The 71007-nt window shown below is 45.8% G+C and overlaps 1 protein-coding gene across 3 annotated transcripts; it reads left to right on the forward strand.

Annotated features, from left to right (window-relative positions):
* Nucleotides 1–18579: 18579 nt before the first annotated feature.
* On the forward strand, nucleotides 18580–56137 carry IGF2BP1 (insulin like growth factor 2 mRNA binding protein 1). 3 transcript variants are annotated; one of them, XM_063111449.1, is made up of 15 exons: nucleotides 18580–18754; nucleotides 19933–19993; nucleotides 41792–41840; nucleotides 42382–42433; nucleotides 45022–45085; nucleotides 47379–47660; nucleotides 48525–48659; nucleotides 49649–49771; nucleotides 50520–50655; nucleotides 51399–51521; nucleotides 51906–52025; nucleotides 52944–53018; nucleotides 53915–54046; nucleotides 54267–54380; nucleotides 56045–56137. In XM_063111449.1, exons 1-15 carry the CDS (start codon nucleotides 18580–18582, stop codon nucleotides 56135–56137), a joined length of 1734 nt encoding a protein of 577 aa, XP_062967519.1. The 3 variants fall into 3 exon arrangements, with proteins under 3 accessions (XP_062967519.1, XP_062967520.1, XP_062967522.1); XM_063111450.1 differs by having other exon boundaries at nucleotides 51909–52025; XM_063111452.1 differs by lacking the exons at nucleotides 47379–47660; nucleotides 48525–48659.
* Nucleotides 56138–71007: the final 14870 nt, after the last annotated feature.

A 71007-nucleotide genomic window follows, 5' to 3' on the forward strand; every position in this document is an offset into this window, starting at 1 on the left:
GAGTGAGCCACGGGCCGGCCCTTTCGTTTTGTTTCTAAGTGGAGCCTGAGTGGAGTGAGAGGAGGGTGATGGGGAAGAGATCCAGGCAGAATGAAACAGTGAAGACCTGTGTGCCCAGACATCCTCCCTCCTTGCCCCAGTGGCTAGACATCTTAGGCATGTGGTTTGGCAGGAGTCTCCCCTTAGAATCCCCCAAAGTTGACATCAGCCAGCCTTCCTGCTTTCCAGTCGGCTGTCACCTTAATCACCACAGCCCTCCTGCCCTGAATGAAAACCACACACACTTAATTATCTCGATTCACGCTTAACTATCTCTACTCGGGGAAGTCCTTCGTGAAGTCTGACCTGCACCCTTCTTCCAAGGGCTTCTTGGCCCATTCCATCCAGTGGGTCTTCAGTAGAGATGAAGAACAATGAAGACCCTTCCTCCTAAGCCCTGAAACCCAGAGCTAGACCTAGGGCTGCATGGGCTGCAAGGCCTCATCTTCCTGCCCTTGTCACACGAGTGGTAAAGGCACCATGAGAGCTATCTTCTTATTTCTCATCGAGAGGAAGGGAATAGGAGATGCCAGGGTGGTGCTCATTTCAGGGCTGCCAAGATCCACCCCCTCTCAGGAAATCCCAGGTTCTCTCTTACCTGACTTCCTTTCTGGCTCTTCCAGGAGGACAAGAGCAGGGTGTCTTCCTCCTACCTTCTGGAACTTCGGAGCCTGCCTCAAGAAAGTCTGTGTAGCACCTTTATATCCAGGCATCATAGACCTGCTGATCAGCCTAAAAGCATCTTATCGCAGAAATGAAGCCCACAGGTCCCACCACATTAAGTCCATTTTGCAGATTATAAAGTTGCCCTTTCCACCTGAACTGCGCTAATTGGTGATTAACATTTGGATATCTCCAGCTGCTGTTTGGAGCCTGCGCGTGGGTAGGGTACCCTAAGTATCCCCTTTTTCTTCCCCCTCCTCCCTTCTGGGCACTATTCTTCTATGCCCTATTTCCTTTACAGGTGCCCTCAGTTAGAAAGGGTACACTTGGTGAGGGCAGACTTGGGTAGAGTGGCACTAACTGGTGGAGCAGGGGGCACCCTTAGAAGGCAATAGGTTACTGCTGGGTGGGAGAGGGCGGGGTCACAGTGGTCTGAATCCCAGCTTTGGATGGTGGCCCATGGTTTTGGTGATGTGGCAATGCCCCCGTCACAATACCTAGGGGGGTGTCCCAGCAGGCTGGGGAAAGGGCTGAAGAACCTCGAGGGAGCATGAAGAATGGGGGTTTCCTAGTGATAGTGGGTGAACAGAACTTGCACCCAAGCTGTCATCCTGCTTAGGGGCAAGAAAGAGTGAGGAAAAGAGGCATATTAACACCTGGGGAACTCAGAGGAAGGTGGGGTAGCTCCAACTCTGTTGTAAAGACTGATGAGATCCCAGTGCCTCTCTTCAAATGCACTCTACTCTCCTACAGGACAGAAGGATGGATTCCTGTCTCCTCCATCAGCGTGGGGACACCTGAGGCAGTGCTGTGCGTCTCTGTGAGACTGGAGGACTCTCCTGGGCAGGGGCTTTGTTTCCTCATCAGAGTGGGGGCTCTCTGAGAGGAGGGATGAGAGCCAGGGCTGTGTCCTGTCAGCACAGGGAGGCTTCCTGAGGCTAAGGGCTGTGTCTCCCCCCTCAGACTGGCATGCTCCCTTTGCCTTCCTCCAAGTACCAAGCACAGGGCTCTGTCCACAGGGGCTCTCAGTCTAGAATGGACAGGGCACAGACTGCATTTTTGGCAGATCCCCAAGCACCCTTCTCAGGCTCCCTCTTCTCCACTCTCCATGAGTACCTGGAACTATAAAAGGCCAAGCTCACACTCTGCCTATTAGCTCCAGGGCCTAATAAAGGCCACTTTCATTTCCAGGTGAACTCCCCAGCCTGGGAGCAGCTCCAGCATGAAATTAAGTGCGTGTGTGGGCGAGAGGTACCCGGACTACGAGGTACCTGGACAAGGAGGCCCCCTCATCTCTGCCTCCTAGAAACCTCTCCTGCCTACCCACCCATTTCTCACCATGTAGAAAGACTTCTCCCTGGGCAAGCTCTTCAAATTCCATCTCCCAGCTACCAGCGGGCAGAGATTAGACATCAATTCAGACGTGACCTCCAAGGGGAATGTGGGCTGCTTGGGATCTTGCTTCCTGCTGAGCAGCACAGTTCATGGGCTCAGAAGAGTTTGAGTCAGAACACAGGAGCTCCTGCCCAGAGGCAGAGGGTGTTCAGAAAGGTGAACATCTTTCCCTGGGATCCCTCAGTCTGGTGCCGAATGAGTCAAGGAAGGTCTTGCGATGGGTTCCACAAGGCTGAGCCCCTGCCTGGTACTCTGTGGGTTTGTTTTGGGGGTCATCTGCTCTGAAGGTTAGTTGTGATTTAAGTCCCCACCACACCACACCCCCTCGGCCTCCTCCCAGTTTCCCTTTGATCTTTGGCCCTCATGTCTTGTAGTGGACAGACAAGGGAGAATGTGGCTTGGGCCCTGGGAGCAGGTGGGGAGGGGGAGGTAGCTCCTGCTCAGGTCCACAAGTTCCACACTCCCCAGCAGCAATAGAGTAATATGGGTGGGTCCAGGGGAGAAGATCAGAGAAGAAGCCAAAATCCCAGGAGGTACCCACAGAGCCCCCACAGGGCATGATGGGAGGCAGGAAAATGGAAAAGATGACCTTGGGGAGTTTCTGGGAATTGGAAGGGCCTGCTGGACTTGATCAAAATAGTTCAATAAATCCAACTTGCAGCTGGGCTGGCCCATTCACACCATAAAGAGAAGTGCTCTGGTATTCAGGGTCCTGTGCAGGTACCGGGTGGGGGCAGGGAAGGGATGGCTCTGGAGGTGGCAGAGCTCCCCGATCCCACTATTGAAAATTTCCAGCATATGAGATGTGAGGCATCAGAGAGGACACAGGAGATGGGAGGCAGGAACACACCCAACTGGCCCGAAGCCCAGGCAGGTGGAGAGTGTGTGGGGTTGGGGGTGTCTGAGGAGTCATAGATGGGGGGAAGGGGTGGTGGGTAGTACTGTTGCAAGAGAATGCATAGTCCTGCTTCCCAGCCCCTCTGGGGTCCTGAGTTGCGTCCCCTGGAATGAGAACTGGAGCAGCAGAAGAGCATTTGGGTTTGCTGGGTCTTCCAGCTCTCACGGTGACTCACCACTCCCACCACTGCCCCCACAGCCACCGCAGACATTCCAGGCTCTGCTCCACAGCCAGCCAGCGTGACTCAGAAGCCTGGCTGCAGCCTCCCTGCCGTGGACTCTGCTCTTAAAATTCACATGGTCTTCAAACTCCCTGGCTGATTCAGAAAGCCCACTTCCCTGGTGATCCCTTTTACACCAGGGGACAGATTTCTTCTTCCCTTGCAGAGGAGGAGGCAAGAGATGACATGATGCCTGACAAATGTGGCTCAGTCACCTGGTCTACCTTGATTCCTAGAAGGACTTACTTCCAGCTTTCCTCTCCAGTCACATTACAAATGCAGTCACGGTCCCAAGTATTTTTTCTCACACCCTGCCCCAACACCACTTAGGTCAAGATAAAGGCTTTCCAGAGTGATCTTCGGGTAAGAATATACTACCTGCAGCTTTTCTAGGCCATATGCTACAAGCAATCAGTTTGGAAGTCCCCTCTCAATTCTAACCCCAATTCCTCTTGCAGTTTTCAAAGGCTTTTGTCAGGAAAATAGCTCAAGTCCTTAGTAGTGGCTGCATAATTCATGAGAGGAGAATTGCAGTGCAGTGTTAGAACCACGGGCTGGCCATTTAGCTCAGTTGCTTAGAGCACGGAGCTGATAACACCAAAGTCCAGGGTTCGGATCCCTGTACCGGTCAGCTGCCAAAAAAAGAAAAGATACTTCCTACCTTAATGAATCCATCTGATAAACATGTAGGGTTAGGGTTAGGAACGTATAGTTAACAGATACATTGTGTTATATTGTATCTTGATATATTAGTCATCTTTTGCTGCATAACAAATTACTCCAAATCTTAGCAGTTTAAAAGAAACAACATAGGCCACAGTCAGGCAACCCTGGATGTCTGTGTGTGGTGCGCGAGTCCCCAGCGCAGGCCAGGACGCTCGTCCTGGTGGACATGGTGGCCACCGTGCGGATCCCCCTGTGGCAGTTTGAGAAGAAACTCAACAACTCCATTGCCGAGGAGCTGAACAAGAAGTTGGCCAACAAGTCCGTCTTCGCTGTGTGGTGTTCCATCCATTCCTGGGCGAGATTCTGATTGGGAAGATCAAAGGCTGCAGCCGGTCTAGGATCCTTCAATGACATTCTCCTCCCTCTGGCATCACTGCAGCAGCCAGCCAAGTTCCACAAAGCAGAGCAGGTGCGAGCATGGAGGTACGAGAGGGACGAAGGTGCACGCGACCTGTATATGGACACCGGCAAGGACATCAGTTTCCTAGTGATGGACATAGTGATGGATGAGAGCTTTGTGGACACGTCCCCCACGGGCCCGGGTCGGTCAAGGCCACCTCTTCCAGTGAGAAGTTGCCAAAGAAGGAGGCTCCATGTATACCTGTGGGACCTGTCAGTGAGCCGGGCCTGAGCCTTCTCTCCTGGTGGCACCCTGACCATCTCACAGACCCTACCCCACCCCTCAGGGAGGTGTGCAGACATTGTGAAGACAGCACTCGCTGACGCAGATACTCAGGGGAAGTCTGTGCTACCTGGAGCTGGAAGGGGTGGGGGGCCAGGAATGCCTGCCACCTTGCCCCCCCAACCTCTAACCATCCTGGCCCTGCTCCTTCTCTTGGAGCTACCCCAGGAGTCCTGCTGCCCCCATGGACTTTTAGCTTTCAGTGACAGCAAAGACATTTAATAAACAGTAGCAGCTTTAGTTGGGAAAAAAAATTAAAGTAAAACAAAAAACATTTAAAAAAAATAGTGGGGCTGGCCAGTTAGCTCAGGTGGTTAGAGCATGGTGCTAGTAACCATTGAACCTAGGGTCCAGGGTTCAATCCCTGTACTGGCCAGCTGCCACAAAAAATAAAACAAAACAAAATAAAATAAACAACATTATTTCACACAGTTTCTGAGGCTCAGGAACCGAGGAGCAGCTTAGCTGGTTGGTTCTCGTTCAGGGTCTCTGGTGAGGTCACAGGCAAGCTGTTGACTGAGCTGCGGTCTTGTCTTGAAGACTTGTCTGGGGCTGTAGGATCACCTTCCAAGCTCACTCCTATGACTGTTGGCTGAAGGCTTCAGTTCCTCACCACGTGGGCCTCTCCATAGGGCTGTCACCCATGGCTTCTTCCCCAGAGTGAGGGCATAAACCCAAAATAAAAGCTGCAAGGTTTTTTAAAACCTAATTCTGGAAGTGACATACTGCCACTTCAGCTATGTGCTATTGGTCACACTGAACAATCTTAGTACAATGTGGGAGAGACTACACACAGGTGTGAATACCAAGACGTGGAGATCTTTCAGGGCCACTTTGGAGGATGGCTGCCATATACATAATTGGCCCTAAAGTATGTTGGCCAACATTGTTATTATTATAGAGGATGCTTAATTCATTAAATATTTCTTTTCACCACCGTAAACGTTTTATATCTATTTATCTCAGCCCCCTTCTTTAATCTCTCTGCAAGAGAAGGAACTGAGATGATTTTAGACACTAAAGACAAATAAAGCAAGTAATTTTTCTGATATTCCACAAAGATCAGCAGAGTATAGATATAAGAATGAGTTGCATTCTGAGAGGGTAATTGCTGGTAAAACAGCAAATACTGCATGAGACATACTTATACTTTAAAAAAATTGTTTATTTGAACTTCCAATTTGATGGAGTATTCTGTGTTTTTAATTGCCAAGTCTGGTAACCCTACCTGGGAAGCTTTTTAAAATCCCAGTGTCTCAGTGCCATTCCCAGAGACTCGGATATAACTGGTCTGGGGATTTTTAAAACCTTTTATTTTGAAATAATTTCAAACATAAAGAGAAGTTGCAAAAATAATACAGAGAATGCCAACATATTCCCTACCCAGATTCACCAACTTCTAATGTTTTACCACTGTTGTTGCATCGTTCTATTACCTATCTAAATACCTTCTAGACATTTGAAAGTAGATTAGGGGCTGGCCAGTTAGCTCAGATGGTTAGAGTGTGGTTAGTTGGTTAGAATGCAGTGTTGTAACACTAAGGTCAAGGGTTTGGATCCCCTTATTGCCCAGGCGCCATAAAAAATAAGAAAGTCGATTACATATGTTTACCACTTAATACTTCCATGCGTATTTCGTAAGACCAAGGATATTCACTTGTGTAACTACAGTAAATACAGATATTAAATTGAAGAGATGTAACATTGATATGAAGCATATGGTGCATACTCTAATCTTTTTCAATTGTCCCAATAATGTCCTTTCAGGCATTTCCCCCTCTCTTATTAGAACCAATCCAGGATCATGTATTGGTTTTAACAGCCATGTCTCTTTAATGCCCGTTTAATCAGTTCCTCAGTCTTTCTATGTCTTTCATGATACTGACATTTTTAAGAGTACAGACCGGTTGTTTTAGAGAATGTTTCTCAATTTGGATTTGTCTGATGTTTCCTTCAGATTAGATTCAGGTTATGCATCCTGGCCAGAATACTGAAAAACTAAATAAAGCAATGATTTATTTATTTTTTAAACTTTTAATTGACACAAGAATTACACATATTTATGGTGTACTGTGTGATATTTTGATACATATATACAATGTGTAATGATCAAATCAGGTTAATCAACATATCCCTCACCTCAAACATTTATCATTTCTTTGCGTTGGGAACATTTAAAATCCTTTCTTCTAACTAATTGAAGGTATACAATAAGATGTATTTAGTCATAATCACCCTATAGTGCTATACGAGCTCCTATCTTGCTGTAATTTTGTATCCATTAACCAACCTCTCACTATCTTCTCTCCTCCCTTTCCTTCTCAGCCTTTGGTAACCACTATTCTACTCTCTACTTCTAGACAATCAACTTTCTTAGCTTCCAAGGTATGTCCTTTTTCAGAGTATCACACCTGGAGGAACAAGATATCTATCTGCCCCTGATTCATGATAATCTTAACCACGCCATCAAGGTTTTGTTTGATTTCCCCAGTGTATAGTTATTTTTCTCCTTATCACTCATAAGCAATGTACAGGGAGACACTGTAAGACCATGCAAATACCCTGTTCCTCATCAGACTTCCCCACTAGATTTAACAGCCATGGATAATTCTTCTTTGAATCCATCTTTACCAGGATGCTGGAAAATAGCCATTTTCCAACTTACCATTTCCTTCATGGTATTGAGATTTTTATAACAACATTATCGAGGTATAACTGACACACAATCAACTGCACATATTTAATTTAAAGTGCATGGTTTGATATCCTGACATATGTCTTCTTCCATGAAACCATCACTACAATCAAGATAGTGAACATGGGCCGGCCCGTGGCTCACTCGGGAGAGTGCGGTGCTGAGAACACCAAGGCCTCGGGTTTGGATCCCATATACGGATGGCCGGTTCGCTCACTGGCTGAGCGTGGTGCTGACAACACCAAGTCAAGGGTTAAGATCCCCTTACCGGTCATCTTTTAAAAAAAAAAAAAAAAAAGATAGTGAACAGATCATCTAGGCAGCAAATCAACAGAGTAACCATTACTCTTTCAGAAGGAGAGAAGAAATTTAGGGTAATTAGAGGAGGGAAGGGGGAGGCAGGGGGGATAAGGAGAGATTGGACAAGGGGCATAAAGAATAAGTATGATTTGTAACAATATATATGCTAGTAATATTGATTTGATCAACATATTTCAATGTTGAAGCCCCCAAATAAGTATAATCAATTATGATTCAATGAAAATTAAAAAAAAAAAAAAAGATAGTGAAGAGTTGGCTGCTTAGCTCAGTTGATTAGGGCTTGGTGCTGGTGCTGGCAACACCAAGGTCCAGGGTTCCATTCCTGTACCAGCCAGAAATACATATATATTTATTACCTCCCAAAGTATCCTTGAGCCCCTTTATATTCCTCTGTCTTACCATTCTCTCCTCTCCCAACCACTAATCTGTTTTCTGTCACTGTAGATTATCTTGCATTTCTAGAATTTTACATTAATTGAATCATACAGTATGTACTATTTTTTTGTTGTTGGCTTCTTTTATTCAGCATACTTATTTTGAGATTCATTTATGTTTTTTGGTTTTTTGGTGTCTGGCCAGTATGGGGATCTGAACCCTTGACCTTGGTGTTACAACAACGAGCTGTAACCAACTGAGCTAACCGGCCAGCTCTGGAATTTTTTGATAGGCGACATTTTTCAAAACATTGGGCTCATGGAGAAATAATAAAGGAGGTCCTAGGTGGTAAAAATAATGGAAACCACTCACTTAGAGAAAGGAAGCAACATGGATCCTGCTCTGTGGTTTCCAGTGTGTTGTAAGACATGATCCCACAGCAAGAAACTCCCGTACTGATGGGGGAGAGGTTGGCTTCACCCTTAGAGGTTTCCAGTGAATACAAATGAGATGATTCAAGCTTGGGAGTTGAAAGGAGCAACGTTGAACTGTAGAATCCAAGACAGACTAGACTGGCCAGGTGTGAATCTCAGTGCTTGCTCCCTGTTGTTTACCATGCTGATCCTAAGTTTCAGCACACACCATCTCGATTTATTATGAATACATGTATAATTAATCAGACCTTTAGCTAAAGTCAAGCCACATCCGTGATTGATCAGGTTGAGTTGCAGTTAACCCTCAACTCTGGTTGCTAATGGAAGAAAAATTTCTAGTGGCATCAGATCTTGGGGCAGCGGGTGATCCAAAAATATTCCCTGTTTGGCTTGTACAGGTATTCTGGGTTAATTCACTTGAATATTTATTTGACTTTTTAATAGTTTGTTATAAAAGTGTAATAGTCTCAGTCTGGAAATCTTGAGAAATATGACTTGAGAGAGAGAGAGACAGGAAGACACACACACACACATACACACACAGAGAGAGAGAGAGAGAGAGAGAGAGAGAGAATCCACGAATATTCTCAAAGCCTTAGAATCCCTGTTAATGGTTTCTTTCCAGACATTTTATTTCAATTAGTTTTTATTATGAAATATTGATACTTAACAAAGATGTTATAAAACTTACATGTATAGTTTCAAGAAATAAGAAAACACTTGTGTGGCCACCACTCAGATTAACAGAGAGAACATCCCTAGTACCTTGAAAGTGCCTGTGTGTGCCCCTCTGTAATCAGCCCTCTGCTACTTCCCCAGAATTAACTACATTCTGGAATTTTGTGTTTATCATTCTATTTATTTTCTTGAAGGTTTTACCTCTTATGGATGTATCCCTAAACACTATATTATTCAGTTTTGCATATTTTTGAACTTATAAACACAATCATAATGTGTATATTCTTCAGGTCTAGGTTTTTTTGACCAACATTTTGACATTCATTCAAGTTGGTACATATTGCTGACAGTCATTCATTGTCCTTGCTCATGAGGGGACATTGCTTTACATACCCATTCCCATGTTGATGAACATTTGTATGGTTCCTAGTTTTGTTGTTATAAACAATGCTGCTGCTGTGAACATTGTTGTACATGTTTCTGGGTACCAATCTGCAAGAGTTTCTGTAGGGTAATTTCTAGTCTTTTATGCACATGCAGTTAGAAAAAAAAAAAAAGATTCCAGTCATATGAACTATATGAACACAAATAATTTTGTGTTGAGCTTTTTTGGTAATCTTTTCCTCAAGTTTTTCTAAATGTTTTTTGAATTTAATATTTCATCAAGTGTCTATGTTAGAAATTACTTGAATATCCCCCTCTTTTTTGAGCATTTATATTGTTAATAGTTTTTTTCTTAACAGTTATAAATAACAAATCTTGTCTGTTGTTGTTTTAGATTTTGAAGGAGCTAATTTTTTTTTTCCTTTTTAAAAAATCATGATATTAGAGTGTGGTGTTACAACATCAAGGTAAAGAGTTTGGATCCCAGTACCAGCCAGCCACCAAACAAGAAAAAAACAAACAGAAAAATACATGTAGTCTTTCGGGCTGGCTGGTTAGCTCACTTGGTCAAGTGTGTTGCCTACAACACCAACGTCAAGGGTTCAGATCCTCGTACTGGCCAGCCTCCAAGTAAAAAAAAAATCATGGTAAAATATACATTACAAAATTTACAATTTTAACCATTTTAAGAGTAAAATTTAGTGGTACTAAGTACATTCAAATTGTTGTACAGCCATCATACTATCCATTTTAAAAACTTTTTCATCATCCCAAATAGAAACTCTGTACCTACTGGAAACATATGATATTTGTCCTTTTGTGTCTGGCTTATTTTACTTAGCATAATGTTTTCAAAATTCATCCATGTTGTAGCAGGTGTCCTTTTTAAGGCTGAATAAATTTTTGTATATAGTGGAGTTTTGGTAGAAAAGTTACTTAATAGTGAAATTTCTAAGTCAAACAGTATGAATTTTTAAAGATTCTTGTTACCTTCAAATTGTTCTCCCACACAGCCATATGGAATGTTTTATTTCACTATATTTTTGCTAGTAATGAGTATTATAAATATTTTTAAAAACCCAACCCTCCTATCTTCACGACCTGCTTAATTCTTGTTTTAATGTAGCTTGCTATAAAAATTGGATTGCCTTCCCCTTGAGTGTTCATAGCTGTATTGATAGCTAGGACATTCAGTAAGTATCTGCTGTAGAAGAGTGACTATATCGGATAGCCTGGGAATCACTGAGAAGGAAGGCTGTCTTGTGGTGACATTTTTGCTTTGGTTGACAAACAAAATAATACATCTTTACATGCTTAATGAGGTGTTAGCTACATTCCCAGAAGGAAGATCCTAAGAGAGCTCTTGGCAGGAGGTATATGTGGGTTACCCCCTTGAGATTGTCATCCTATCTGGGTGATGTCAGAGGAGACCAGAATGGCAAAGAGATGTGGCCACTAACCCTGATGGCTGCTGATGACTATCTGAAGCCCTGAGTCGAGAAGAATTCTGAGGCTATATGACCAGACACAGGGGAAAGAGGGTGCTGACATTGGGCACAGTTGACATTGGGCACAGGACTATCTATCATGGGCACAGAACTAGGGAGCAATAAGCCCAGAGATGTCCCTTCGTTGCTTCTCTTGATGTAGACCAATTAACCATTTAAATGCCTGCATTTACTTGTATTTCAACTGATGATTGTTATGTACTGTATGTTTTTATTTATTTTTTAAAGGCGCTTACAAGCTGAACACAGTGTTTTTGCTTTTAATTTTTTTATTTGGCAGCTGGCTGGTACAGGAATCGAACCTAGACCTTGGTGTTATCAGCACCACACTCTAACCAACTGAAATAACTGGCCAGCCCCTAGAAACAGCGTTTTATCTGGTCACACTGACCATGTCTTCTCAGTATCAAAAGATACTTATTCAGTATATTTTTATTGCACACTTGTCAGCACTGTGTTAGACTCCCTGGGTGTTACATAGTCTTCGCCCTCAAGGAATTGATACATAAAATGCTAATAACAAATTTTGTTATAAGCAACATAATACACAGAAAAATGATACAAAGAAGTAAAAGTGTCTAGTGAATGCTTAGCCAGTAAATGCTGAGAGTACAAGGGCAGAGGAGCTCTGGGGTCTGAATCACCCTGAAATTCTGCTCAAATATGTAACAAGTTTCTCATTTTGGTGTGCAAAATAAATTTAAGCATCTCTGCGTCCTTTCCCTTCACCAGAAACAACAGTGTGAATGACAGCAAGTCAGTGATAGTAGGAGAGGGAGAAGGAAAAGGGAAGGAGTGAAGAGGATAGAAAGTTTGGATAGGTGTATTGATGAACAGGAGGGAAGAAATGAGTTGGGGGGCAGAGGAGCAGGGGAATACTAACAGGCGGAAGAGAAGCAGCAAAGAAAAAAGAAAAACTGTAAAGAGGGTAAAGGTACAGGGGCAGGAGGAAAGGAATTGACAGTGTCGGGAGCAGGAAGAAAAATGGAGGAACAAAAGGAGGGGGGGAAGAGTAGGGGAGGGGTGAGGGGGCGGGGCGGGGAGGAAGAGGAGGGTGGGGAAGATATGGGATCAGAAACTTCATCTCAAAGCAACTTGGAAATAACTCCAATGTTTGTTTCCTACACACGTTTTAGAAATGGAGAGAAAATCATAAAAATCTATTCAATAATTTATAATAGAAATGCTGACCAAATAATTTCAGGTTATATTCAAGAGGGGAAATTAAGTTGTGTTAATAATCAGACTTAAAATTTTAGTGATGTCTATGGGCGAGGTGGGCAAATCAAAACTCTTTCTAGACTGTTATCTCATGAAAATCAGAAATCACTTTTAGAATTGTGTCTCAGTTTAGTCAAACAACCAGTTTTTTAAAAAATAACATGCTGAGTTATTTTTACATAAATAACAGGTTGGATCCCTTTTCTCTGGTTTGTATATGAAGACAGATTAAAGTGGTTTTCATGAAATTTTTGGTAATAAAATACTAGTGAAATAAAATATGTATTAATTTTTTAAACTTAAAAGATTAGAAAACCATAGCAGTGGTCTCCCTTAAGAACTCTGGAATATTTGAGGCAGCTCCTGGGGGAAAGAAAAAAAAAAAAAAAAAAAAGCCTAACTAGAAACAGGACTGAAATTAATTAATCTTATCATCAGGAATACATTTTTTTTCTTTTTGTTTTACTAACATTTTAAAAAAGCAAACAAAAGCAATTTGCTTTTCAGCTAGAAAAATTCTTTCAGTCTTAAAGCATAGCTAAAATTGAATTAACTTCATGCAATTTGACATTCTGATTCATTTTGAATTAAAGTAATTTAAATACTCAGAAGATATGTAGATTTCAAGTACAAAATTGTCTTATTACTATTTCCACCTTAAATAATATTTGGATATGGATTCCCTCTCCTTTGTTATTTTTTACAATTTGTTTTATTTTGAACAATAAAGGGGGAGGAGGAAATACTTTCTTATCTTTTCTTGAATATTTTCTAATTATAATTTCTTATTTCTTTCTATTTTCTTATTTTTTTCTTGAATTGTACAATTTTTCCCCAAATGAACCAGTGATCTATTTTGCATTTTGTGCTGTAGGAGCTAAACAAAATTGTTCACTAACTTTTAAACAAACGATTTTGTAGTTTAAAAAAATGCAAAAGACAATAATAGTGGAGGGTAAAAAATGTTATTGATCATTTCTTTTACATACGTCAATAGGAGCTGGGTGTTAAAATCTACTAACAAAATTAATTTGGAAACATCCATTTTTTAAAAGTTAATAAAATAAATGATTCCCTTTTTTACCTAAAAGTTTCTACATTGCAAACCTGAGCCAAAACAAAAAATTGAAAGATTTTATCACACAAACTTTTGACCCACAGAAAAACAAATAATTGTCCTCAAAGTTCTTTTTTTCTCTTTGAGTCCCCTTTATCTCTGGAATAAATACATTTCTTTTTAAGGTTTTAAACACTGAACACTTTTGAATGAATGATAATTTGAAGAAGGAACATTTTCTTTTCTGCTTATAGTTTTCCTATATTTTATGAGATATCCTAAACACATAATTTTCCTTATTTATTTGGCAGGAGAAAATGCTGCCTGTGCTTTTAAACTGGGACTAATTTACACTTTCTCAAAGTTTATAGGCATTAAAAGAACCACACTAAGACTTTAAGTTGCAGTAGGAAACAAAACATTTCAAGGCAGTAACAATGAAAAAACAAGCAAACAACAACCAATAAATAAAGTAAAAAACCATACAAGCAAAAAACAAACTCCTCCAAAAACTTTGAAGTCAAAGCAGCCATATGTCAGGAAATGTGAATTTTTCTCTTTCTGTATTTCATAGCCACCATAATTTTATTTCAGAATTGATCATTATTCATTAAAAAATAAAAATTCTATTTTAATATATTTCCCTCCTAACTGCTTTCTAATTTTTTGTCCTTTCTTTTGCAAAACATGCCAAACTTTAAAAATAGAAAAGTCACAGATACATGTCAGATTTAAAATGCAATATATGCTGAGAATTTATCCAAAGGAGTTAAGCCAAAAGAGAAAAAAGTTATATGCCCCAATATATCTATTCAGCACTATTTACAAAAATAAAAAATTTGACGTAACACATCTAAAAAAAAAAAATTAATGATTTACATACATCTACTGAACTGGATAAAAATCATAGCTATGAAAACTTTGAAGCAGTGTGGGAAAATGCTTATGTTACAACAGTAAGTGAAAAATTAAGATATAAAAATAATATGACAAAATAGAAAACAAATGGGCAAATGCTGGATAGAAACATTTAAAAATGAAATTAATTTTGTACGACAATGGTGGAATTGTTCATTTTTTATCCTCTATTTCCAATGTTTAAAAAAGTTACTTTATTCTCCTTAAATTTTTTTCTTCTGTGCACACACTTGTATGCTCACATGGAGGGAAAATGGATCAGAATACCATCTTTTAAATGGAGTCAAGTTTCAGTGTTTTTGAATTCAGAGGGAAATTGAATTCCATAAGTAGACCAAACATTTCTCCAGGAAAAATAGAGGAGGAGGAGGAAGAGAAGAAGAGGAAGAAGTATGATAGTAAGTATAATAATATTAATAATAAGTTATTATTATTAAAGGACAATTTATCCTGCAGCTGTATTTTTAACTCTTACAAAAACTAAATTTAGTTCTGCATTGAAGATTCATCTTTCCCAAAGAAGGAGTGTAGAAAAAAAATTGAAAATACAATGTTTGTAGTTGTTAAAAAAAAAAAAAAAAAAAAAAAAGGGAAGGTGAAAAATTATGGTACCCCAAGTCTGCCCATTCTTATCTGTAACCTAGGAATGTTAGTCTTGACAAGAAATAACCCTTCTTTCAGGTTAATTTTAGTGCTGGGCTCACTCAGATGGGAGAGATGAACCACCAATCAACATAATTTAGTCCCTCCACTGAGCCTAAAATAGCCAGGTCACTGAGGCAAAACTGATTTGGGGGCTAAAAAGATCTGTATCTCACCCCAGTTGTCTCCTCTGTCTTGTGTTCTTGCAGCCCTTGCAGACTCTGACTATACACACAGAAGCCCTTTTTGGAGGGTGGAGAGGATTAGAATTCACTGAAACAGCTGATTTTAAAAAAAGAACTAATGAGTTTCAACTTAGCAATAATTGGTAAATTTTTAATTAAATAAAAAGATTTTTAAATAGCAATACTATGTAAGTAAATTTATATTTTCTCTTCTACGGTAATTTGAAATACATTTTAAAAACTGATTTCGGCTAACATTTAGACTTCTATATTTTCATTTTTTAAAAATTCTTTTCTTTCTTTTAGACTTCTATGGTATTTTTACATGGAAAAATTAAGCTAAAAGTGAACTGAATTCAATTAGTGATTTTTAAAAAATTGTTTCCCTTTGACTCTAGGATGGTAAAAGGCGAGCTGCACTTTATAGGAATTTAGAGGTCTGGATGGAAACTGTTGTGGGGTGTAACTTACTTTTGTTTTAGAAATAAAAAGAGTACTGGATATGTCCCCCAGGGAGAAAATTTGAGAGGTGCTTTTATATATTCCTAAAGATTTAAATTAAATGAAGAAAACAGCACTTAAAGTTTCTGGGAACTGGGATGCCCTTCCTAGTTACTCTCTTCCGTATGCTTCAATGTAACAGAAAAGATTTAAGGAGATGGGGCTCCTATTTAGGAAAAGGCCAAGGAATACAACAGCCTTTTTGAGCCCATCTTTTAGCCCTTTCAAACACACTTCAACCAAGAAAAGTCCTCGGGCAACAGACTCACACAACACACATTGTGGCCAAGATAATTTGTTTTTTTCTGGACTTTAATTTTGCTCTGCAGTTCGTATTAGCTTGATTTCCATTTAAAAACTGTTTACTGAGTGCTTACTATGTGGCAGGCACCATTTCCAGCTCACTGGTTTAGTTTGTTTTAAAAATCATATTTGTGATAAAGAGCTCACTGAATATTAAGAGTCAGATACAGGGGGGAGGGTCGGAGCTGTGGGGGGTGAGACGCAGATGCCTCCCACCTTCCTGGACAGAAAACATTCTTTTTCTACCCAACAACTAATAGCTTCTAGTGCTTTAATTCTTGTTGCTCCATGGGAAGAAAAATATCAGAAAAACAAAAAAATCAGACAAACACGTGGCTGGCTAGAACAAAACGCTGATTTGAGAGCGTGGGTTCTGAAGGTGGTGGAGGAGATAGAGAAAACGATTGGAAGCCGTCCCCCGCCCCCACGTCCCAGCCCCATGTCTTTTCAGCGCGCCGGCAAAACGGGGAGGGGACAAAGGTGCTGCGCGTTGTCTTTTAACTCCCGACTTTTCGGACGGTGTGAAACCATCCGGCAGAAGAGCCGTGAGCCGAACACGGAGTCAGCTCACTGCCTCTGCCAACGAAAAATAAGAATAAAAAAATTCAGGCCATTCATATCGATGTAGTCAACACGTGTTGCGGAGTCGGCCCGGGCCGCAGGCGACTGAGACAATAGGGTCGGGGACGGGGGGAAGGGGAGAGTGACCCCCTTCCTCACCTGCCCTCGCATCACGCGTGCCGTCGCCACAATTATCCTGCCTCCCGCAAAACCCCGAGTGAGACCCCAGCTTTCGCTGTGTTCAGGGGGACTCCGGCGGTGCTGGGGCTCGGCTCCTCTCTTGCCCCGTTGCCTGGGTGAGGGGCCTCCAGGGTCCCTGGGCCGCGCTCTCCGCCACCCCCTGGCGCCATCCCAGCCCCCGCCGGTAGAAACTCGTTGGCCTCGCTCGCCCCTCGGCCGGAGATCCCGGGTTTGCGCGTGGAGCGCGCGTCCTGCTCTCCGCCGCGTATCCGGGACTCCAAGACGCGCGGCGAGCTGCACCCTCCCCCACCGCCCAGACGGGGTGCGACCGCCCACGTGTCGCCCCTTGCCCAGTCGGGTCCTTCCCTCGGGCTCCCGGAGCCGGAGGATCCGGAACGAGTTGGTCAAAGCCGAGAAAAGGGACCAGGGCGGATCCGCTTGCCCGTCCCCGGGAACGGGCGGGGGAGGGGCCGCCGCCCCCTCCTCGCAGCTCCCGCCCCTCGCTTCCCCGAGCGCCGAGCGGAAATTACCCCCTCCCCCCGCGGGTCTGACCTGGGGACGTGGGCGGGGCCTCGCGCTCTGCCCCCCGCCCTCCGCCCCTCTCCCGCCTTCCCGTCGGGATCCGAATCCCGCACCCCAAACAAAGTTCCGAGACCCGCACCCCGCGCTTGGAGAGCAGCTGTCGGTGTCCCCGGTGGAGCCGGCGCAGGGGACGCCACCTGTCTGCCCACGCGTCCGGGAGGGAAAAGGGGATCACTGGGCTCTCCAGCCGCTCACTCCTTCCCAGAGTCCTCCCCTTCGGTTTGCTAGGGTGAGCCCAGGCTACCACCCCTCTTCCTGCTCTCCCACCCTCCCTCTCTCTCGCCTGGGGTCATCTCGGGCCGGAGCCGCGCCGTCCCCCAGAACCCCGAAACGTTATCACTGGACAGCCGAACTCCGGGTGCGAACCACCCTTTCTCCCGTGGGGATCCCGAAACACGATTTCCTGCGGATCCCTCGTTCCCACCCGCGACCCGCCGTGTTCCCAGCTTCCTGGTCCCGCGCTCGCAGGGTCCCCCGGCCCTGCATCCCCAGAGGCGAGAGTGTCTCAAGGGGCTGGGGCGGGGAAGGCGGAGACACCCCCTCCCCACTTAAAATCTAGGGAAAAGGCGCCTTTCTTTTTAAATCACTGGCTCGTGCGACCCCCTCCTGAAGACCCCAGAGTCCTCGGCTTCTCTTTGTCTATCTCGGCCGTTCCCCGCCTGTCAGTCGCTAGCAGTTAACCGAGGTGGGGTGGGCAACCCCGCCCCCCAAAACGAATAGAAAATAACCGTACGTTTTACTCTTAAAGATAGTGGCTATTCTGGGCTCGGCCACCCGCCCCCACTTCGGACCGGGGTAGGGGGATGGGTGGGGGCGGGGCGCTTCCCTAGGGGCCAGGTTCTTGCAAAGGGGGAGGGGGCGAGTAGAGCTTCGGGGACGCTGTCCCGTCCCCTCCGCCCCAGTTTACACTGGGGTGAGTTGAGGGCCCCCACCCCAAGGCGGGAGATTGTTGGATTTGGCCCGGGGGAGGGCCTAGGGGCCCTGTGGCGTCGGGGGTCTTCCCCTGCAGGGTGGGTGGGGGCCGTCACCACGTGGCTTCGCCTTTTTTTTTTTTTTCCGCTCCATTTTTTTCAAGTCGATTTTATTTAGAGGCGGCGCCAGGGCGGCCGCGGAGAAACGTGACACACCAGCCCGCTCGGAGGGGTTTCGGACCGAAGGGAAAGAGCAACGCCGCGTCGTCTGCCTCCCAGCGCGCCGCGGCCACCTCTCCCGGGCTCTCCTCGAACTCTCCCGCGACCTCCGCGCGCCCTCAGGCCGCCCCCCGCTGCCCTGGGCTCCGGACAACTCCAGGGGTGGGGTGCAAAGAAAGTTTGCGGCTCCTGCCGCCGCCTCCCCGCCTCTCGGCCTAGGAGGCTCGCCGCCCGCCTGTTCGGCCTTGCCCGGGACCGCGTCCTGCCCCAAGACCGCCACCATGAATAAGCTTTACATCGGCAACCTCAACGAGAGCGTGACCCCCGCGGACTTGGAGAAAGTATTTGCGGAGCACAAGATCTCCTACAGCGGCCAGTTCCTGGTCAAATCCGGCTACGCCTTCGTGGACTGCCCCGACGAGCACTGGGCCATGAAGGCCATCGAAACTTTCTCCGGTAAGAGCGCAGCCACCTCCCCCCAAAAGCCACAGCGAAATCCCTGAACAACGGAGACCTGCGCCTCCCTTCCCTCGCCCGCCGAGTCCTCTGTCCCCCGGGCCTGCGGGGCTTGGCCTCGGTGCCCACCCTCGACCTGCCTCCTTCGACTCCCCCCTCCCACACCGCTGCCCCCCACCGCGCCCAAATATTTGGGATTTCCTCACCCCTTCCCCCCAGCGGGAGATATGCTCGGGGTTCCCTTTGCCCTCCTCCCCTCTGACGGGGCGGGAGCCCCCACTGGCAGTAGCTGGGGCGGTGGTTTTAAGGGCCCTGAGACACCCCGAGTCTGGGCGTTATTTCCACGTCCAGCCCCTCCCTATCCGCCGCTGGACGGCGCCCCATCTCGAGCACCCCCAGCTCCCCTCCCTCAGTCCTAGGCCTTTGCAGGCGTGGAAGGGGTCCCCGCAGTGTCTCCAGCCTCCCCGCTTTCCGTGGGGACTGCAGCTCTCGGGCAGGACTTGGAGGAGCGGGGAAGGGGATCCCGCCTCCCGCCCAGGGCCTGGGGCTTGAGCCATTTTGATTTGAAAGTGGGGCGTGAGCGGGGTGGCGCGGCGGCGGCGGCGCCGGGTCGCCATGCTGCTTCCCGAGACGCCGAGGCTGGGCCAAGAGGCGCGCGCTGCGGCCGCCGGGGACCCTTCCCGCCGGGCCCCGCTCCGCTCCCCCAGGTCCTCCCCTCCAGACCAGCCCCGACAGGTGACCGCCCCGCCGCTTGAAGCCCTTCTCCCTGGCGCCACAGAAAAATAAAGTTTCGTTCTGCACACCGACCCCCTCCCCCCCACTCTCCGAGAAAAGGGGAACCCTTTCTCTCCTGTTTCCTACTCCCCACATCTGGGAGCCCTATAGGCTCACATGTGCCCTCGCACTTTTCCCCAATCGAGCTCCCAGAGCGATCCACTCAACTAGCCTCAGTGACTAAACAAAACGAAAATTAAGAAAATATCATAAGGACTTTATGGGTTCCACCATTCCTAGAGCAACCTTTTCCCATCCGGCTGCGGAAGCCACTGCCTGGATTCCTAGGAAGATATTAAATCCCAGTAACTCCTGAATTACCCTGGTGTCTTTCCCCTTCCTCTTCCCACCCCCCGCCCCTATTCACGCTCTCATGTTAATCTCTCTCTTTTTTTATTCTTTAGGGAAAGTAGAACTACAGGGAAAACGACTAGAGATTGAACACTCGGTCCCCAAAAAGCAAAGGTAGGAAAGAGTTCTTCTCTGGGGGGCCGAGAGGCTGTGCTCAGGGGTCCAGAGCGTCTCCAGTGGAAGAAACCCATTATGGGCCTTCCCACTCCCAACTCCGGATGTTGGGGGCAGGGAGGGAAGATTGGCCAAGATCTTGTAATGGGTGGTTTACAGCTTGTAAAAAAATATATATATAAGTTGGGGCTGGGGTGGGCTAAAAGATGTTACTTGCAGAAATAAAGGGAAATAAATCAATAGGGGAAAAGCCTTGTGGAGTTCGTTCAAGGTGTGGGGCCGTTTTTGTGGGGAAGCTTAAAATCTTTGAAGAGTTTAGACTCATGGCGATGGCGATTTCTGCAACTTCCTAGCAGGCCTCATTTTCTGTTTTTCTCACCCTTCCTACAGCATAATTCTTCAGTGGATTTAGGAGGGGGTCTCCTACTACTACCTAGGGGAAGTGGTATGAGCTTCCTGTCCCCCAAAGAATCTCCTTATGCTTGTGCCTTATTTATATTTCTGCAACAGGCAAAGCCAACCCCCCCCCCCACAGACCCCTACCCGCGGTCCCTCACATCTCACGTCACCCCCCACCCCCCAACTGGATTTTCCAAAGAATATGCTTTGGTTGTACTATCCTTCTCGAGCCCCCCCACCCCCACTCCTTCAGCCCATTGTTACAAGGGGACCATCTGGGGTGAGAGCTTTGTGTTCAGGCTGTGAGCTGGGGCTCTTTGCAGGGTCTAGAACTCGGTGGATGAATGGTGTGTGTGTTTGTGTGTGTGTGTGTGTGTGTTCGTGTGTTCGTGTTCGTTCGTTCCAATGCCCTCTATCCTCTCTCTTCAGCAAAATGGGGTACTTCCATAATGCCTCCTGAAAATTCATGGTGGATTTCAAATCTTTCATTGAACTCTGAAATCTTTGGTTGAGCTCTGGCTGGGAGGTATAAGGGCAGAGTCTTTCTACTTTCTCAAATCAGACTCTAAACATGTTGACAGTGCAGTTTTCTCTCTTGTTGCTAGTTGGAAGCAGCCCCCAGAAAAATCTTTGATCCTCCCTTCCCCCTCCCATTTCAACTAGAAAGTTGCTGCATTTGAGAATAGTCTCTGCCTTTTCTGGGTGGGAAGGTGGCGGGGTGGATAACTGTGCTTTTGGGGGGTCAGTTAAGGGGATCTAGAAAGTTTAGTGAGAGATAAAAATCTGTTCAGTGATTTATCTTGAGATATTTAAGTAACTTGGAACTATTGTATCTATAGATGATCAATATGGCTTGTAACTACATTTATAGAGCTTGTGATTTAACCTCAAATGCTTGAAATACTCTGTTATTGAAAAGGCAATTAGGAGTAAAGAGGCAATAAAATTGGAAGGAAGAAAAGTCTTATTTGTTATTTTGAAACATTTCCTGGAGATAGAACAAGAGAAACAAATACACAAACACCAATAGACTTATTGAGAAGATTATGGATATTTGAGAAAGCTGAGTGTTGATGAGAAATACCCAGAATAATTGGAATTATGAAATATGTGGACATTTTTTTCTTTTGAGCTTGAGAATGGTTTAAATTTTAAAGGGAATGAAGTGAAAAGCAAGAGAAATAGGAAAATGTGATGAAATGGAACTCAAAACATTTATATTTTAATTTTCATGGTACCCTGTATTTATGGATCTTTTCCCCCCAAGCCATCTGCTTGCTTTTAAGCCATTTCTAGGCTCCTTCTTGTTCCCTCCAAAATGCATTACTGAGGGCTCTTTTTTGAGTTGGAGTGGGGAGGGGGTTTGTGAGAAGACTAGGTAAAAAAAATCTCCCTTTCCACACCCACATTAAATTAGATCTTTTGTGTGTTCTCCCCTTCCTGAAATAATTTTGAGTCCAAACATTGAGTCAATTGTGTTTTCTTTTCTTTCTTTTTTGGGGGGAGGGGTGGTGGTGGTGGTGGTGAGAAGGCACTTCATTTTTCAAGGATGAATCAATTTTGAAGTCTGAAGATTTAAAAAAAAGAAAGCGTTTGTTTTCATGAAGTCAGTTTGCTCTGTCATTTTGTGTTCTTTGAGGAAGCATGTTGTGGTGTGTGTCTTTAGTCTGTCTGAAAAGTATTCCTTCAGTTGGGTCTGTTATTGGCTTTTTCAGTCTCATGGACATACAGAACAGGAACTAGTTAATTCTGACTAACATTCTAAGCAAAATGAACAACTGCACATATATATTTTGTGTATATACTCTTATATATATACTTGTGTATATATACTCCATATATTCAATGTATAAAATAGAAGCAAACTCTTCTTGATGTACTCAGTTATAAATGAATTGTGACTTAAATTTCTAAGAGATTTATGAAAATCCAACAACCTAAATGTTCCTTTTTTGTCTTTTTTGTTTATAGAGGGGGGAAATCAGACAAAAGATGTGTTAGTATTGCAGTTACCTCTGAGCAGCCCTGGTTTTGAAGTATTAATATATTTTGTTCTCACTTTGAATCTACTTGATAAATATAATTTGTACCTTTCTAACAACTGGAGACCAAACACTACACATTTAAACTGAAAACAGCAATTAATTTGAATTTTTAATGAGTGACTTTAAATTTCTCTGAGATCACCTTCCCAAGCCCCTTCTTAGCCAGTGTTGGAATTTGGTTAAAAAACTTGGGCTTTTTGTTGAGAATTTGTACATATTCACTGCCAATATTGGGACAAAGGAGAAAAACCGAAAGCATTTTTAAAACAGTTGTGGAAAAGGTTTGTGTGTGTTTTTTTCAGAGAGCTAGGGGTAGTAGGGTAGGTAGCATCTTAGCAAGACTTGTTTACTCTGGGAAATGATTTGCTTTTTAAGGGAATTAAACTTTTGTTACACTTGTCATTGTGGTGTGCTTTTTTCTAGAAGAATGTGACCTAAAGATAGCATATTTACTGTCAACTGGTGTCATCAAAATAAAATGTGTTACTGTTAATTAGGGAAAAGAATGAAAGAGATAGATATACTGCATTTCTCTAGGTGAAATGTGTTTAAGATAAAGAGGTCTAAGTTTGGTTCTTTCTTTAGGGAAGTTAATGGTTGTTCTTTCCTCTAAGTTGACTTAAAATGAGGTGGGCTAACACTCCCCCTAGATTTTCAACTAATAAATGAAAATTAGTCTCATAACCATTCATATAAGTGTGAGGACTCTCAAAAGAGAAAGTGTTCAAACTTGATTTCTATTTTATAGTTTAATTTTCCTAAGTGAGCAGCTTTAAAAATCTCTGGGAAGGGATGTCTTGTTAAGTGGCAAAAATATTATTTTAAATTATATTTTAATTACATTTCTTCTTGAAGAAATAACGGTCACTTAATGTTTTCAAAACAAGCTAAATTTTTTGGACTTCAGAAATGGGTTTGCATTTAGTGAAAAAACAGCTTGTAGTTTAGGGGCTGAAAATGAATGAAGGAAGGTTAAAAAATAAGGGAGAGAGTGGGAAGATTTTCAGGCACTTTTACTTTAATGGTGGTAATTATGGTTTAGTATCCAAATAAAAAAGAAAGTTAATAACTCATGTAAGGTGAAGGATACATGTGACCAGTGTTCAGCAAGTAAGTTTAAAGTAGAAACAATTTTATGACCCTTTTAGTAAAACGTTTCTTGTTAATATTAGCTTAGATTTTTTTCAGCTTTAAATAAGTGAGAAAATGGTTGAACCTTAAATATTTCTTCATTGTTTGGAAGAAAAGCAGAAATTGGGGTTCATTCTCCCCATTCTAATTTCCACTTAGAAATTAAGCTTTATAAATTCATAAATTTAGTTTTCTTTACTGCTGTGGAGGAATCCTTAACTGTTACTATTTGGTGGCCAGTATTTCAAGATGAGACTTAACTGAGGGCAGGGGTATTTGACTGTCCCTTGGAAGAGTTGTAGGTTTCCAGAACCCCTCATTTGCTGACCCAAATTAGAAAGATGAAATTTTACTGTAATGGTTTCTCAGGTGGAGAACTTTTTGGTAAAGGGGAAGAAATACAATTTCCATGACTAACTTATTCAAAGTATAAGTTAACTGTTCCAAATGTAAAGTTTTAATGGCACAGCTTTTGGTGGAAAAAGCAAAACATTCTTACAATTATGTTTCAGACATGCAATACATGACATTAGCAGTTGGAAGAATCTTGATTCAAAGGTTCTGAGCTTCTAATCTTTTAAAATTACTTTAATATATATCATTTGAATCTATTTTATGTGTGTGGGTTCTTTTAAGGCTTATTTTTTAAGAGTTTATTTATTCTTTACTTTAATGTGGAACAGCCAATTGACAAAGATACCATTGAGATAGGCTAGTGAATATACAATTTTAAAACATTTTTAAAAAATTCAGAGCTGGTTTAGTAAGTGGAAAGGGGGAGACCAGCAAGTGCTATTTGTTGAAGTTTAGAGATTTTGTGTTGAGATATTTATTAGTTACACCTCTGTTGATTTTTGTGTGGAGGGTTGTAGTGATGGGGTCCTTAGAATAAATATACCAACCAAAGGCGTTTGAGGAACAGCCATTTTTTCCAGCTGTTAGAATTTAAATACAGTCTTGTTTGCTTCCCATCCTCTTAAAAGATTCTTAAAATGGGGCTAATGTCTTCCAGAAAGTGCAGCCTAGATTTTGGGATGAGAGTGTTAGGGAAAGGGGAAGAAAAAAGCAGCAGGGGAGAGACTGGAGAAATCAGACGAGTTAGTCCTGGGTTGGAAATTCCAGACGTGGGGTGGGGGGTAGGGGGAGAGAGGGAGAGAGAGGGAGATGAGATATGGGGGTTGGGGTTGGGGTTGGGGTGGGTTTCCCGCTCCCTTTTTAAAGAGGAGCGGCTGGAGGCGCAAAGCTACTCACGGGAGAGGGGGTCGGACACACCAGGTTTAGGAGAGGGGTGGTAGATTCAGCTCAGGGCAAGGCTGCTTTTTTGCTTTTGGAGTTGTTTGCCTTCCCTTCCCGTTTTCAAAGAAAAAAAGAGAGAGAGAGAGAAAGTAAGTCGCGGCGGCGCTGGAGGCGCTTCCTGGAGAGCTCGCGCCGGCCCGGCTGCCCTCACCCTTGCCCGCCCGCCCCCTCCCCAGCCCCAGCCCCAGCCCCAGCCCCAGCCCCAGCCCCGCAATCTCGGCCCGCTCTGCGGTGGGGCCGCCCGCCTTCCTCCTTGTAACCAGCCCCTGACAGAACATCCGCAGGCCTGGGTCTCCGAGGGGGACTTCCTTACCCAGGGTCCCCAAGATCCCAGGCTGCGGCGCGCCTCAGCCCTTGGAACCCCCAGGTCCCAAACCTCGCCGCGGCTTCCCCACTTGGAGGGTTCTCCCGGCTGCGGGGTGCAGACCCTTTCCAGCGCCTGGGCTGTCTCAGGACCTTTTCATTCTAAGGCAAAAGGCCAGTGGGCAAATGTGAAGGGAAAAGAAGCAAAGGAGAGAGAGGATGAGTGAGGTGGAGAGAAAATGGAGGTGCAAGGAGCTGTTGTCTCCTGGCTGCTGGGGCCCCTTGGCCTGGGCATAGAACCTTGAACAGTTCACAGTGTCAATTTAAATAACCCGTAATCTTTAGAAAATGGGCTGTCTGTACGCATGTCCCCAAGGCTGACTGAAACAATAACAGAGGGAGTAGCAGTAATCAGAGGTTCTAGCCGATGGATTTTATTGATGTCATAAAAGATAGACAACAGGTCCTCCAGTTGGCCGATGGTGAGGCTTTGAGGCTCTTTCTCAGGGTCTCAGACAGTGTTTTGAGTTCATGTTAGTACAAAACTTTTGCACCCTACCCATTTCCACTTTTCCTCTTCTCCTCTACACTTTTTTGAAATGCCCACCAAAACAAAAACAGGGTAGCCCTCTCAAAAACGGTGCACTCAAGAAAGTGATGCTCATTTGGTTATGGATAAGGTTTGATTTGGCTAGAAATGATCCTACAAGATAGCTCCTGATAACACACGTCATTGTAAGGAAGCATTGTCAGTCCCCAGATGGTAATTCCATCCTAGTAAAAGAAATTGGATGTTCCTTCATATTTTGATCAAAGAGGTTAGTGGGTGGCAAGGGGTCATCCTAATAGTGAAATTTATTGCAGAGCCATCTTTGCAAGACCTGCTTCCTACCTTTGCAGCACAGTGGGTTTGCAGTAAATATAACAGGCTGGAACAAGCTTTCACCCTAACAGATTGCTGAAATAAAATGTGTGTTGATGATGAGCAAATCACAGGGAAAAGTAGGTCTGGACCTCATAATTTTAATATAGTTTGAGAAAACCTCATCGCAGTGCACTGAAATGTAAGTGTATGTGGAATAGACACCATCAGAAATGCAGTCCTGCTGCAGAAGTCCAGGCTCCTAGGAGCATGGCAGGCCATCAGTGAACTGCTGTTGAATGAAATACAGAGCAAACAGCTGGTTGACGAAAAGAATTTTAGACTGGGTTGTCCAAATATTTTCAATACCCCTTAGACAAATCTGATTATTAAACAAGTGGCATTTTGGTGGCTGGAAGGCATATAAGGGATATGGGATTGCTGGGAATTTGTTCATAGTTTAGAGGAGGGTTGTGGAGAAAAATTTCTTACTAGAGTAGGTGGGAGAAGTGGGGGATGCTCCATTTTCTCATGTCTGTTCAGTGGATTCTAGTCAATCCTCTCTACATTTCCTTAGGAAGAGTGTTAAGGAAAACTTCAATTTTTTTCATTTTGAATTAATCTTAGTTAAAAACTAATTATTCATCCAGGTATTTTGGCCACTGGAAATGAAAAATGTTAAGTCTGAGTGAAATTTGATTGGAGAGTTTAATTGATTGGATATAGTTAGAAAATCTTTAAGTGGAGAAATCAGAATTTGGGAATTAAAAGAAAATTTGTTCTTATGTGTAAAGTTTGTTTGTGGGGTCTGAGTTCTTTGGCAAGAGGAGTGAAGAGGATAGGAATCAAAATTTGTGAGGAATGTCTGTTAGGTCAGAGTATTATTATCTATCCTAGGTCCCTCATTCATCGCCTACAGGGGTCTAGAGGAAAGGTCCTCCCAGGGGAACTCAGTGTTTAAAAGCATGAGATCAATTTCTGTAACTGTAAAGTGGTGCTAATAGTAATACACAGTAGCTATTATTGTTATTATTTTGTTTAAGATATAAACCTCTGCCTCCTGCCCTGGTCATTTTGTTGTCCTCCTTTTAAGCTTTACTATTCTGTGCCCTACCCTACTCTGCCCCATACAGCTGTGGTTGGCTCTATGAAAATCACAACTGATCAAGTATAGAGATGCTTGGAAATGTGTCAACGAGAGGTTCTGTCTTTGGATTATGCTTGTAGAAGCTTGGGGCATATACCTGAGACACTGGGTTAGGATGTTTCAGTATGCTTATGTGAATTTGGCATGTATTTGATGTGAAACAGTGATGGATAGGCATGTTGAAGAGGATCTCTGTGTGTATGGTGCTTTGAGAACTCTGCCTGTGTACTGAAAGGAAAAGCCACCTTTTGGGGGAGGGAGATGAAGCTTTCCAGGGCAACCCCATAGAACCCCTAGATTATGGACCCCACCAGCATGGTAGAGAATGCTACCGATTATTTATTAGGGGAAATGGGCCACTTATTCTTTTGTTGATGTCCCCAACCTGGAGCAGGATCCTAGCCAAAAATTCACACTTTAGGGCTACTGTCAAAGGCATGTGGGGCAGAGACACTGGTGAGAGGGGAACCACCTAAACTTCCAGATGAGGAGCTGAGAATTCAGGATGAAGGGGACTGTGTAAGTCCTCTTTTGGAGTCTGTGGAAGAAATGAGAGCAGTTTTCTGCACCTGGTGAGAGATGGGTATGTTTGTCTTAATGTTCTGCTCTTGATAGCCTAACAAAGTAGGCATTCAGGAATTGGGGATGGATCCCTGGGTACCCAGGAGGTGACTGCATACATTGTTCCCTCTTTCCTCTTCCCTTGTGGTGCCTCACCTTCTCTCCCTGGTCCCCTGGTCTAGAAACAGCTTCCACAGATTCGCTCAGAACCCACTTTCATGCCCACTTCCTCTTTCAGCCGTCCCTGCTCAAAGGGTGCATGCCACACCACGGCACACGTGTAGTTGTACACACACATACATACGCACTTGCTCACAGCCCCAGCCCAGGGACTGAGGATTCAACCTTCTTTTACTGGGGTGGGGAGGGAAGGGCTTTCCAATTCGGATGTGGTTTTTGGCCCTTTAACTGGCTTGTGACTTTAATCAGCTACTATAAAGGGTTTTACAGTTAGTTTATGTAGAATGATGAGTGCTACCTCTTTTTGGAGTGGCATTTGGGATTGCTTGGGGCTCGTCAACTTTCCATTAGGTACTCTGAGGAAAAAAATGAGGGGAGACAGGAACTGGAATGGGGGCTGTTGGGTGGAGTAAACTTTTTAAGGACGTCTATTCAGAGATAGAAATGTTTATTCTCCATCTTCCTTGAGGTCTCTAAGTTGCTTGGGAGGAGAAGTCTAACTGTAATAGAGACCAGTTGCTTTGGCAGGACTTGGAGATGGAGCCCTAAATTAAAGGGCACGTAATTCTTCACAGAGAGATGTGGCTGTTGGTGGCTGCAGCCAGTGTATTTCTGAGCAAGGACTAGATTGTACTAGGACGTTGGCTGGGAGGCAGCAGGGTTCAGAAGATCTTCACTCTTGTTAAGTGTCTGTTCCAGCAACTTTTTATTTAATGTAAAAGAAAGGGAAATCTAGCTGACTGAGGTGATCTTATCTAGAGGATTTTGTTCCCTATGTTTATTATCATTTGATCCAGAGATGCTGCTATTGCTGGCTTTTTGTAGAGTGATTCCTGTCCTATTTTGGAATAGGGTAGAGTGAGTTCTGGGAGTAGGCAAGGGGTGGAACAGAATGATGTTCACAAACCTCTTATTATCTCTGTGAGATCATCTTTGTTTCATTTTCCTACCCTTGCCCATCTTGCTGGTCATCTGGATTGAGGAATTTCCTTTAAACTAGAAGAGGAATGCCATCTTGGCCCAGGCTTCTTTGCTGTCTTCTTGAAAAAAATCCCATGGTCAGCAACTAGCCTGAGGGTGTGTGTTGGAGGGGACCTTGCCACTCAGTCATTGGCCATTAAAATTTAAAAAAAAAATTTTTTTTCTTTTATATTTTGGGGGGGTGGCTGGCTGGTGCAGGAATCTGAACCCGTGACCTTGGTGTTAACCAGCACTACGCTCTTCCAAGTGAGCTAACTAGCCAGCCAAAAATTAAAAGTATTTACAACCAAAATCCATGTGAGAAAATATTTAACAAGATGGTACTGACTTCTGTGATAGCTTCCATATTGCTGCAAAGATTGGTACCTTTAATCATGTATTCATTTCTTCATGCATGCATGCGTCCATCCTCTTAGTTTTATCTATTAGAGCCTGCTATTGCATGACATGCCCTTTGCTAGGTACTAGAAACACAACGAGGAACAAGTGAAAGAACTTGGATATATTAAAGGGGAGATGGAAGGAAATATAATTTATCAGATAATTTTTCTCTGGAAGTTTTTAGGTTTTTCTTATTAGTGGTATTTAAAAAAAAATTGTTATTATTATTCTTTTAGTAGCCGGTTGGGACCAAAATTATTTTTAATTGAAAAATACATAAAAGGTAAATTTTGTCATCTTAACCATTTTTCAGTGTACAGTTCAGTGGTATTAAGACAATTCACATTGCTGTGCAAACATCACCCACATCTCCAGAACTCTTTTCATCTTGCAAAACTGAAACTCTGTACCCATTAAACAATAACTCGCCTTTCCCCATCCCACCTTGGCCACTTTTTTCTTTCTTTTTTTGGGGTGGCTGGCTGGTATGGGGATCTGAACCTTTGACCTTAGGTCAGCACCACATTTTTCCAAGTGATTCCTCTGGCCATTTTCAATGAGAGGTATTGCTGGGATTCAAAAAATGGCCATTTTAAAAAACCATTGCCAATTTTGCTTTTTCCCACATGGTGGTTACCTCTTCATCTTAAAGAAAATGAGAGCTTTTGCCTGACCCCTCTCCTGCATTAAATATTAGGGTTATTTATTGGATTTTTATTTAGCATTATTGTGTCTTCTTTTCAGCTTGGGGAAGGGGACATAGGGGTTGAGAGATGGGAGGGAGGAAGGTGCAAGACAGAGTCCCTGTCCTGTAGTGTGTTCACTTTAGAGTCAGGAAAATCTGGGTGACAAGGTCCCAAAATAGGAGGACTCTCATCAACAGAGAAGGTGGAGGTTTGGAGCTAAGCTGGGTTTTGGAGGATAGACAGAAAAACAGAAGTGGATTAAGGAGAGCCTTGTCATCCCTCCGACAGGGAGATGTCATTCATTGGGGAGAAGTTACGGAAATGAGGCTCTCAGGTGGGGGGGGCAGATGCCTCTGTTTACCTCTCTTACATGCTCCTGAGCACTCTGCGAGGTGATGAAGGTCAAAGGGTGAGTTCCTTCTACAATTATAGGGAGTATGATTGAGTATCTACTCAGAGATCGGCACTGCTACTTCACTGAACCCTCATAAGAACATTGGCTATTATCTTCATCCTACAGAAGCAACTGAAGCTCTGAGTGATTAAAGTATCTTAGCCCAAGGTCTTTCCTTCAGTAAGTAGTAGTGCTGGGCATTTCTATCTCCAAGGCTGAGCTCTCTTAGAAGATGGGACAGGTGATCCCCTACCACTCAGAGAGGTTGCATATTTTCTTGAGCTTTTTGGGGGTGCATAAAGTTAGCAAATAAAAACATGCTCAACATGAATTTCTCCCTGCTCTGAGCCTCCTTCCTCCCCAGGCGTTTCATACCTACTTTGCACTGTATTTTTCCCTCAACTTTGGGATTTTCAGGCCAACTTGAGTGGTTGAAGAAAATTGAGACAGATGGGTCCAAACCTTCTCCCCTTGAATGGGCAGCTAAGGTGTGAAATGGGAAGTCTGCTGTTGGAATGAAATAACCCACAGAGGGAGCTGAGCAAAGTGGAGAAAAGACCTGAGCGGGGTTAGAATTCAGGTGTATTTGTCCTTTTCCGAGACATGTAAGCTGTGGTATCTGGGGTATCTCTTTTCCTGGGTTCTCTGTTCCCCATCTCCAGAAATAAGCTGGATAAATATTTTGAGTTCTACGAGGCTGGATCCTCTGACACTTGTGGAAAGGCAGCAGGGCTGAAGCTTTTGGCTGATTTTTTCCTTTCTTTTGTTTGGGTTCAACCCAGGGGAAAATGGGAGCTTGGGGGGAAGGGCAGGGATTGAGACGCTTCCCCTCCCCACTCCTCCCTGCAGGAAGGGACAAAGAGTTGACCTTTGTTACATGCCTACAGAATCATAATTCATAGTTTATACATGGTAGTTTCTAAGGAGCAAGAACCCAGTTACCTTTTTTTTTCCTGGCAAGTCGGAGCAGGCCGCACAATGTAGTGGTACTTGCTGGCCAGTGTCACCTTGGGCTAGTCACTTGACCTCTCTGAGCCAGTTTTCTGACTTGTAGAATAAAGTAATAGTATTTTCAGTCTCCTATGGTTGGTGAGAGGCCCAAGGCAGCCTCTTGTGGTTGTTCCAGGTTGATAGGAGCACGCGGGTGTAAAGAAGCACTTTACTTTGTAAACTCTAAATACTATGCAAAGGTGAGTTATTAATAAGATCATTAGGGCTGGCCTGTTGCTCAGTTGGTTATAGAGCGGTGTTGTAACACCAAGGTCAAGGGTTCGGATGCACTACCAGCCAGACGCCAGAAAAATAAAATAAAAATATCATTAGTTGATGACACCCCAAAAGGACTGATAATTAAGGCCATTCTCACCCCAAACAAATACTGTACTCTGCATGGGGGCGAGTACGACTCTGAGAGGAGAGGCTTCTTTCCTCTCCCAGCCTGGACGTTTCCTAAGTTCCGTGCCCCACCTCACCCCAGCGCACTCCCAGGCCCCAGTTCCTGCGCTCTCGGTGGGAGGCCTCCCCAGCCCCGTCCTGCCTCCTCCCGCAGCCCCGCCGAGGTCTCTAAGGAATGCCGCCTCCAGGGCCATTTTCTCCCCTCCAGCTTCTGCGGCCCCACTTCCAGCCTCTTCCCGGCTCCCTACCCCCAACCAGTTCCCACTTAAATGCTTGCAGGCCTGCGTGCAGGCGGGAAGCCCCCTCCCCCACAGGACCACCTCAGTCACAGCCCTGACCACAGGGAGGTCGGGTCTGGATTTACTAAAGGACCCCGAGGGGGAGCCTGCCCCTCGCTGGCTGCCTGGCTCGCCGATGGGGTCGGGTTTCGGCCTGTGGCTGTGGAGAGAGACAAAGGGCAAAGTCCTGGTCCCACCCCCACCCAGCAGCCCCCGGCGCGGTCCCCTCCCCCTCCGGGCCCTGCGCGGGTAGTCGAGGGCCTGAGGGGCCCCGCAGGACTAGCTCGGAGTCAGTCGGGGTACCGAGGGGGCTTTGGCGGCCGAACTTTCTAGACTGTGCCGAACCCTGCTGCAGAGGGGGCTGGAGGGCATCCCCTGTCCCCCTGCTAGGGCTCTGCGGCCACAGCCCACCCAGAGGCTGGGGTGGGAGGGTGAGCGCTCAGCTCTCCCTGGGTTAGGTGAGGGGCTGGGGGAAGGGGCCGCCCCCGTGGGGCACAGGCCTGGCGACGCCAGCCCGGCCCCTCAGCTGCTCAGCTCTTCTCAATTGCCCGTTCATGGAGACTCCCTCCTCCCCCAGCTGCTGCGAGCCCTCCCCCGTCCTCAGCTGCTGCCGCCCTTCCCAGCACCTCTCTTTCTCCCCGGTTGCCCGACTGCTCCCGCTTTCCACCCCTCCACCGTGAGAGGCTGTGTTCGCGCCTGGGTCCTCTCGGCTGTTAGAGATCTTGCTCCCTCCTCCTGGCCCCGGATGGGCAAGAACCATCTTGGAAGGTGCTGTCAATTCTCCTGGCCAGAAATCCCTGGGTTAGGGATTAAGACCTTCACAGAGAGGCGTTTGGCCCCCACCCCAAGCTAGGCACAACTCGGGAAGGGCATCCCTGTCAGAGGAGAGCTGTTCTGAATATAACAGCGCCCAGCTAGGAAGAAACACGCACCCAGCTTCCTGAAGTCTCCCACCACCGACAGGTCTTTGCTGGCCACTGGAGGGGGGGAGACCACGAATCCCTCCAGGGATACAACACAGAGCTCCTCTCGACTAATAGGATAAATTAAATTATTATTTTTTTTAATGTATACTGGGATACCTTCTCATCCGTACACAGGGGGACCCTAAGAATTCCAAGAATCACTCTGATTCTCATAGGGTCTTTTTCACAGTGCAGTGTTGTGGGTCGCAGAAGACTGGTTCCTTTTGAGGCTAATCTGGTTTCCTTTTCCTTGCCTCTTGAGAGCTTCATCTCAAAATCCTTGCCAGTAGGGGGATCCGAACCCTTGACCTTGGTGTTATCAGCACCACAGTCTCCCAAGTGAGGTAACAGGCCAGCCCTCAAAAGCTTGATCTGGGCTCTCTAAGCTTGCTGTTCCTCCTCGGGAGAGACTCCCATCTTTATTTCTGAGGCATACCCCATAGTGCCTCCCACTGAGCAGCAGCTCCATCCTCAGCCCGTTCTCTGGACCCCCCTGAAGTGCTAGACCTTTTGCTTTTAAGCTTTCTGGAGAGATGCTGACATCTCCACTGGGGGGCTGAGAACTAAACCAGCATCTGCTGGTGCTGGAGATGGTCTTTCCACCCCCCTTCCCTCTGTCAGAATTTATTAACCTTCCCTACCCCGAGGGAAGATCCCAGGAGCACTTCCCACTGCCAGCCAGAAGATGTGAGCAGTGTCCCTGATGGTTAATTTCTCTCCCGCTACCATCTTTGCCTCCACCAGGCTGCACTGCTCACATTGGGTCACTTCTTTTCCATTTGTCCTCACACTTCTCCATATCTCCCCCCCCCCCAGATTCTCGTTCCTTCACCTGCCACTGTACAGCTACATGTGGCTGGCTCCCCTCCAGGAGCCACTCTAAGGTCAAAGAGCAAGATTCTAGGGACAGAGGGAAAGGTGGGGGCAAGGGGTGGCAATTGGCCCAGGCAGACTTAGAATTTGTCTGGAAAGAGGTCGTCTGTCCCAGAGCTTCTGTTTTGGCTTCCCATATAAGCAAGAAAAAAACCGGTGGGCTCTCTTGTCAGACTGTTTATTTCTGAGATGAGCAACTTGAACAAAGTATTCATCACTGAGGTTTGCTTGTGCTAGCACCTTACGCCCAGGCCACCCTTTGGCTTCCTTGCCTACCTAGACCTAGATGACGATTTGCAAGATAGGAACTTTTGGTAGCTACCCTTTTATTCTGCTAACAAATCTCTCTGACAGCCATCCAGCCGTGTTATAGGGTACTTAGCTCTTCTGCAAGTTAAATCCTGTGCCCAAATTAGAGCCGCATGCAGTAAAAGCCAGTTGGCACGCACTTAGCCATACAGAATATGGGCATCTTTCCTGCTCCTGACGTTGGGGCTATACAAGCTTCTACTGTATTAATACTTGTTTTATTCAGAGAGAAAGCAGAGCAGTTTGAAATGAGCACAATTCAGTTGAGGAGGAGGACTGAGTTCTAGGCTTAACTCCTTTTTGGGAAGTCTTTTTCCTTTTCTGAGCCTCAGTTTTTTCATCTGTGAAATGAGGGTGACTCTTTAGGATTCTCCCAAGCTTGAGTGGCTGGCTTACCACTCTCCTTCCTGCCTCAATGTATGAGTCTTATTTTTTTTCAACTGGAACTTCTTGGTGACAGTTTATGGTGTGTGTGTGTGCGTGTGTGTGTGCGTGTGTGTGTGCGTGTGCGTGTGCGTGCGCGTGCGCGCGCGCATGTACATGCTCATGTGTCTATGGTCATGTAAGAAGCTGAGAGATCCCCTTCTCTCCCCTGATTCCAGGGAGGCTAGGAGTGTGATATTAAGCACAGATAGAAGAGTGCTCCAATGGAGAGGGAATAAGGGTTCAGCCCAGAGGAGCTCCTGGAGACATTCTTTTCCTTCCTGACTGTCCCCAATGTTAATGCAAAAGTTGAGGCATGTGTGGACAGTGTGTGCGTGTGCCACACATTTTTTTTTTTTTTTTTTTAAAGATGACCGGTAAGGGGATCTTAACCCTTGACTTTGGTGTTATAACACCGCATTCTAACCAATTGAACTAACCAGTCAGCCCCACACACATTTGAAAGACCATGTGTGCAGGGTCACAGGTGCATTCCTGTGGAGTCCCTGCCTTCCAGTCCCCCCACACTCTGGCTTTCTTCTTGGTGGTGGAATCTGCTCTGCCTGGTCCCACACCTCTCAGTAGGTCAATGTTTTCCGGCCCTACCCCTGCCCGCCAGCCACCCAATGGCCCACCCGCCTGCTTGCCTGCCTGTCTGGCTGCCCTGCCTCTGGATCAACCTGGCACAGAGCCCTGGGCATTGGGCCAGCTCCTCCTCCCCTCCCCGGCCCCGCCCCCTTTCTCAGCTACTGCCATGCCTGAAGCGTGCCAGGTCCGCCCCCTAAAGAAGTGTTCCTGAATAATTTTTTTTCCGCCACCTCTCCACCCTGTAGGGATAAGGAGGCGGGTGAGGAAGAAGAACTAAATCAGTGGTGCAAAAGGCAGAAGTTGGCACTTCAGGGCAGCTTCCATCTGGAAGAAACAAACTGGGACCTTTGGGAGGGTGCTTCTATTCCAATCTCAGCCACAGAAGCAGAGTTGCCCACTTCTGAAGGGGTCCAGTGGACAGCCTTCCTTCTCGTCCATTCCCTTCTCTCACCCCAAACCAAAGTGCTGGGCTCTCACCTCCACGAGAGCAGGAACCATGACTGTTTTCTTCATCACTCTGTGCTCAGCACAGTACTACCATGTCTAGCACTGTCCAATAGAAATGCAGTGTGACTCGGTTGGTTTGAGTACAGCCTCGTAACACCAAGAGTTCAGATCCCCGCAGCGGCCAACCACAAAAAAAAAAAAAAGAAAGAAAGAAAGAAAAAATGCAATGTGAGCCACATGTGCAAGTTTTGATTGTACAATAGCGACATTAAAAAAGAAACAGGTGAAATTAATTTTAAGTATATATTTAACATATTAAAAGATTTATCATTTCAACGTGCAATCAGTATAAAATAACTGTTAATGAGATGTTTTATCTTTTTTAGCAGGGAAATACTAAAGTCTTAGGTATCCGGTGTATATTTTATTTTACACTTACAGCCCATCCCAAAATTCAGATGCTAAGTTTTCATTGGAAATACTTGGTCTGTATTTAGATTTCATAAAATTTACATTTGAAAAAGTTAAATTATATAAATGCTTAAAATTAAATAAAATAAAAAATTCAGTTCCTCAGTTGCACTGGCCCCATCGCAAGTGCTCCATAGCCACATGTGATTAGAGGCAATTGTAGCGGCCAGTGCTGGCCCAGCACATAGTAGCTGCCAAGATAATATCTTTGGAAAGAATGGCTCCAGTAGCTGGACTTGTTCCAGAAATCTTGAGGAAAGTCACTGTAGCCAGCTTCTTGATCACTGATTAAAAATCAGTACCTGTTAGGCTAACTGAGCATGATGTGTTTTTGCAGGTTTGACATGTCTTTTTTGCTCACTCTTTCCCAGCATCCAGCTGTAACCCCAACCCCAGTCTCCAGTCTAGCTTCATTTTCTAATTGCCTCGGGCTAGTTCCTTCTCTACATTTTGAGATGCCTGTAGGCTTGACTGAAAATTTGAACATCATTAGGATGTGTAGATGGTTTGAGGGTAGGGTGGGGTGGGGTGGAGTGTGTCTTAACTTTGGGCTTATAAATAGATTCCAATGTCTTCATTAACCCCTGAAATCTTGAAATAGTGTGCAAATTGTTTGCACTTTTCTGGTGGAGAATGTTCTTACCTTTCATCACATTCCTAATGGGAACTGAACCTCATAAAAAAAAAAAATTACGAACCAGTTATTCAGACCATTAGGACACAGAAAATCCCTTTAATTAAGATAGTGTTCCCCTATAGGTAGACCGGTTGATCCCCGTCTGGAGACACAAAACCCTGTAAAATGGACTAATCCTACTCCTCGTTTCCCAGATGTGAGAAACTGAGGTCCAGAGAGTTGAAGACTTGACTTGCCCAAGACCACACATTGAGCCAGAAGGCATGGCCAGGGGGAGGGGTGGAGGTGAAGGATCTAATCTGAAGATCCCAGCTTAATCCTACTTCTCTGCCGGAGATGAAAGTCCAGGCTTGACTCATGACAGGGCCTTGGGGGGGATTGGGCCCCAAGCTTGACAACATTCCAAAACCTGCTGCTGCCCCCTCCTCCCTACCTTCCATTGGCTTGCCCCACCCTGGTTGAAAGGAACTCCTCACTTCAGGGAGAGGTGAGGCCATCAACGTCATTGAAGAGGGCACCCTCCCCTCTGAGAATGGGTGCGGAAAGAGGAAGGAGCAGGTTTGCAGAGGATTAGAAAAATTTCCTCTCTAGCAGCAGTTTTTTCAGCCCTCCCACCCCTCTGCTCCCAGCATGCACTCCCTCCTACAGGGAGGCCTCATTCGGAGGGCCCCTTCCTGGTCATCTACTTCTTCCTGCACTGGACCCCAAGCCCACATCTCCTTCCTGACCCCAGCAAGCTCCTTGTCAGGTTCTGGATTCTTGCTAATAAAACACTGATAGGAAAACTTCATTAGTTTAAAGTTGTTTCCTTTAATTTGGAATCTTTGACTTCTGAACTAGGTGAGCTAGGCTAGAATTACCTGTCTTTTGTTTTTGTTTCAATTTTTTTATTATGGAAAGAAATATAAACATATAAAAGCAAGAGGATAAGGTAATAAACCTCCCACGTACCACCTATCACCTAGTTTTAACAATTACCAACTCTGATCCAATCTGTTTCTATTTTTCTCAACCCTGATTATTTTGAAGCAAATAATAGACATATCATTTTACCTGTAAGTATTTCAGTATGTATTTCTAAAATATAACTTTACAAATCCCAATATTCTTTTAAAAGATTAATAATTTTTTTTTTTTTTTTTTTGGTGGCTGGCCAGTACAGGGATCGAACCCTGGACCTTGGTGTTTTCCGCACCACATTTTAACCAGCTGAGCTAACTGGCCAGCATCTAACAATAATTTCTTTCTTTTCCTTTTTTTTAAAAGAAGATGACTGGTAAGAGGATCTTAACCCTTGACTCAGTGTTGTCAGCGCCACGCTCTCCCAAGTGAGCTAACCGGCCATCCCTCTATAGGGATCCGAACCCATGGCCCCAAGTGAGCCACAGGCTGGCCCTTAACAATAATTTCTTAATGTCAAATACCTAGTCAGTGTTCATTATGCCATAGAATCACTTTTCAACTAACTGTGGAAACAGGCAGCTGGAAGAGGTTGATAGCTTGAAGAATTATAAGTGGGATATTCTGACTTATTGGAGAGCAACACCAACACAGCAGGCCCACTGTTCACCACCATGTTGTGTGAACTCTTAAACTTTTTTGTCTTCAAGCGTAAAATGACTGAACTTTGGCAAAGGCTTTGTGTCTTTTCATGCCGTCGAAAAAGCAGCACAGGACAGTGCAAAAAGCCTGGAATCCAACAGGCTTTGGGTTCAGATCCTGCCTCTGGCCCCTGGTGTGTGAGTTGGTTGGAGGAGATGCTCAGTCTCCCCTTCTGAGGGCCCAGCCGTCTAATACCACCTTCATGGGTGGTGGGAGGAGAGTGTGAGATGATGAATCTCAGAGGCTGGCATCTGGTAAGCACTCCTCAAGTGTTACTTCTCTTCATTTAAAGTTTAAATTGGGCTCTTCCTTAATTGTGACCTGTTTCCCTTTCCCTGCAGTCTGAGTCAGTGACAGTGCTCTGAACTCTTTAGTGTGAAAGGATGAGAGACCTTCCACCCCAGGGGGAGCACACAACCTTGCCCCCTTCCTGGGCCTAGCTCCATGTGCTGCCTGAATCTCTTACATCCATCCCACTTGGCCCCTTAATACTGTTGCAAGGATGCTGTCTCCCTCTGTCCTCTCCTGAATCTCCCCAGGTTTCCAAAGAATGGTCCATGAAGTCCCTGTGGCCCTCATGCCCCCTGCTTGGCCTGGTGGCATTCGAGAGGTGGGTCAGAGGTGGGTCTTCCGTAATTGCTATGTATCTGCTGAGCTACCTGCAGGGCCTGATGACTGCTCTGTGTCAGGGCAGGCAGAGAGCACCAGAAGTCACCTTGTGTCAGCGCCCAGGGAAATGATGAGGCTGATGCAGCCATTGCCCTTATTGTTGGCAGCTTCGTTCTTTCAGTCAACAGGTCTATCAGCTACAGGAGGGTGGGGGGAGTTAATGAACCTCTAGGAGTTCTCTCTCCTCTTCTGAACAATGGATGTTGGTTTAGTCACTCCAGGCACGTAGAAGTGCTCACCCTATTACCTGTAGGGCAAAGGCCCTGCTCAGCGCTGGTGGAAGCTGGTCTATTGGTGTACTGGAGTGGGTCCCAGGACCGGACCATAACCCGTTAGTTGGGGAGGTGGATAGTGGGGGTGGGACTCTAGGCAGTGATATTTTCCTTGCAGGATACTGTACATATTTTAACAACTGTTACCATCATGCTAAGCAGCTCAGGGTCAGGCCCACCTGCCTGCCTCTTACCAAGCTGGTCTGCATGTCTGCAGCTTCCTGGGGACTGGGACATGGACCGAGCACTTACTGCATGTAGGGTATCCTGCCTCACACACCTTCTCCTTTAAGACCTCACAAGAGCTTTAGCAATTTTCCACAGGAGGAAACTAAGTGACCAGTTAAGGTGCTCTGAGCTTCCACCTGGATGCCCCAGGCCCTCAGCACACTGCCCAGACCAGCCCACAGTGGACCTTCTGGAAATGTTTGTGGAATGAATGAGTTACCCAAGGGATCCCAGGGGAGGGAATACGCGTTACAACGGGTTTCAGTGCTCAGCAGTGTCCCACGTGCTTTGGGCCTGAAAGAAGTTAGGTAGCACCATCCTTAATAGAAACCAGGCCAGGGGCTTAAAAGACAGAGGTTCTTCCTGGCCCGGATTCTTCCATACCCTCACTGTTGTGTTTTAATCAGGGTTAGGGGCTTTGCTGAAAGGAGGCCTGGAGGAGGTTCCCAGGGTGGGGTGTGTGCCCTAGAGGGGTGGGTGAGTCTCTGCTGGTTGAGGGTGGGGGAGGGCTGCCAGGATGTCTTTTTTTTCATTGGTTGGGTGGCCTTGCCCTTCTCCCCCTCCCTCTCCTGGAACATTCCAGACATTCCAGACAATCTGCCTGCCATTGCTTTCAGGATATGGATTAACATCCCAGCAGAGATTTGATTTCACCACTACTACCCTTCCCCCTCTCCCACCCCTCCCTGAAAAGAAAGCGCCCCAAGAGGAAGTTTGAAATAAGTGGGAACTTTTGACCTTTGACCTTAGATTATATACTAAGGGACCATCCTGAAAGAGTGCACTTCAAACTGGGCTCCTGCACCGGGTTGCTTTAGATTCTTATTGGTGTGAACTCCCAGGCAGGCAGCCCCACCTCCCTGCTCACTTGAGGGAGGTCCTGGGCATGGGGCGGCCTCTGTTACTGGTGTTAAGCCAGGTTGGTGTTCTCAGTCTTCCAATGGTGCCAGCCTTTCTTTCCCAATTCTCCAGCAGTTTGTTGTGAGGGTTCCTGCATTTTTCACTCTGTCCATTTGGTCACCAAATTAAGGGTAGTTGTTGGGCTCCTTCTTGGCCAATGAATTGAATCACAGGAAGGTGTCCTGGTGGGATCTGAGGACCTGCAACTAGATTTGCTTCTGGTCCTGCTCTAACCGGCCCTCCTTAGGTCGAATTCATGAACCAACCAAAGCAGAGAGCCACAGACAGAGATCCTCTTCAACCCTTATCCCTCTTCCCCCACGTTATTTCACTCCAGGAAGAGATTTCCTTAACATATTTCATGGATAAAGACTCTCCACACTCAGAATTGCAGAACTACAAAGGATCTTAGAGACCCTCCGTTTCCATTTTACAGCTGGAGATGCTTGAGGTCACAGGTGTGGAGTGAGTGAGCGGGCGCAGGTTGGCCAAGGCCGGTGCATTCACAGTTAGAGCTTGGCGTCCCTTCTGCCTGGTCCCTTGTGTTTTCAGCACCCACTCCCCCCAGCTTGGCAAGAGCTGGCCTCGTCCTCATTGCATGTCAGGTAGGGGGCATACTAAGGCCTGAAGCTTGAGTGGCTTAGGCAGAGGAACACCCAACCAGGGGCAGTTTAAGGGCTGCAACTGGACTTTCATGCCTTCTCCAGTTTTCTTTGAAGCACTAGAATTTTGTTGGACCTCATTCTGGAACCAAGAGTTTGTGATCAATGATATACAAAGACAGAAATGCCAATTGACCAACACGTCAATTTAATTTAAATGTCTTAAGCCCAGGGATTAGGGCATTGATTTGGGTGGTGAGCAATTGCCCTGGGAGTTAACCCTGAACCTGAAACCCTTCCTCAGGGAAAATTACATTTTTAAGAGGCATTTGAAGGATGGGAAGGAGAAAATGTAGTTTACTGGGAGGGGGAAGGTGTGGGTGTGTTAATCATTCCCACCTTAGTATTCATAGATGCATCTGTTGTTACACTCGAAGTACTTGTTCCAAGCCTTTTTCTAAACTCTTTATAAATATTATCTAACTTTACCTACCACGCTGTGAACAGGTATTATCCCTGTTTTACAAAGGAGGAAACTAGGCCTCAAAGAAGTTAAATAATCTTTTCAACATCAGTGCTAGTAAGTGGAGTATAGGTTTGAATCCATATGTGCCAAAGGTTTAACCATCCTGCACTATTATTTTTCTTAGATTCTAAGCCTTTGGTGTTGGTGAACAGAAGGTAGGGAGATAGAAATTGGGACAAAGATTAGAAATGGCAAGGTCACAGGGCATCCAGAGCTTTCTCTAACTCTGTTTCTTCTTTAATTTCAGGAGTCGGAAAATTCAGATCCGAAATATTCCACCTCAGCTCCGATGGGAAGTAAGTGTTTGGGGGAAACTCTCAATGGGATGGGGTAGTGGAGGCTGGAAAGTAAGTCTGGATCAGTCTGAGTTGGCCGAAATGACTGGGGAGCTCCCCTGCAACCCCACTGTGGTCTGGGGCCAGGCCAGGCTGGGGATGTCTGCCCCCCTAGGTCTGTGTTTGGTTGGGTCTCATATTTAACCCAGGACTCCACCTTTTGGGGTGTCCTAATGGTGAGAGGCATTAAGGAGGTGAGAAGAGTGTTCTCTGAGCCCTGAACTTGGTGATGGCAGGAGTTGATTTAGGGACCCAGGTGTCCCAGGTCTGCTTCCAAAAAAGTCCTTAATGCAGAGCTTGATCACATTCCTGCAAAGACACCCCACCCTAACTGGTGTTGCCATCTGCATTAGTGCCCTAGAAAGGACAAACTGAAGGTAGTAATGCTTAGTCCCCACCTATTGCTCTGCCTATGCCCCAGTGCTTTTGGGTGAGGGATGTCCAATGGCTGCTTCATGACAGTCCTGGGATGCTCAGTACCCTTCCTTCTCCATGCTCATAGGTACTGGACAGCCTGCTGGCCCAGTATGGCACAGTAGAGAACTGTGAGCAAGGTAAGAGTGGGTGGAGGCAGTGGGGTGGGGGTGAGGAGTGGGTGTTGGAGTTTGGGGAATCTGCTTTGCTTCACTTTTCATTATCCTATCTACCTGGAAGACCAAAAAAGAAAGATAGACAGAATGTGGTATAGAGGGGAATGCACTGAACTGGGGAGCTGGCCCAAGCTCTTATCTCTGGAATTAGTTTCTGTTCTGCTTAGTGTGAGGCTTGAACAAATCCACTCCTTCCCAACATGAGTCCCTAGACTCTTAGTGATCAACCAAGGCAGAAATAGGTGTCCTAAGTTTTTAGAAAATAGTTCAAGAATGAAAATTATGCATTTAGTCTTAGTAAGTCTGCAGCCCTATTACTTTAAAAGCTTCACGTTTGGGCCGGCCCGTGGCTCACTCGGGAGAGTACGGTGCTGAGAACACCAAGGCCTCGGGTTCGGATCCCATATACGGATGGCCGGTTCGCTCACTGGCTGAGCGTGGTGCTCACAACACCAAGTCAAGGGTTAAGATCCCCTTACCGGTCATCTTTAAAAAAAAAAAAAAAAAAAAAACTTCACGTTTCCTGTTTTTGACTGGAATAATGAGCTGGTTGTCTCTTTCTTTTTAGCTCTGATTGGCACCTACATATATCTTTAGCCAATTAAAAAAAAAACAGAAGATTTATAAAATTTAATATAGTTTGATGGGCAGGTAAAATCTTTGAAGAGTGAGCCCACAGAAAGAAAAATAATAAGGAATTCTAGTTCATAAAAAGTTTGCTATGATTTTTGAGTTTCTCCATTACTAGGATTATAAGCTCTTTTCAGAGGAAATGTGGAGTGGTTTTGGTTGGACAAAGCAGTCTTTAGGTAAACAAGATACTAATTTAGATTTGGAGATCTTCAAGAAATATGTCAATAATCACTTTGAGATTTAAACATTTATCTCTCAATTCTTTGTGAAAAGGGGCAAACTATAAGTGATTATAAATGATTAAACTCTTTGCCCAACAGTAAAATGCTGAATCTATCGAACAGGTTCTATCCTGTTCTAATCCCACTTGCCTTTTTTATCATAAATGCCAGGACACAGTTGTACTCACGGATAACCATTGCCCGGTGCTGCTCGTAGCTTAGACTAATGAATAAGTTACTCCTCCACAAACAGGGTGAGATTGAGCAGTGGTTGGGAGCAAGCGCATGCGGAGGGAGCTTCCCTGGGAACTGCAGCAGGAGTCAACACTAGTTTAAATTTATCCAAGGCCCACCAGGGAGCTGTAACACACTGTATCTGGAAGGCTATCTGCTACCTGGAGAGAACAGTATGGAAAATGTTTGATTTTGCTGTACAGTACAGAAAGTCCTCGAGTCTGCTCAAGTGTCACTTTCTAAGTGAGATCCACTGTGTCTATCCTATTTAAAATTGCCCCCGCCACCCTTTTTACCCTGGTTTATATTTCTCCATAGCACTTAATCACTTTCTAGTATTCTATAGAATTTTCTTATTTACTCTCCTTCTACTGGGATGTAAGCCCTGTGAAGGCAGAGGTTTTGTTGGTTCAGTACTGTATTTCCAGTCACTAGAAGAATATTATCGCAGACCCTTCCTCACCACTGAAGTGGGAGAGCCCTACTAACCTAGGCCAGAGGGTTTAAGAGTAATCTGCACTGAAGTTTTGTGACCAAGAGCCTTATCGTCAAGAGTGTTAACATCTGTTGTGGGGCAGAGGGTTGGTTTTAGTCAGTGTCCCAGGGTTGAGCAGGCCTAGGGGACCCAAATTCAAAAGACACAGTGAGAAGTATGTGCCCAGATTGCTTGGAATTCTAATGTCAGCTGGCCAACCCATTCTCTACTTCTCTGTAGAAAAGAGTATTTGGGGATTCAAATGAAAACTAAAAGATTGCTCATAATTAGAGCCAAGGACTAGTGTCCTGAAGCTATGATGGTCCAATGTGTCCACATCCACTGCCAAGATGTTTGAAATACTCAAGGCAAGAAATTCTATCCCCCTGGAAAAGATGTAGACAGCTTTTTTTCCTTCTAGACTCCACAGCAGCCACTCCTGGTTTTTGTTTGTTTGACGGCTGGCCTGTACTAGATCAGAACCCTTGACCTTGGCAGCTAGATCTCAATATACCTAATATTGGTTAACATGTACTTGAGGATACAGAGGCCTCTAGAATGGATTTGGGTGTTTCCCAAGCCTCCTCAGCTATATCTTAATACAGTGTGTGCTGATTTTTTTTTAAATAGCTGAACTTTCCAAGGGTAAATTTACTCCTGGGTCATTGTGTGTATATGGGCAGGGGGTGCGAGGTGTTTGCCCTGCTGCATCATTGCTGATACGGCAGGTGCACCTTTTGGAAGCAGGGCGGGGACCCAGGACAACAGGAAAGGAAAATGCAAGAAAGCTAATTTGAATTTTTCAGTAGTTCTGGTGAAAGGGGACTCCCAGGGAAATGTTTTTGCCATTTCATTCAAATATTTCATAAGGTTGGGGTCACCTGCTAGGTGCCTTTGTGGCCTCAAAACATGAAAAGCTGGGGTTGGGGTTTCCTGGTTGGCACCTCTAGATATCACTGCCCTAACATTGGCCTCTGTTTTCTCCCCAGTGAACACTGAGAGTGAGACGGCAGTGGTGAATGTCACCTACTCCAACCGGGAGCAGACCAGGCAGTGAGTGGGCTGGAAAGTGGGGCTGGGGGGTCTCTGGGTGTGGGTGTTGTGAGCCTGGTCCCTCGGGTTTAACAGGGCGACAGGGTCCAGGCAGGCTGGAGTCTCCACTTGGGTTCTGACATTGGCCCAGCCAACACCTGACTCCCTCATAAAACGTTTATTCAGGGTGTGTGTCTCCTTCGTGCCCTTTGTTTCAGGGATCTCAAAAGTTCAGAGACTCTTAAGGATTGATAGCAAAAATATATCGAGGCGGGGGAGGGACCCAAAGCCCTCTCAGGGAAGGTGGGAAATCCTCTGGGGGAAGAGATCGGCTTCTGGTAGGTCTCTGGTTACCTGGGAACTGCAGGGTCCTTTGCTGTGTTAATGGCGCCATCTAGTGATGATGATGGGGAACTGCAGGGTTTAAAAAGGATTGGTTATCGTTGCGATGCCAGAGCGGACATTTTATTGCAGTGATGGTCCTGAACCTACTGGTTGCTTCCCTAAGCCCCTTTCAGTCCCCTCACACCCACAATTTATAGCTCCATATCCCTTTGGTTGAACAACTGTGCTTCTCACCTACTGGTACAGACAGACTACACATTTTGCACATTACTCATATTTATATCCATATCTGGCTTTGTTATAGGCTTTTGCCACATTTTGCTTTTGATGGTTTTCTTGTTTCTTCACTGTGCTGTTTCCTCTACCCTAGTGATACTTTGTAAAATCTCACCACTTCCTCAAGTACCTACTGTTTTCATTCAGGTGCTTCCTGGACTCAGAATCTTCTAGAGGTTCCTACTGCCCCTTGTGGCCATCTGGGCTCCTTTGCCTGGCTTTAAATGTCATGGCAACACTTGCTTATTTCCCACTGCTTGTAGTTGCCCTGTAACATTTCTAACCAGTGTCAGTCTTGGGAATGGATGGTGCTTGTCCCTTCCCTTCAGTCTTATTCAGCTCCGTCTACAGACTTCCTAAATAAACCCAGACTCCAGTCTCCTAGTGGCAAGTAAGCCATTCTGTCTCCAATTCCTACTTTTTTTTCCCCACAGAGTTTTCTTAACCATGGAAGTTGGTGTTGAAACAACAAATCCCTTAATTTATCATGTGCTTTCGCATGTGATTTTCACATGGATCCTATAAGAAAGGCAGTTTTGGCTGAATTGACAAGCTGATCCTCAAAGTCAATGTGAGGAAGTGTAAGGGACTCAGAGTAAATGACAATCCTGAAAAATCCTGAAAAAGAACAAAGTTAGAGGACTTAAACCTCTAGATTTCAAAACTTTCTTCTAAGCGGCACTAATCAAATCAGTGTGGTGTCCTGGCCTTAGATGTGGTACTGGCCTCACGATAGACATGGATCAATGGAATAGAATAGAATTAAGGGCTTAGAAATAAGCCCTTACATTTATGATCAATATATATATATATATATATATATATATATTTTTTTTTTTTTATAAAGCTGTTCAGAAAATTGGATGGGAAAGAAATGCCTTTTCAACAAATGGTCCAGGGACAATTTGGTATCCATACCCAAAAAGATAAATTTGGACCTTACACTGTACACACAAGTTAACTCAAAGTAAATCACCTAAATATAATAGCTGTAATATAGGCAGAGCAGGTATTAATTTCCCACTTTACAGTTGATGAGACTTAGTCTAGACTAGGTTGTGAATTGCCTCATTGACATAACTAGTGAACAGTGGAACTAAGGTTGGAATACTGGTGTCCTGACTCAACTGAGTATCTTTGCCCCACATTTCACTAGGGTATGCCAGGGCAGGAGTAGTAACATTTGAATTCTACAGCGTACATTTTAATCTCCTTTGACTTTGGTTTCATTATCTATAGAATTCAGATTTTGTAGTAGTTAGCATTTGGTTTCTTCACCCCTTGGTAGGATTCTTCAATCCAGAAAGTGTATGTGTCAGCTTTGTTGAGCCACTGCAGGAACACGGCATGTTCTCCAGCAGACATAGGAGTTCTTTGAGGTCTATGGCTCAGTCTTCCTTTTTCGCTGTGCTCCCTATTGGACTGGAACCCCACTTCTCTGATGTAGGTCTTTGTGAACAATAAATCCCAACCAAACGTTAGGATTCACTATATTTCCTTTTCCTTTGATGTCTTTGATGCCATTTAGACTGGAAGGTTCTCTAAGGTGGAGGTGGTGGTTGTGGGCAGGTGGTCATCTCCCTTTCTTGAGTGTGTTCCAAGCTGTAACTCCGTAGAGTGCTTTGCGCAAGGAGGGCACTTGGTGTGATTGGCATGGATTGGAGTGACCGATAGACTCTTGCTCTGTTCCCAGAGCCATCATGAAGCTGAATGGCCACCAGTTGGAGAACCATGCCCTGAAGGTCTCCTACATTCCTGATGAGCAGATAGCCCAGGGTCCTGAGAATGGGCGCCGAGGAGGCTTTGGCTCCCGGGGTCAGCCCCGCCAGGGATCACCTGTGGCAGCGGGGGCACCAGCCAAGCAGCAGCAAGTGGACATTCCCCTTCGGCTCCTAGTGCCCACCCAGTATGTGGGCGCCATCATTGGCAAGGAGGGTGCTACCATTCGCAACATCACAAAACAGACCCAGTCCAAGTGAGTTTTGGCTGCTGGGGAATGCAGGCTGGGTGCCAGGGAACAGTGCTTGGTACCTGGGAGGGCTCCTGTGCTTACACTGGGGGCATCAACATTTACCTCTTAGGAAATATTGCCTGGAACATTCCGGGGTCACTGCTTCCAATCCCAGCTCTCAAGGTGGGGAGGGAGAATGGGTCTGGTGGTGCCATTGGTGGAAGTGGTTGGGACCTGCACTGTCATGAGCAAGAAGGGTTGTATAATTTCTCATGTCAGGTTTCATAGAAAGTCTCTTCAAGCAAATCCAACCTTGGTGAGTTGGCCACTCCTTAGCACTCTGTGATTTCAGGACCACTTAGTGTTGGCAACAGGGCTGGCCAGCCTGGCCGAAGTCGAGGCCCTCAAGAATAAGTCATAATTGCATCTCATCTCCCATTCCACCTTAACCACCGCTTTCTCTCATCTTTATAGCTTATCCATGTACTTGGTGGAAAAGAACAGGTCATGTTATGTCCTTAGTCATAATAAGGTTCTTACTTACTTTTAGTTTAGGACATGGTGTCCTCCCTGAATATTTGTTTCAAGGGAGGACATACAGAATTCAAAATGTAGCTTTAGAGCTGTGGGCTGGTAGTCCCCACCCGTGCATTTGTGTGATAGACTGCGTTCTTGTCCCCAGCCACCTCCTGATTTTAAACCGAATCCAGAGTAACAGACTAGTTGTATTTTCCCTGGCCCTTTCTTGGCTCTTCCCAAACTCTGCACCTGACTGGCCTTGTTCCAAGAGGAGCAGGTTCTGAGCCTTTGATTGAGGAGAGATAGGGGGAGCCTGAAGACTCAGTGTCACAGGGGACAACTAACTAGCCTTGTCCTTGTGGTCCTCAGGATAGATGTGCACAGGAAGGAGAATGCAGGCGCAGCTGAGAAGGCCATCAGCGTGCACTCGACCCCTGAGGGCTGCTCCTCCGCCTGTAAGATGATTTTGGAGATTATGCATAAGGAGGCAAAGGACACCAAAACGTAAGGTTCCTGTCTTTCTTGGAACTTCAGGGACTGCCACTCCCTCCCTGTATCATTCATTTTTTAATAGCAACAATATACTACAGGAGACATAGTTAAAAATACAAACTGAGAAATGAAATTCCCCTTCCTACCCCTAGTGTAACCCTAGGAAGTCTGTGCACTCACAAGCATGTGTATGCATGTGCTTCTGCATGTGTTTGTGTGCCCACACGGATGGGTGTGTGCATTCACATGTGTATGTGTGTGCGTGTGCACACACGTGTGTTAGCGCAGCACAAAGAGGATCATATTAAATGTGCTGTACTTTTTCACTTTCTGTATCAGCACATATTGACACGATCTTTTTTTTGTAGCTGCATAGAATTCCACGGAATGGCTGTTCAGAGTTTGTTTAACCAATCTCCTTTTTCTCTTTCTTTTCTTTCTTTTCTTCTTCTTCTTCTTCTTCTTTTTTTTTTTTTTGTGGCTGGCTGGCACTGGGAACCGAACCCTTGACATAGGTGTTACAAGGCTGCTCTCTAACCAACTGAACTAAGCAGCCAACCCCCAATCTTCTGTTTCTTGGTGGGTGTTTGGATTGTTTTATTATCGTTATTAGAAAACAGTGATGCAAAGAATTTACTGAAACATGGTCCTTTGTACACTTATGCTTTTTTTCAGCCTTGTTGAGGTTTAATTTGTGTACAATAAATTGCACATTTTTTAAGTATACAAGTTGAATTTTGACATGTATGTATCTATAAAACCAGCACCACAAGTAAGATAAAGGACATATCCATCACTCCAAAGTTTCCTGGTGCCCCTTGGCCATCCACCCTCCTTCCCCATTTCTCTATCCCTAAGCAACCACTGATCTGATTTTTGTAATCTTTTAACACTCACTTTTGTTCTGGAAACCGCAAGTCTGGGGTGGCATGATGGTTGTGTGTCCATGTCACCACCACTGAGGCAGCTCTGTCCATCACTTATTCCCCTGTCTTCCTAAGGGCTGACGAGGTCCCCCTGAAGATCCTGGCCCATAATAACTTCGTGGGGCGTCTCATTGGCAAGGAAGGGCGTAACCTGAAGAAGGTGGAGCAGGACACAGAGACGAAAATCACCATCTCCTCGTAAGGCTCCCTCCACTTCCCTGTTCATAAGTGGGGGTTGCACAGGGCCCAGGGTCAGCAATTTTTTCATTATTGAGACTTGACAATTGCTCCCTTAAATTGGGTACTGTTTCTGCTTCTCGAAGAAAAATAATCAAAGAAGCAATAAAAAGCATTTTTTTTTCCTCTCTAAGGGCTGGAGCTCGCCTGTCTCCATTGCCCTGTAGGGTGGGGGTCAGTTATAGGTGCTACCTCTTCAGCCCTCCTGCTGCCACATCTGAGCTCTCTTCCTCTGCATCTTGAGGACAGCCTGCAGCTAGGAGCCTGTCTGCCACCTCAGAAGAGGATGGGCCTCAGTCCTTTTCTGTCTGTGTGGTGGGCTGCCGCTCTGGAAGAACCAAAGTTAAGGGGGTGGAGTAGTTCTCATTTCATCAGAGACTAGCCTGTGGGCAAAGTAATTGCTCTCTTCTGAAGAGGCACGGGAAATGGATTGCCTAGAGCCAACGGGGAGATTTGCAGGCACAAGCCTCCTTCCCGCCTGACCGGTTCCCATAACCTGTCTGTGACTGGATTCGTTGCAAACAGAGGGGTTTCAGTTAGGTATTCTCGTCTGCCTGCACCTCATTCCTGCCCTGGTTACAACGGGACACCGAAGGCTGGAGATGGAGAGTTAGCAGCATGCAGAAATGGTGGACCTGCGACTCGGCTGGTGTCTGAGGCCTGGGCCTGGCCTGCAGTGCAAGGCTGATGCTGCCTGCTCTTCCGCCAGCTTGCAGGACCTCACCCTGTACAACCCTGAGAGGACCATCACTGTGAAGGGGGCCATTGAAAACTGCTGCAGGGCCGAGCAGGAGATCATGAAGAAAGTTCGGGAGGCCTACGAAAACGACGTGGCTGCCATGAGCGTGAGTGCTAGGCAGCCCCTCTGCTCACCCTTCCCTGAGTCTGCCTGACAGTAGTACTTGTGGTGGCAGGGTGACAGACACACAGGCCCTATGCTGTGTGGCCTTGGTGCCTCACTTGATGCTTTTGAACCTTGATTCATCAGAGGCTTTACAACTGTATTAAGTTAACAGGGGTTGCTCATCTGGTTCTTGGGGTGGGGGGGCCCATCGTGGCCTTAGAGGCCTGTGATCCTTTTACAAATACGTGAAAATTTTGTGTTTATGTGCACTTTAGTGGAGGGAGGGTCCATAACTTTCTTAACGTTTTTTAATGGGGAGTGGGTGTAGGGCCCATGACCAAAAAGGTTCAGAACCACAAGTCTAGACATGAAATGGAGCTCTTTCTGCCCTCCTCCTCCCCGATGTTGTATTGCAGGATTATGAGGCTGGAGTCTTTCTCCACCAGGGTGGGATGAGCACCCAGAGAGGAGGACTTCTGAGGGTGCACAGCTGGTTGGCTCTTCCTGATGGAGTTGCTAGTTCTTAGCCCAGTGAGAACATCACATCACCCACAACTCCGCACCCAAACTCTGTGTGTGAGAGTGTATGAAAACTACAGGGTCGGCAGATTTTTGTGCAAACGCTTGACCTTCTCATGGTTTTTGCCCACTCATCCTTCTGGTTTAACCAGGGCCACAACCTGGGTGCCACCAGGCTAGGTTCAGAGGGAGCTGACCTGCCTGCCCCTCACCTTTCCTCCTCAGCTGCAGTCTCATCTGATCCCCGGCCTGAACCTGGCTGCCGTGGGTCTCTTCCCCGCCTCGTCCAGCGCAGTCCCACCGCCTCCCAGCAGCGTTACTGGGGCTGCTCCCTACAGCTCCTTTATGGTAGGTGGAAGCTCTTTTTCCAAAGGACTCCTGGGCCCAGGTGTGGTCTTCCTTATGGGGTCCAATTCCCTGTGGGAGTCTGAGGCTTGGGAAGATTGCAGGAAGTGGGAAGGGTGATCTCAGGGGATACTCCTTCTCTGCACTGTTCTCAGCCTCTGGCACTGACTCTCCAAAATGCCAGCCTTGCGGAGCACAGCCTTGGATGCTGCCCGGGATGACTGAGCGCAGGAAGAGCTAAAGAGCTCGCAGCATCCTTTGGCAGCCCAGGGTGCAGTTAGGTCCTTGCATCCTTTCCTCGTAGTATGATGCGAGGCAGGGGAGTGGGGAGGCTTCTGGGCTGTGCCCCTCACGCCCCCTTGGTAATAGGGCCCCCTGTTCTGGCAGCAGGCTCCAGAGCAGGAGATGGTGCAGGTGTTCATCCCCGCCCAGGCGGTGGGCGCCATCATCGGCAAGAAAGGGCAGCACATCAAACAGCTCTCACGGTTCGCCAGCGCCTCCATCAAGGTGATCTGCTCTGTGGGTCTTCTGTTCCTGGGATGAGAGGGTCGTCTGCTCCTACCACCTCTGCGTTTGCTCCCAGATCCCCCATGTTCTTTTTGGAATTCTGCACCTTGTGTTAGGGACCCTACCCTGAGGAATAACAGTTGTCTTTGCTTTTGACCTTGCTCGGTCCTCCGTGGGGTGCCTTCAGTGTTTCTGGGTTTTCAGGTTAGGTAGGAGGCAGGGTTGTAGCATAGAAAGAGAGCTTCGTTTCTGCCGCACACTGACTTGGGTTCACATCCCAGCCCTACCTTGTTGCCTCCCAATAACCCAGGTTATTAACCCGTGTGGACTGAGCCTTTCCTTTCCTCATCCGTACAGTACTACGAAACCATATGGCTTAAGCCCCTGGCTCAGTCAGTGTCTGGCACACGGTAACGCTAAGCATTAGTTGTTCAACCTTCCCTGGCCAGGGTCCACCGGGGAGAGAAGGGAGAATGTGTCATAGTGAAATAAAGGTAGTGTTCAGTTTCACAACCTGAATCTGTTTTAGAGGTCTTAAAAAGCTTTGGGCAAAAGCCATGACTGTTCTCTAGTGGAGGTGCAGTCACTGCACTCCCCACACTGGTCATCTCATCTTGTCCCCACCTCTCCCTGCAGGACTCCACTGAAACCTCCCTGAGAGATTGGGAGGGGAGAGGGGACAGGCAGGCAGAACTTGGGAAATGTCACTGAAGCAAGTCCTTTTAATCGACCACTTGTGTCCTCATAACAGTTCTGGTGTGTAGGGCAATGACTGGACTCTCAAACTGTTTGTTCTTCCTCCCCTAGTTCTCAGATGGGCAGCAGAAGTAAGGGTGGTGGTCGGGGACCGGAAGGAGGTAGAGATGGCGGTGGTCTTCCCAAAGAGGGTCCCTCTTTGACTAGCTGTTTGCTTTGTAGATTGCTCCACCTGAGACACCCGACTCCAAAGTTCGTATGGTTATCATCACTGGACCCCCAGAAGCCCAATTCAAGGTTTTGATCTTTCTTGTTTTTCCAAGCAGGATACAGGGGAATTGCGGTTGGGTACTTCCTCTAAGTGCAGGAAAAAGGCCGGGGCAACTTCCCATTAACTGTCAAACCCTTTTCACATCTTTAAGCCTTCCCTGCATGATCCAGGGCTGCAGAGCTGCTTTCTTTCATATTGGCATCAGACAATTTCTGTTGACTTCCATTTCTTGAAGGTCTACATAGGAGTATGGGAAAGAAAGAAGTCCGAGGGCCTCTTCCTTTTTTATTTTATTTTTTGTTTGGTGGTTGGTCAGTAAGGGATCCTAACTCTTGACTTTGATGTTATAACACCACGCTGTACCAATTGAGCATACTCTGCTTTAGTTACTAAGGAAGGCCTTTGGTGCCAAATTCTCTTCTCTCCTTTATGCCCCTGCTACATGCTTAGGTTCTCAAACTTCTGGTCAGATAGCCATAGAGCTAACAATTAGCTTGACCTGACCTACTTCAGGATAGAGAATTGGGACAACTTTGTAGGCTACTGTGGAGCATCAGGCAGACCTGCCCTCTGCATGACTCCATTAGTTGCCATTCAGGGCCTTGAAATGTTAGTCATTGCCACGTCCAAATAAATGCAGTCATCCCAGACGCTGGAGGCCTGGTTTGTAGCTTATGAATTATATTCCTTTGGGAGTTACTCATAAGTCACCATAATCCCCATCCAGGAGGATAATTACAAATAAGTAGAAGGAATGTTGACAGGTGGCCCTGCTGAGCGTTTCACATCTGCCTAGGGCAGGGTGGGCACCGCGGGCCAGAAAAGGACGGGGTGGAGCTTGGGGACTGCAGTTGGTGTTTACCACTCTTCCCTTTTGCTACAGATATATGCCGGCTGATTAACAGTTACCTCCTCTTCCCAGGCTCAGGGAAGAATTTATGGCAAACTCAAGGAGGAGAACTTCTTTGGTCCCAAGGAGGAAGTAAAGCTGGAGACTCATATACGGGTGCCAGCATCGGCAGCTGGCCGAGTCATTGGCAAAGGCGGCAAAACGGTGAGCCACAAGGGCCAGGCTGGGAGCTCTGAGCCTTGGTCTCTAGACCCAACAGCTGCTCTGGCCTGTTGCTCCCCTGCCCTGCTCTACCTTAGGACTCCCGATTGGCCCATTTACATGATTCTACTCCCCAGGCTCAGCCGCTGATTCTTCCTGCTAATCACCTTCCTCTTGCCCCTCCCTCCAATCCCACCCTGAGCTCCTCTCTGGCCGCCCCCAGGTGAACGAGTTGCAGAATTTGACAGCAGCTGAGGTGGTAGTGCCAAGAGACCAGACCCCTGATGAGAACGACCAGGTCATCGTTAAGATCATCGGGCACTTCTATGCCAGCCAGGTACACGTGGTTCTCCCCATCTCGGGAGGGCTGCCGGAGCCCAGGGAGCAGGAAGCAGAGACTCCGGAGGTTGACCTGCACGACCTTGATAGGTCCTGTGGCCTTGACCACATCTGCCTGCCTTTGGGCTGGGTCATTCCCCTCTTTCAGGCACAAGAGTGGGATGTGTTAGATGTTTTATTCTCTCTTGAAATAGTTGTTCCTGTTGTCTAACCTTAGTCCCTCCCCAGCCCCTTTTTGCACTGGATAGGAAAGGAAATTGGTATTCTCCATCACCCAGGCTTGCCCATGGAATAATAGTAATGGTAGTGATAACACCTTGGATTGCAGTTTTCAAATGCGTCATTTTGCCTTTCCTGGAATGATTGCTCCCTCCCTGGGTCCTGTCCCCCCCCCCCCCCACCCTCTTCCCAGAACTCCTCATCCCAGCACTGCCCAGCACTGGCGCCGACCCCAGGGAAAGGTGATTGTCAGCTAGGACGTTTTCCTCAAATCTAAAATTGCTCAGTGTTGGAACTGGAAGGGACTTTGGAGACAGTTGAGCACAGTTCCTACAACTCATGGAGGACAGCTGAGGGCTCAGGTGGCTCCTGGCTCCAGTGTGGTGTGGGGCAGGAGCAAAGAATGCGGGTTTTGGAACCAGAGGGCTGTGAGCTCAGGCTCTTATCTAGCCTCTCTGCTGTTGGATAAGTAACTCTCTCTGATAACCCTGTGAGATGTATTAATAAGAGCCACAATAATAACACCTGAGATTTACAGGTATTTATGACACACTCAGCACTGTTCTGCACGGTGTATGTATCTGAACTGATTTAATCTCCTCACTTTACAAGTGAGGAAACTGAGGCATAAGAGGGTAAATGATACATTTAAGGATGCACAGAGCCAGGACCTATTAAATACTGAAGCAGTTTCGGTTGATCAGAGTGAGGATTAAATAAAAAGGTATGCAAAACATCAAGCCAGGGCTGATGGAGTGAGAACACATATAAATATTGATTTCCACATTCTTTCTCCAACTTAGACCAGCTTTCTCTTTAACCGAGAAATCAAGCACTCAATTTATGGAAAAGAGACATTCTGGTAAATTTCTATGACATGAATCAATTTTGCAGTTGATTTCCTTTACAAAATCATATTCTTCGAGAAGAAACTTTTAAAAAGCAAAGGGTAGGGATAGCGATCTTTTGGCATTTCGTCCATTTTCACAATGAGCTTATTTATTTCACCACTTTTTTGTTAACCTGTGTCTGGGCATTTTATTTCCTTTCCTGGGGTTTTTACACGAGTGGCAGATTTGTGATAACACCTCCTAATATATAACCCTGGGACAACATGTAATATGCTTCTGCCTAGAAACTCATGTGTAAACTCTGTAAAGTTTTAAATTTTGATGAATAGGCTTTATACCACTGTTTCTCTTCCCTTGCCGCGTTCCATCCCCCCCCCGCTTCCTGTATTATCCATTGGATGCTCAGGCTCCCCTTGGAGGCAGAGAAGTTTAAGGTCACCCTTACCCTCAATCTTCCTCTTACCATTCTTCTGAGTCCTGCGTGAGCTGTTCGTTTTTTGCCCATGTCTGGATCCTGAGGGCCTCTCTCTCCATGGAAGGCTGTCTCCTTGGGGGTCTTCACACCCTCCCTCTCTTGCCTTTCTTGCTGCAGATGGCTCAGAGGAAGATCCGAGACATCCTGGCCCAGGTTAAGCAGCAGCACCAGAAGGGACAGAGTAACCAGGCCCAGGCACGGAGGAAGTGACCAGCCCCTTCCCTGCCCATCGACTCCAGGACAACGGGCGGAAATCGCGAGAGTGTGCTCTCCCCGGCAGGCCTGAGAATGAGTGGGGATCAGGGACCCCTGGGCCGGGCTGTGGATCAGGTTTGCCCACTTGCTCGAGAAAGATGTTCCAGTGAGGAACCCTGATCTCTCAGCCTCAAATACCCAACTGATTGGCCCAACACTGCCCACCTCTTGGGGTGTCACCATTGAAATTCTAGCTCAGGGTGCTTTTAAACGTGGATTGTTTAAGGAAGTTCTCCAGGCCCCACAAAGAGGGTGGGTCAGACCCCAGTGGGAAGAGAAATAAAATTTCCTTCAGGTTTTTAAAACATGCAGAGGGGTGTTTTAATCAGCCTCAAAGGATGGTTTGTTTCTTAACCCTAAAATCTTTCCAACCTTCTCCCTCCGACTTGGTTAATTGATTAAAATACCTCCATTCTCACGCCCTGACACTGCCTCTTCTTCTATTCACATTAATTGTTTTATCTTTACTTCTATCAGAAAAAAGTGGGAACGAAGGCATTGCTTTGCTCACAATATTGACTCAAGGGAGAAGACTCATCAGTGTCTGTAGTTTAATTCTAATCCCTCCCTAACCGACCAATAGGTGCAACGAGGAATTAAGAAGGGGAGAAGTGGGGAGAAAGACGATTAAAATATATAGTAATCCACGTTTAAAAGGAGTGCCCTTGTGGCTGATCTAGTCCAGATCACCGTCCTGAGAAATTGGCACAGTTGAAATTTCCTCCACTCTGTTGGGGCTTCCCCACCAAGATTCCCCACCATATTCACTCCCTCTAGCCATGTAGGTCCCACATCATGTCCAGGTGCACATAAGTGGTACTGATGCTCAGCAGGGTAGGGGCTGACCACTGTCCCTGATCCCCATCATTCTCAGGTGGATTTTATATTTTTTTAAAGTCTATTTTAATGATTGGATGTGAGCACTGGGAAGGGGATGCTAACTCCCCTTGATAAAGTCTCAGTTCCGTGGAGGACTTGAGTGGCCCCAAAGGCTGCCACGGTGCCCTCACCCCAGCCCATGTGCTCTCATAAGGGCTGGTTCCCAGAGGCAGGGGTTGTGGGGCATTCCCCGCCACGGCACTGTTGCCTTCGTGGTGGTGGGACTTGGAACCCAACCCTGAGCTCCTGATAAAGCTAAAGTCCATCATCTGGTAAATTTAGTAAATTGGAGAGTATTTGCTTCTGATTTTATCCTAGAGGACTATTTAATTGATGGCTTCTGCCTCCATGGATCACTACTGGCATGATGAAAGGTGTGTCTAACAAACAAAATTCATAATACCAGGAGCATTGTGCACAAAGGAGTAAATTAGCTTAATTTATGGATTTGCCAGGCTCAGTAAGATCCTGCTGGAAGTCTAGCCCCCATGGAGGACAGCGGCCATCAGTTAAATGAGGTTAGGCCTCCCCTCCTAATATACCAATTGTCAATGCATGTCAGCCAGGTGATGCACTTTAGCTACCCTGGACAAAGGGAGGGAGGCCTCTCCTGCATGTGGAAGAGCCCGTGCGTGGAGTCCCCCCCTTTCGACATTGCAACAATGACAGTGACGAGACAACCGTGACGTGGGCGGAGTCAGGCAGTGCTGTGTGCGAAGTAAACTACCTCAAGGTATGAAGTTACCTCAGCAATTCTTGCCCTTTTTGTTCCCCCAACCCTGTTTTTTTTTTTTGTTTGTTTTGTTTTGTTTTTGATTTTGATTTTTGTTTTCTGTTTTTTTGGGTTTTTTAAAATCTTTTTTTCTTTGCGGCTTGCTCATATTTTATATAAAAAAGAAAAGCAAAGCAAAAGAGAAGCTGATAGTCTTGAATATTTTATTTTTTTAATGAAAAGAAAAAAATGAGAAAGTTATGTTTCATAATTTCTTACAGCATGAGCCAGTAACCCTTTAGGAGAACAGGCCCTGTGGGAAAGGCTGAGGGGCCAGCCCCTTGGGAGAAGGCTGGGGCTGAGAGGCTAGGCCCAGGTTTGAGACAGTCCAGAGCCTTGCCTGTCTCTGATCTCTGGCTTCTAGAACCCCAAGCTGCTGGCCCTGCTGGAATATCCTACCTGGTAGGACTAAAGGTCTAGCAGAGCTGTGAGCACCCCCGGTGGCAAAATTACAATGTCCAACAAGCAACTGGCCCTTGGTCTTTCCTCTTTCCCACATTGGTTAAACAGCATCCCAGCTGGTTTTTCCCACCTGAGGTGCTGTTGAGATATTTTAAAATATTGCCTCCGTTTTATCGAGGAGAGAAATAATAATTAAAAAATGTACCCTTTAAAAAAAATCTATATTTCTGTGTAAAAGTATGGGAGCCAAGATTCTGTTCATGTAAGAAAGATGAGGCCACCCTCTCACCCTCAGAGAGGTCCACCTGGTTTGTCATTGCAATGCTTTTCATTTTTTTTTTTTTTCTTTTGTTTGGTTATTGTTGTTTCGTTTCAATCCCATCTTGCTATTCTTAGTCTATATCCATAGACCAAGGAGCAAACAGATACTCAGATAACTGCCCCCTCCATCTCTCTACCTTCTTTAGATTGATGTGATTGATTGTAAAAGTGGACCCAAACTTAGGGAATTCTTGATTTTAGGGGTGGTGGGTGGCAAGGAGAGGCAGGGGATATGGGGACGTGATTGGGACAGGTTCTCGCCTTGTTGTGGTCTTACCACTTTCTCCCCATGACATTCCTTCCCAGCCCCCAGAAGGATCTAGCCCAAAGACAGGAGGAGCAGGAAAGTATTTAGGGGTCACATCAGGCCAGTAGAATTAAGCCTCCCACCTGTCCCAACCACACAAAGGGTCTCCCAACTTTTCATCTCTGGCTCTATGTGATTTTTCCCCAAATGAAACAGATCATGTTCAGACATCGGCCATTTAATGATTTAAAGCTAATTTCCAGCAGCAAGCATGCTTTGATATCTGGTTCAAACTATCATCAGGAAAAAAAAATCCCACAGTACCTGAAATGTGATTGTTGCAGTGTTCAGTCTCCTTGGGGACCTGCGCCCTTCACACCTTAAATCCCGAGTCCTTTTCCGTTGGCTGATACAGCTTGTAGAAGAGACCAGGAAGTGTGGCAAGGGGCAGGAAAACGTGACTTACTTGGATCAGGCCAGGCTCCACTCATCGCTGATATTTGCCCAGCAGGAAAATTGTGAAAGTTACGCTACCAGAAAGCAGAAGGAGTTTGGCGTGATGGTTAAGGTTTAGTGGAATGAAGGACTTTCTTGGCGGGCCCTCCTTGGATCCCGAGGCCAGGTGTGGCCCTCCCGCATGGCACCTCCATTTCCCCATCCTTGGCGAAAAGCACTTGGGAGATTTGGATGATCTGAGAAAAGCGACTTAAAAAAAATAATGCTTCTATGAGCTACATATGTGTATGCTACATATATATTTTTAAGAAAGGACCATCTCTTTAGGATATATTTTTAAATTCTTTGAAACACATGAAAAACCAAAATGGTTTTATTCACTGACTGACTTTGAAGCTGCATCTGCCAGGTACACCCCAATGGCTTTAATCCCCTCTAGGGTCTGGTTGCCTTTTGCAGTTTGGGTTGTGGACTCAGCTCCGGGGAGGGGTCTGGACAGGAGAGGGCTGTTTTTAAGGACAGAGAGGTTACCACCCTTCGACTCTTTCCTCCCCTCCTTAGTCCTTGTCAGTCTTTTCTCCTTTTCCCTGAGCTCTCCATTTTTGGGGGCAGTTGGGAACTATTCTCTTGTTTAATGCCTCACTATTGGCAGAAATGACCCCATATAAAACCCAGAGAATACTGGAGGGGACACTCCAATTGGTTCTGTGTGTCCGTTTCCTCTGTGCCAAAGACAGACAGACAGAGGCTGAGAGAGGCCATTTCTGAATCAAAGCAATGGCCATCTTTCAACATAGACCCGGGCTGTCTGAGAGGAGGGGCCTCATGGGGACAGTTTCGGCTAATGACAAGTCCTGTCCTTTCCCTTCCGAGGCTCCTGGGGACTTGGGAATGGTACTTGCCAAGGAATAGGGAGCCGAGAGAGGGGTCCACTTGCTCCTGGTTGCACTTTGGGGAAGGAGGGGAAGTTTGGGGGTCCAAATAGCTCCTTGTGAGACTGCTCTCAGTCCCCTACCCCCACTGCAGATGGCACCGCCTAGTTCCCTTCAGGCCTGGCAGACGGTCAGTGAGGAGGGGCCTCAGCTAGCTCTCAAGGGTGCCTTCCCCTCCTCTCACCCCAGACATACCCTCTGCCAAACTGGGAACCAGCAGTGCTACGTAACTACCTCACAGAGCCCCAGAGGGACTGCTCAAGCCTTCCTGATGCACGAGAGAAGCTGGGGCCTCGACCTGGGCAGCCCCTTCCTCCCACCGCATCCAGGGGTGGGGGGGTCTTCTTTCTTTCCCCTGAAGTGTTTATGCGGAGATCCTGGTGGCTTTGACATTCACACCACGTGACTGGTTCGCCTGTTTGTTGAGAACGTGTAGGAGGAAAACAGCACAGCCTGCCACAGTAATTTCAGGAAGATTGAAAAAAATCCTCATCAATGCCAGGGGACATAAAAGCCATTTCCTTTCCAAATACCCAATGATTTAGATGCAGAACATCTCTCTTGTATAAAGACTTAGAGTAACACCAGCTGAAAACTTCAGTTTCTTTCCTTTGGATACAGGCTTCTCTATTGGGGTACAGGACAGAGAGGGGGCCTCATGACTGAAGGTGGATTAGTGGGTGGGCAAGAGCCCCAACCCTGACCCTCGACCCTGTATACGCCTTGGGGCACAGTCTGATGGCGCCATGACTGGCGCCTTGGTGTGGTTGAATCCGGATTGACAAGACAAAAGAAAAGGTTTTTTTTTCTTAAATGAAATAGCAGGAAGCTCCCCGGGAGCATGTGTTTTGAGTAACCACAGGTGATGGATGCTACGAGTACAAATGGATTAACTACCTCAGTCCTTACAGTGAGATTGGAACTAAGGGTGGGACTCGTGCATAAGGGTGTGAATCCCAGCCAGGAGAAGTGAGTTGAGGCTTGTGCCACAAAAGGTTTGTCCTTGGGGAACAGGCAGGCCTGCCAGGATCCCCCTCATATCGGTTGGGTTGGGAGGGCTAGCCATTAGGTCCCCCCTTTCTGCCTTCCTTGCCCATGTTTCCCCTCTTTTGCCTCCAGCTTGTTCCCCTCTCACCTGCTATAGTTTGGTTGGACCAGATGGTGAGGTGAGGCTTTGCCTTCTCCCTTCTACAAAGGAGGCTGGTTGGAGGTGAGACCTGGGGCTTAGCCTGGAACCCACCCTCAGCCTCAAAGTCAGGAAGCCTGGAGAAGCCAGAGCTGAGACCTCCTCAACTGGGTTTCTTTGAGATCCTCCACCTCCACTGGACCCTTTTCTCCATCCTCAAGGGGACAGTTGGCTCTCGAAGGAGAAGGGGTGGAGTAGGATCCTTTGCCCTGGGAGAGTCCGAAGACTGGGCTTGCTCAGGCCTTCTTTGTAGTCAGGGAGCTTGACTGGGTGGTCCCGGCCCCTCCCCACCCTCTAACGGATCTCCTCATAGAAGCCCCGTTTCACTTTTGTTTTATCTACCTCTTAGCAAAACAATAGAGAGAGATTAGGTAGCGGCGACTCCACTTGCTTAGGTTAGGGGGGGAAAAAGATTTCTTTTTCCAAAGGAAAAAAAAGTTACCTTAAAAATACTTTCCAAAAAATTAAAAAACAAACAAACAAACAAACAAAAAAACCCAAAAAAATTCTTTTTAAAAAAAGAGGGAGACATTTTCCAGTGAGCACTGGATTGTTTTAATTTCCCAAACTTTTCTCCTTTTTTTCCCCCCATAAATAAGTTTCACTCTTTGGCAATTTTCTTCACTTGTTTAAGATAAGGTGCCAGGTATTGTCACAGGTACAGCTTTCACAGTTGTCCTTGTCGTGCCTCATGGGCCCCCCCATTCCTGCCAGCAAGTCTCTGTGCTTCTCACCCCTGTGTGCTCCCAGCCAGGTGACGCCAGTCACCCCCACCTGCAACAAAGGCTTGTGTATGTCGGGGGGGTGCTTCAGTCTTGACTCACCATTGCCCCTTGTGGGGGCTGGGGGATCACTTATAACATTTCTGCGCAAATTTTATGTCAGCCACTGCTCCGGAAAGGCATGTTCAAAATGAATTATAGCAGATTGTGAGTTACCGTATGAATAAACGTCCTCTGCCATCATTTGGATTCTCCCCTTTCTCCAGAATCTTGATCCTGGTTTCCTGAAACCAAAATACCCTAAAAGAGCCCCTCCTCTGAGGCAAAGTGGATTGGTTTTCAGTCCTGAGACATCAGAGTGAAAAAATTTATTTTTATGAATGCGAATCAGGGGAAGGGCTTCTGCTTGTGATTGCTTTTATAAATGAGTGCTACCTTATTCTGTAATTGCAGCAATTTTGAGAATTGTACTTCCCTTGGAAACCTGCCAGCCATCACCACCCCGATTTGGATTGTACCCTTCCTCCCACCCTTTAATCTGTTTTTCTTCTGTCTGGGGAAGGTGGGGCAGCTGGCTCAGACTTTTGGAGTTTGTTCTTTTGACTGACGAGCACTCCAATTTTCTTTCCCGTGAAGGTTGTTTCAGCCACAAACCACTTTATTCCGCTGTTTGAATTTCAAAATAAAAGGAAACTTATATTGAAAGCTGAGTGTGTCTGTGTCTCAGAGAGAGTTTTTTGGGTCTGGGAACTGAGATGCTCAGACCTTCAGGGGGCAACCTCAGCATATGAGAGCCCTGGTTCACAGGGACCCAAAGTTATCCAAACAAAGTAGGCACTTGTCTTACATGTACAGAACAGTGACAGAGGAGTGGCTTTTCGGTGGTGCCCTGCGTTTCATTTGCTTCGCATATCGGGGGTCAGATGTTTGGAATATGGGCTCCATCATTAAAGAAGATGTTGGGAAATCACTCTGGAGAGCAGTAGCCACTCTGCGAGTGAGGAGGGTGTGTTGCTCTTCCTGACACTTAGCTTAGGAAGAACTATATAGATGGCTTCTGATTCTGGGTTTCCCGTAAAGGAAAATGTCTATTCTGACCCTGCTTTCTTCTGTTGTTCCCCGCTTTGAAGGCCAAATAGGCGGAGGGGAGAGCATCAGGGGAGGATATTTGCTAAGCTACGGTCACGGTCACAGCAGTCTGTCTTTCCTCTTTTCTCCTTCCCACTTTTCTGCTTCCTTCCTTCCTTTCTGTTTTTTCCCCCAATCTCTCCCCACCCCCACCACTCTTCAGGCCAAGTCCCAGAAAGTAGGGCTTGGGACCATTCCTGCCTTCCCCTTCACCAAACTCTGGTCATCATGGCGATGGTTGACTCTGGGCTGTGACTGGTGTGATCTTGCCAAGGACTGCCATGACCCCAGAGAGAAGCACAGACACCTAAGATGTTAGCTATGTGTTAACTTTATTAAACTGGATGGAAGGGGAGGCTGTTCTAGTAAGCCGACAGCTGAAATGGGAATTTTCTTTTATCTTGTTTCACATGCACCAGTGAAGATTTCTTTTGGAGAGATACTGATTAGTTGTTAAGGGTACAAAGTTCTAGAATCTGAACATCTGTGTGGCTTTGGTAACCTAACCTCTCTGATTCTCAGTTCCTCCATCTATTAAAAAAGAACAGTCATTTTAGGATTGTTTTGAGGATTAAATAGGTATTCCAGCATGTAAGGCCTTTAGTGTCTTATGTGTGTGAAAAACACAATGTTTATCTTAATAACTCCTAAGTGTTCCATTCGGTGGCTGAGGCTGTGATCCTGATCCAGGTTGCCCCACTTACGATGCCGTTACCTTGGAAGGTCTCCTCTGATCCGGAATCCTATCGTTGACAATGGGAACTTCCCACACTCCCTGTCCCTTTTCGTGAGTGTGGCTTTCCTCTAGAGTCCGGCTTCTGAGGGACAAGTTCTGGTTATGACTGGATCTGCCCATTGGCCACTTTGCCATTGCTTTAAATCTGGTGTATGTTGCCATCTCCTGAAATACGTGCTTTCATTTGCTCACTCATAATTGTACGTACCATTCCAATTTGCCTGATAAGTCTTTGGTTTGTTTCCCATTGTTCCTCCCACACATTGGTCGTTTTTCCGGCCCCAGCCAACACTTTTCAATTCTACATAGTGCCACTCCTAGTAGGTCCATCTCATACTGTTTGTATGGCCTGGGCTAGAGCCTGGGGCTGGTCACCTATTAGTCCATTCCATGGTTTCCAATCCTTCAGCTGTGGGAGTGTGATTTGAGGCCTCTGAGGAAGTGGAGAGCCAGATTGAACCTCATCTGGAAACGGGGGTTCTGTTCTGGAAGCTGTGGTATGTTTATCTGGGGCTTCCTCCCTGTTCAGGATCTGTGGCCAGGACTTCAATCTGAGGACCTACCTTCACATTGGAACATGACCCTACCAGCAGGCTTCTTAGTCCATTGGTGAAAAGTTCTGCAAAGGGAGGAAAAATGAGAAGAAAACTTGTGATTGCCCTGCCAGAGGTCACGGGACTATGGGGAGTAGAGACCACAACCGATCCCTGAGTCATTTGAGTAGGTTCTAAGCTAGACAAGGGGAGAATGTGCTCCCAGCTCCTGGGGACAGAGTTTTACCTTGAGTGTTGGTAAGAGCAGGGCTGAACAGAGACCAGAAGGAAAGGCCTTCCACTGTCCCAAAGAGACTGGGTGAAGATGATGACAGAGCGTACAAGAAAGGTAAGCAAACCAATGAACTCTTCTTTTGAGGAACGAGACAAGAAAGTGCCTTTGCTTTTCAAGAAAATATGGTGTATGGGTGTGTGCTCTGGAAATAGAGTAAGCTCCTAGCGGTGGCTGACAAACCGACTCTGGCAGCTGCCTCCCAAATTCTCTACTGGAGTGTGGGCCAGGAAGAAGATGACAACATGGGCCACCATCCAGGGGCTGGAGGAATCCCATTTGTTGCTGAATACGGTATCCATTCTCACCCTTTTCCAGCAGCAGCTGGAAATGGAACAGGTTTCCCGCCATGCTCCTTCCTACCTTCCTGTGGAAGGCAGAAAATCTGCCTCAGGGAACTCCTTCCAAAACTGCTTTTACACCAAGCTTCCCTTTCTTCACACTTCTCTCTGATGTAGGAGGAACACCTAATGTGTCAGACATTTGATGTCATTACAGAGATGGGGTTCCCTGCCCTTGAGGAGCTTACAGTCTAATGGGGAAAGACAGCTAATGACACATTCTTTGAATATCACAAAGTGCCGGGTGTAGAGCTGTGCACAAAGGATGGAGCGATTAACCCCCTGGGGCAGGTGGGCTTGTAGGGCTGGAAGTGCGCAAGGAGCTTTCTAGATAGAAGGCAACAATTCATCTTTGTATTGGCAGAATTTAGCACAGGGAGAGGGAGTAGGTCCTCAATAGAAGTTGAATGAAAGGTTGGGTCGGGGTTCATGAGAAGTCCATTGTGGCTGGAGGAGGGAGAGAGGCAGTGGCAGGGGCAGGATGGCTTAGAACCTTGAGGCTTAGGGCTATGTGCCATGGGGTGTCACCCTGGAGGCCACCGAAGCAGCTGAGGTATTGGTGGAAGACATGAGTTTATGTTTTGTAAAGAGGGTCTGGCATCCAGAGGGTTAACGAGTGGGTGGGGTCTTGAACAAACAAGGCCACCCAGGTGGCGTTTGCAGAGGGAGAGATGAAGGGGCCCAAACTATAGCTGTTGTAGGTAGATGAAGGGGCGGGGAAATACTGGAGAGAGAGAGACCTAAGAAGTCTGGAGAGGAGTGGCCATGCCTCTGAGGTTTAGAACTTGGGGAAATGAATGGACTACAAGCAGGTTTGTGGGAGAAGCTAATGCATTCGATTTTGAACACAGACAAGAGGTCCAATGAACAATGGGAGCTGTGAGTTACCGTTTATCAAACGTCTTCAGTGCTGGTGTACTCCATACATAAAATAACAATAGCAACAAAATGAGTAACTTCATTTGATCTCCAGAACAAATCTATGGGATTTGTACTGCTTGCGTTTTACAGACCACCTCTCTGCCCCTACAGTTTATTTCCTTTTTTGTAGCATATATTCTGTCGTATTTTATCTTTAAAATGGAAATCAATAATGATAGCTGAGGACACAGAATAAAAATATTCTTGTTAGTACAGTGGTGAAAAAAAAATTCTGTATCAAGCTTCTATAGAAAAGTATTCTATATCAATATTTTATATACCACCAAAGCTGTCCTAAAGAGGTAAGTTTATAGATCTAAATGCTTTTATTTTAAAAAACAGTTGAGAAATAAGAAACAAGTATTCAACTTGAGTCATTTGAGTTAAGGGAACAAAGTCCTGTGGGAAATAAGGTAAAAAATGTTGGAGGCCAGCTGGTTAGCTCAGTTGGTTAGAACACTGCCTTATAAAACCAAGGTCAAGGGTTTCAATCCTGATACCGGCCAACCGGCCAGGTGCCAGAAAAACAAAAGAGTTAAAGATATAAGTAATTAATAGGAAACTGAAAAGCAGTGTTATTTACAAACAAATCCAAGAATTAATGCTTTGAAGAAAAAAAACCAGTACATTGGTGAACTCTGGAAAATCTAATCAAGAAATAGAAAAAGGATCACAAGCAAATTAAAAGTAATAAAGGAGACCTACTGATAGTAAAAAGGGAGGTAAAAATGTAAGACTAAAATGAACTATATAATATTGCAAATCTCAAGTAAACCTACAACTTTCTAGGAAAACACAGAATTAACACACAAAAGACAGAGGGAGAGCAGACAGTCTGACTAGACCAACAGAGAATCCAAGAAAAAAAAAAAAAATCGAAGACAGTCATTCAAGTTCCCCAAAATTACAGTGTCAGAAGATTGTATTACAGAAAATTTCAAACTTTAATGTGTCAGATAATCTCAAATTTATAACCAGCTGTTAGAGAACACAAGAAAAGAAGAAAAGCTATCTAATTAATTCAGTCTGTGAAACAAATCCTAAGCCTGACAAAAAAGGACATTAAAAAATAATGATAAATGAGTTATAACAAGAAAAACCCACTCAAATCAAGTAAAGTTTATATAAAGATTTTTAGGAAGGTTCAATTGTAGTAAACGTATAAGAAAAATTACTCCAGTGTCTTCCAAAAAAGTAATACTTAACATCTGCTTTTCATAAAAACACTAAATATACAAGTATTTTAATAACATGATTAAGATACTCTAATTCAAAGCATCAGTCCAAATATACTTTATGCTGACTACTGGACAGACCCATTAAGATCAAGAACAACGGGCTGGCCTTGTGGCTCACTCGGGAGAGTGCGGTGCTGTTAGCGCCAGGCCGTGGGTTCAGATCCTGTACAGGGATGGCCGGTGTGCTCACTGGCTGAGTGTGGTGCGGACGACACTGAGCCAAGGGTTGCGATCCCCGTACCGGTCAAAAAACAAAAAACCAAAAAAAACCAAGAACAAAACCCAAAGATATTATTTAACCACATTTTAAAGTTTATGGGCAGAGCAATACAGTAAGATATTAAGTGGAAAAAAAATATTAATATAAGAAAGAAACATTACTTGCAATTAATATGATTGCATTTTCAGGAAATCTAAAAAGAGTTGTTAAATCATTGTAATTAATAATACAGTTTAGTGCAGGAGTCATTTAAATATGAACATCCTAAAGAAAAACAACAAAGAGTTACAAATAAAATTGTAAAAGGCATTTCATTCAAGGTACTAATAAAATTAATAACTCAGGAAAAGTCTCATGGAGAAATTTATATTATTTATTAAAGAAAGCTAGAAATTCAAATTCAGAGACATAAAAGACTTGAGTTGAAAAGAAAAAGACTTGTTAGAATGAAAAAATATTGTTACTATGGCTATTCTTCCTTAATTACTCGAGGATGACGGGGAAGGAGCTCTTGGATCTGTACCTGCTTCCCGCGCCCCCATCGCCTTGGGACAAACAAACTGCTCCACCCTCACCTGTGCAGCCACTGGAGCTGCTCCAGGTGTCCTCAGGAGGTTAAATCAGGACTATGCACCTCTGTGTTCCGAGGTGCTGAGAAAAACAGGTGGGGATTAACTAACCTGATCATGCACGTGTTGCCTACGTGAAATCTTTGGAGTTTCTCCTCTGGGGATAGAGAAGGAGCTGAGGGGCTGGCCGACTAGCTTAGTTTATTAGAGCATGGCCCTGTAACACCAAGGTCAGGGGGTTGGTTCCCCTTACCAGGCAGCTGCTCCAAAAACAACAAAAAGGGAATTTGTGTTGAGGGTTTGTTCTGTGGGGTGGGACTGATTGATCGTCCGCAGCCTGGGGAACTCCACCCTGGGGCACTAGTTAGTGTCTTGATTCTACCCCCACCTGCACTGCCCCACACAGTTGCCCAATACCCCGAGGAAAGTGAGCTCACAGGCTAAAGTCACAGGAGATTTAGTGAGTATAATAGTTGGGGGAGAGAAAAAAAACTCAACCAAATAACAAAAAAATTAGTTTATTCCATCAGGAGGAGAAATATTAGAGCTTTGTGTTGACCTAAAAGAAACTGAGGCCAACATATAAAGCATGAGATTTATTGAGCCAACAGGACAATTGCAACTGGGAAACACAAAGGTCTGGTCACCCTGAGAAACACGCTCTGAAGAGGGCCAGCAGGGCTTAGCATTTTATAATCACAAGAAGGGGAAGGATCAAAGGACAGTGAAGGACAGCCCTCCTAATCACTTCATCAGGTTTTCCATTGGTCATACATGACATATAGATTTGGGATTGTTACTAGGTTGTATCCTGCATGCAGGGATCTAGGGTAAGGGTTACAAGAAACATTCTAGGTTATTTTAGGGCTTTCTGGTGCCATCCTGTCTGCTTCTAAGTAAAAATGGTCTTAAGATAATATTTTCCAGGACAGGTGGATGTGACTCCTGATTTATCCCAGATCTCCCAAGGCACTATAATTTATCTGACCTGGTCAGAGCAGATTTTTTTGGTTATCATCTGCAGCTTCAGAGGTACAAAAAGAAAAGAAAAATACTAGAACACAACTCAATAATGAAAACATAGCCTAGCCTAATAAACACACCACAAAAGAAGATATTGACAATATAAAATTTCATGAAGAACACAGAAGATAACTGTGATATTATGTATGTTTTTGTTTTCATTCATGGTTTCTGGCTTGTTCTCACCTTTCCCCACTTTTATGTCTTCGAACTGGCCATAAAGAAATCCTCTGACCCACCTTTATCTAATTGTAGGTCATAAGACTGCCATTCCAGAAAAAGTCCTGCCCATGCCCAGGAGGAAGGAATTCTGCATAGAGAGGCCAAGAAGAATCTGGACAGGCCTTGCAGAGTTTCCCCAGCCAGTCTGTTAGTGTTCGGTCATACCCTTTTTGTCCAATCACATTTCTTTTTTTTTTCTTTTTTTTTTTTTTTTTGTCGTTTTTTCGTGACCGGCACTCAGCCAGTGAGTGCACTGGTCATTCCTATATAGGATCCGAACCCGCGGCGGGAGCGTCGCCGCGCTCCCAGCGCAGCACGCTACCGGAGTGCGCCAGGGGCTCGGCCCTGTCCAATCACATTTCTACGTGGTTGTGCGTGCTTCAATCACGCCTACGTAATGAAGCTCCCGTAAAAACCCCAGAGCGCAGGGTTTGGAGAGCTTCCAGGTAGCTGAATATGTGGAGGTTCTTGGAGGGTGGCATGCCAGGGAGGGCACAGAAGCTCTGTGTCCCTTTCCCATAACTCACCCTATGCATCACTTCACCTGTATCCTTTGTAATGTCCTTTATAATAAACAGGTAAATGTGTTTCTCTGAGTTCTGTGAGCCACCCAGCAAATTTAGGAGGGGATTGTGGGAACCCCAATTTACAGCCAGTCTATTAAAACACACGTCAAACAACCTGGAGTTTGCAATTAGTATCAGAAGTGTGTGTGGGGGCCAGTCTTGTGGGACTGAGCCCTGAACCTGTGGGATCTGACACTATTTCCTGGCAGATAGTGTCAGAATTGCATCAGGGGACACCCAGCTGGTGTCTGTCCACTGTAGAATTGCTTGCTGGTGGTGAGAGATCCCCACACATTTGGTCACAGAGGTCGGTCTTCTGTTAGGACTGTTGCTTTGTGAGAGAATAAAAAAACTGTTTTTTTTTTCACTCAATAACCAAACAAAAGTAATAGGTTTAAAAAATATAGTTGAGGTTTTCTGGTGGTAGGGTCTGGGGAAAGGGCAGCAGGCTCCATGTCCGGCCATGAAGGTGGCAAGAAGCCCCTGTGACAGCCCAAGAAGCAGGCCCAGGGGATGGATGAGTAAGACAAGGCTTTCAAACAGAAACAAAGAGGAACAGAAGAGACTAGAGAAACAAAGTGAAAGCCCCGGGGGAAGGGACCCTGGCCACAGGTGGAATTAAGAAATCTGGCAAAAAGTAAGCTGTTTCTTTTTTCTTTTAAAAAGATGACCAGTAAGGGGATCTTAACCCTCGACTTGGTGTTGTCAGCACCATGCTCTCCCAAGTGAGCCAACCGGCCATCCTTCTATAGGGATCTGAACCCATGGCCTTTGTGTCATTAGCACCACACTCTCCCAAGTAAGCCACGGGCTGGCCCTAAAAAGTAAGCTGTTCCTTGTGCCTGAGGTGATGGTGACCCTTGATTCCATTCCTGTTTGAACATCTAGATTCCCTGCCATAACATCTTTTGCCACCTATAGCTAGAATGGAGTGTTGTCATGGAGCCTGTTGTACATTTAAGAATAAACTTTTGTAAAAAAAGAAAGCAAGCAGTCATACAGTGGCTCATCGTCTCTTTAGTTGTTTTCACTCAGTCATTCCTACCTTAGCTGTGAATTTAAAGTATACAGCCCAGAATCCTGCCTAAGTCTGCTCTTTGGTCTTTGTTCTACCCTGAA

Source organism: Cynocephalus volans, chromosome 10 (genome assembly GCF_027409185.1).
Source record: "Cynocephalus volans isolate mCynVol1 chromosome 10, mCynVol1.pri, whole genome shotgun sequence".
Taxonomy (NCBI): domain Eukaryota; kingdom Metazoa; phylum Chordata; class Mammalia; order Dermoptera; family Cynocephalidae; genus Cynocephalus; species Cynocephalus volans.

Excerpts from the sequence above, each read along its gene's own strand:
- IGF2BP1 (XM_063111449.1), top strand. The coding sequence starts at position 18,580 with ATGAATAAGCTTTACATCGGCAACCTCAACGAGAGCGTGACCCCCGCG. Across the intron at positions 41,841-42,381 it reads CACCTCAGCTCCGATGGGAA|GTACTGGACAGCCTGCTGGC; the intron begins GTAAGTGTTTGG and ends CCATGCTCATAG. Across the intron at positions 49,772-50,519 it reads ACGAAAATCACCATCTCCTC|CTTGCAGGACCTCACCCTGT; the intron begins GTAAGGCTCCCT and ends CTCTTCCGCCAG.